Source organism: Callithrix jacchus, chromosome 6, assembly GCF_049354715.1.
Source record: "Callithrix jacchus isolate 240 chromosome 6, calJac240_pri, whole genome shotgun sequence".
NCBI classification, from domain to species: domain Eukaryota; kingdom Metazoa; phylum Chordata; class Mammalia; order Primates; family Cebidae; genus Callithrix; species Callithrix jacchus.
Window position 1 is genome coordinate 79725884 of NC_133507.1, and position 72089 is coordinate 79797972.

The 72089-nt window shown below is 37.8% G+C and overlaps 1 long non-coding RNA gene across 1 annotated transcript; it reads right to left on the minus strand.

The window, feature by feature from the left end:
* Nucleotides 1-45174: 45174 nt before the first annotated feature.
* Nucleotides 45175-51550, minus strand: LOC103793791 (uncharacterized). The gene is made up of 3 exons (XR_004745056.1): nucleotides 51329-51550; nucleotides 47778-47908; nucleotides 45175-45280 (listed from the first exon to the last, which is right to left on the minus strand). It is a non-coding gene; the product is annotated as an uncharacterized LOC103793791 (long non-coding RNA).
* Nucleotides 51551-72089: the final 20539 nt, after the last annotated feature.

A 72089-nucleotide genomic window follows, 5' to 3' on the forward strand; every position in this document is an offset into this window, starting at 1 on the left:
TCGGGAGGCTAAGGCAGGAGAATCGCCTGAACCCAGGAGACGGGCAGTTGTAGTGAGCTGAGATTGTGCCACTGCACTCCAGCCTGGGTGACAGAGTGAAATTCTATCTCAAAAACAACAATGAAACACTCACGCAAAATGGCCAGTGAATGTACTGCCTACTGGAATGGATGATGGTTGACTCAGGAGGCTGAAGAGATCTTCAAGCGATAGAAGCTTGATGTAGTATCACTTGCATGTGGGTGTCAGCCACCAACAGTATCAACACTGCAGGGCAGCTCCTTTCAGGACAAAGTTTCTCGAAGCACTAGACTCTCCCCTTAGACAGTGCTACAGGCCGAACTGGGTTCCCTCTAAATTCATATATTGAAGCCACAACTCCCAGAGTGACTATATTTGAAGATATAATATATTTTTAACAGTAATTTAGGTTAAACAAGGTCATGAAAGTGAGGCCCTAATCCAATAGGATCGGCATTCTTATAAGAGGAAGAGAACCTCTTATAAAGAGAAAAGAACCAGAGTTCTTTCTCTTTCTTTCCACGCAAGCACAGAGACAAAGTCGTGTGAGATTAAATAAAAGAAGGAAGTCACTGATGTTTTTAAGCCATCTCCTCCTCAGTGATGGTCATCAAACTATAAAAATAATTGTGCTTGGATCATTTTGCCTATTATGCCTTGATATCTAAAAAGTGTACTTCTTAGAAAATTGTATTAAAAAGTTATGTTGCTGTATTACCTGTTGCAATCAATGTTGTGGTCCATGTTGATTTCTGAGCATGGTGCTCTCACTAAATCTGCAGGCTTACCTGAAAGTCACATACTTGAGAGACATAACGGAATTTCTTTAAGTTAATTTGAATTTATATGCACAAACTACAACATATGGTCAGTTTAAATAAGCATTGGTTTGGGGGTATTGTAAGCTCATTTAGATATACTACTATAAATCTATTTTGAATATATAGCATACTGTTGTCCCATGTGGCTATTCCATGCAATTTTTGAAATTTTAACGTCAATTTCTACTCAGCTAGCTGTTATTTGGCATGCAGTCTTGACTTACGTCTCTCACACATTTCTGTTACTTATTCTGAGTATTGTATGCCCTCAAGGAGCTCTGTAGTTCCTTGGCAAAGTTTTTTCTCCCATGTATAGAGAGGGCTTGGCCTCGCTTTCTTTCTCAGTAGATTCATTTTAAAGGTGCATTATTTCCCAAGGTGGAAATAATTTCCCTGGATGCAAGACAAACTTAAAGGAACCAGGAACTTCTGCATGCCAACTTTTTGAGCCCCCATAACTTCCACCAAAACAAACACAGGATAGGCCATATAAGACAATTATCTTCATAGACAATATAAACAAACATAATGGACCGTTCATTAACCATGCCTACCTAACCTGTCTCCAGGAAGCAGTTTATAATGAGAAAAATATACAATAATGTTGATAAAATTTATATAAATTAAAAATATTAATTAAAAAGAAACCATCATATGCTAATCATTCAGCCTAATGAGGTACTATGATAAAAATTACATTTATTTCTGAGTCTCCTGGAAGTCAAAGCAAAAGCAGATGAGCTATGATCTCCAGTTGATGATGGGGCAATGATAATTTTTTAGTGTCTGTTGTGTGTCACCTTTGTCCTAACATACATCTTCCAGCCATTCCATGAGACTAGTTCACCATCCTCATTTTAACATGAGGAAATGGGTACTCATAAAGGGACAATGCCTCTATCAAGGAGAAAAAAATAGCTAGAAATCTTGGAAATATTTCATGTATGGCTCTATCACACTTTTGTTCTTTCTAAGATCCAGGAGCATGGTATTAAATTTTAATAAAGGTGTTTCTGCAGATTCTCCCTTGATATCATTGCCTGAGAAGAGAAAGAAAATAAAAATTTGATATTCAAGAGTATATTATTGTACTTTGTAGGCAATTGTTTTTCTTCCTATGACCAATACCCAGTGGTAATATACTCATCAGTTTCCACTCAGCAAAATATCAGGAAATGAAACTATTCTTATAAACTTTATAAAATTAATCAGGGAAGACGAGAGAAGGAGAAAAAAATAAACCAAGCTGGCAGCACTTTTAGCATGAATCATTAGATTAGCTGCTTTCTGACCCACTTCCTCATAGTCATTTGCTGCCTATTACCTCAGAATCACATTAGACCCTGTCCTAGGATTATAGTTCCCCTTAACTGGTCTATAGATAACATCTTAAGAATTGTGAAACATTAAGTTTTTCATTTGAGAGATTCTTTCAGGCCCTGCATACTGATGAAACCACTGATGTCAGCCGGTCTGAAGGACCTCATGACGTGCTGACTCACTGGGTAACATGGTTTCCACATCCTGATGAGTTCATCCCCTTATCCTGACTGATCAATGATCCAAATTTTCCATCCCTTTTCCCTCCATAATCCTCTTAAAAACTCCAGTCCAAAACTCCTAAGGGAGATGTATTTGAAGGTCCCTCTCATATCTTTGTTCAGCTACACTGTGATCATTTAATGATTTCTTTGCTGCAAACCCTGCTGTCTCAGTTTGTTGGTATGTTACTGTGCAATGGGCATGTAAACTTGATGGTCCTGTAACTAAAGGAAGTTTGTTAGAGGGAGGAAATGTGTTGTGAGCATGAGTCTCTTCTTCTTATATATGTTTTCTACACTCCAATAAAAATTCATTAATCTGTTTATTATTTATCTGGTGTACTAGTTTCCTTGGGCTGCTGTAGGAAATTACCATACTGGGTGGTTTAAAACTATAGAGATTCATTCTTTCATAGTTCTGGAGGGCAAAATCAAGGTGTTGGCAGGGAAGCATTTTCTGCTGATGCCCTAGGGGAGAAGTCATTCTTTGCCTCTTCCAGCTTCTGGTGGCTGTTGGCATTTGCTGACTTACAGCTACATCACTCCAATCCCTTCCTCTGTGATCATATCACCTCCTCTTCTTCTGAGTGTCTGTATCTGATCTTCCTCTGCCTCTCTCTTATAGGGACACTTGTGGTAGCATTGAGAATTCACCTAAATAATCCAGGATAAGCTCCTACTCTCAACGTTCTTAACTTTATCACATCTTTTGCCATAAAATATAGTGCCCTTTTGCCATTTTTTAAGCTTATCACAAGTGTGCCCTTTTGCCCCAGATTCACATCTGTCCCACATGTGAAACATATCCACTTAATTCCAACATTACAAAAAGTCTCAACAGATTGAAGCATCTAATCAAGTCCAAAAATCCCATCTAAATATCATTAGTTCAAAAGTCTCAAATATCATTGCTATGGTCTGAATGTTTGTGTCTTCCCTAAATTCATATGTTAAATTCTAATCACCAAGGTGATGGTATTAGAAGGTGAGGCCTTTGGGAGGTGATTAGGTTATGAGGGCCTGCCCTCCTGAATGGGATTACAAAAGAGGCCCCAGGAAACTGTCTTGCCTCCTTCCACCATGTGAGGATGCATCAAGAAGACACCATCTGTGAATCAGAGACTAAGCCCTCACCAGACTCCAAATCTGCTGCCACCTTAGTCTTAAACCTTCTAGCTTCTAGAACCATAAGAACAAAAATCCTGTTGCTTTTAAGCCATCCAGGTTTTTGGTAATTTGTTATAGCAGTCTGAATGGACTAAGACAATCATCATCTATATCAGGTATGGGTGAGGGTCTAGATATGATTTATCCTGGGGCAAAATTCCCTTTCTGTATGCCTATGAAACTAGAAAATAAGTTATCTTCTTTCAAAATGCAATGGTGAGGCAGATAGTTATAGATATTTTCATTTTAGAAGGGAGAAAATGTCAAAATAAAATGGTCACCAGTTCCAGGTAAGTTCAAAATTGAGCAGGATACATTCCATCAAGTTTCCAGGCGTGAGAATAATCCTTATGACTCACAGCTGTGTACGCCTCTGCACTAATGTCTCTACTCTCAGAGTCGTTCTTTTTCTTTGAAGGGTACCATGTATTTTTAACTGATTAGTTTTATCAGCCAGTTTTTTTGCATGTAGAATTTTAGATTCCAACAGTATTTCTTCCTGTTGTCTTGTCTTTGTCTTTCTCAATCGAACTAAAGAGATTTTGCCAATATAATGTTTTTGAAAACCTGTGGGTCTTCTGTGAATTTCACAGGAATACACAATGTGAGACAACAATATGTTCCGTAGATCTTCCCTGGATAATCTCATGTTGATTCTTGGCTTTAACTGAGACAATTGAGTGGATCCATGTGTCTCACACCTAATCTCTTTTGTTAAAAGGTGTCCAGCTACACCCTTGGCTTTCTCTCCAGAGTGTGCTTTCCCAACAGTGAATCTTCTAATTCTGGCATTATTTTCAACCTGTAAAGGCTGATAATTTCTCACATCAATGTCTGCTTCCTTATTGCTCAACTCTTCTTTCCCCAATTTATCTCTTTCCTCTCCTTTTACTCTATGCAGCAAGAAAAAGCTAGGGCACACCTGCAATACATTGCATGAATATCTCCTCAGCTTAATGTCCAAGTTTATCACTTATAAGTTCTGCTTTTCATGTAACTGTAGGGTGCAGTTTGGCCAAATTTTCTACAACTAGGTAACAGGAGCCACTTCTTCTTCTATTTCCAACAACATGTTCCTCATTTCCTTTTGAGTTCTTGCCAACAGTACCTTTAATAATCACATTTCTATCAATATTCTGTTCATGAAAATATATATATAATCTTTTAGAAAATAGAAGCTTTCTCTACTGTGCTGCTTGTTCCCTCTGAGCACTCATTAGCAGTGTCTTTTAGTTCCATATTTCTTTTAACAATCTGCTCAAAGCAATTTAGAATTTTTCTGTCACTCACCTTGTAATTCTTCCAGACTTTACCCATTGTCCAATTCTAAAGCCACTTAAAAATGTTTAGGTATTGTTACCACAGCACCCACTTCCTGGTACCAAGATCTGTATTAGTTTACCTCAGACTGGGTGGCTAATGATGGTAGGAATTTATTATCTCACAGTTCTGGAGGTTAGAAGTACAAGATCAAGGTATTATTAGGAACACATTCCCTATGAGGCTCGAGGGGAGAATCCATTCTTTGTCTCTTCCAGCTTCTGGTAGCTGTTGGCAATCTTTGACTTGAAGCTACTTCACTCTACTCTCTGCGTCTGTGGCCATAACTCCTCCCCCTCTTTCACGTGTCTATCTTATTTCCCTTTTCCTCTCTCCTATAAGGACCTTTGTGACAGCAGTTAGGGCCCACCTGGGGTATAACCAAGAATGAAGTCATCCTCTCAAGATCCTTAATGTAATCACATCTTTAGCCATCTAAGGTAATCTTTTATTCTTTAATATGAAGTATACTTTAATAGTTTAGCCAATAAGGAAATAGTCACAGGTTATCGGGACTAGGAAGTAAACATACCTTTTTAGTTTTGGCATGGCAGGGGGAGGATATTTATAGCCTACCACACCCTACAACATCTTTAACACTCAGGAGCAAGGGGATTTTTGTACGACTATGCCTCCAGAGGTAGATTTATTTTTGTTTTTAATTAAAAATTTTTTTTAGACCATCTGGCTCTGTTGCCCAGGCTGGAGTACAGTGGTGCGATCTCTGCTTACTGCAGCCTCCAGCTCCCAGGTTCAAGCAATCCTCCCACCTCAGCCTCCCAAATAGCTAGGACTACAGGTGCACACCATCAAGCCCAGCTAATTTCTTTTTGAAGAGATGGGGTTTTGCCATGTTGAACAGGCTGATCTTGAACTCCTGGGCTCAAGCAATCTGCCCACATTGGCCTTCCAAAGTGCTGAGATTTAATGTGCCTGATTTAGTTAGTTCTTGCTTAGAGAACAGATTTGAATTTAAAACCTAAAAGGCACTCTACATAGATTTTAATACTAGATAATAGAAAGGAAAGCATAGTTATTATTTAATGATGAGGCTTATGTCTATACCGGAGATATATAAAGACTTGAATGTTTAGGACAAGTGTAAGAAAGTGGAGAGGCAGAGGCAGAACTAGGCAGCCTGTTGCTATGGAGATTCAATTAGTATTTCCTTTGACTTCCCTAAGAAACCCCGCAGCCAAATTTTCTACATGCAGATATTTAGCACAGTTTGAGATCCTCTTTAGTTTCCCTTGATCACGCAAAACTTATTCCCCTCTTCAGCAGAAAAGCCTCTACTGAGGTTATTCTGCCCAACAAAGATCTTCCTGCTGCTCATCTTACTCCTCCCCCAACACAGATACATATCTACATACATGCACATGCTTGTTTGTTTTTTGCACTCTGTTATTGTAATCCAGCAATTTAAAATCTTGGGCACACATAATAATCCCATGCTGATTTATTTAAGGGCACAAATGTCCAGGTTTAGCCATAAAACAGCTGGATCAGAATCTCTGAGGATGAGGTCCAGGAACAAGTATGTTGACAATCTCCCCAGGAGATTGGAATGTCCATCAACATATGCAAACACTTGGACTAACTTACTTCAGAGCCTCCTGACTCTCAACCCTAAGTAACTGTCTTAAGTCACTTCTCAGTACCATTTATCTCCCATTTCTTTTGGATCTTGACTTCCACCCCTGTAATTGGGATTCTCAAATAAAGTCTCTAATACTCCACTTTGAAACTAACTGCTTGCTTATGCCTATTACCAGTAGTCAGACTGCCCTATTGGCAGCTCCTGACCAGACAGTGGGGAGTACACCTGTTGCCTAGTTTGTGTTCTGCAGGCTACTGAATGCCAAATGCCCAGAATTCCTTCTACTGCCTAATGACACACCTTTCCCTGATTATTTGTGGACTCATGAGAACTGGGTGTTGCTTCTAATCCATGGCAATACCTTATCTTGTCATTAAGTCCTGTCTTGTCTTTAGGGAAACACTGACAGAAAACAGGCAAGATTTCAACCATTTCAGACCTTACAGAAGCTGACAAATCCAAACCAAAACACCAACTTGGAACCTGAGCCATTGCAGTCAGTTATCTACACTCTGTTCTCTACACACACACAAAAAGGTACTGAGATAAGTGCCCCGTGACATACATATAACATTGTTACATTATCTGCTTACTTACTGTATTTCTACTAGATTGTATATCCTAAAAAAAAATCATACTCATTTTGTTTACTATTGTATTCTCCATGTCTCATATAGTGCCTAGCATATAATAGCTATAACTAATATCTTTTTGATAAATGAATGAATGATTGGGTAGAGACATTTATAGTTGAAAGACTCTTTATTATCTCTGCCTCCCTACCTAATACTTGACTTTCCTCCCCTGTGGCTGCCTCAGGTGGATTTAGGGAATAAAGTTCATGTAACCTACAATGTCTCATTTAATATAGTCTAAAGAGCCAGTACTTTCCACCTAACTAACCCTTTTATGCTCAAATATTAATTGTCCATGGTCCATGGAGCCTTTCATAGTTTATCACACTATGTTACATTGTCTCTCACTGATGGGTTACCACAGCCTAGAAGCTCTGAGTAGTGTAGTTTAAGAAGTGCAACTGCTGGGCGCGGTGGCTCACGCCTGTAATCCCAGCACTTTGGGAGGCTGAGGCGGGTGGATCACGAGGTCAAGAGATCGAGACCATCCTGGTCAACATGGTGAAACCCCGTCTCTACTAAAAATACAAAAAATTAGCTGGGCACAGTGGCATGTGCCTGTAATCCCAGCTACTCGGGAGGCTGAGGCAGGAGAAATGCTTGAACACAGGAGGGAGAGGTTGTGGTGAGCCGAGATCCCACCATTGCACTCCAGCCTGGGTAACAAGAGTGAAACTTGGTCTCAAAAAAAAAAAAAAAAAGAAATGCAACCTTTCTCCCCAGTGAAATTGCCATTGAATCCTGCAGATTTGTATTAGTTTACTCTGGTTGCCATAGCAAAATGCCACCAACTGGGTGGCTTAAAAAACAGAAATGTATTTTGTCACAATTCTGGAGGCTACAGACCTAAGATCAAGGTGTTGGCAGGGTTGGTTTCTTCTGATGCCTCGCTCCTTGGCTTACAGATAGTCAACTCCCTGTGGCTTCACACGGTCTTTTGTCCGAGTATATCTGGATTAATTTCCTCTTCATATAAGGACATCAGTCAGATTAGATTAGGGCTAACTCAAATGACCACATCTTAATTTAAGTTATTTTAAAGACCTTATCTCTAAACAAAGTCACATTCTGAGATACTAGGGGTTGGGGTTTCAGCATATGAATATTGGTAGGGGTGGGGGGTATGATTCAGCCCATATCATCTCCATATATCACACCAATAGTTTCACTCCATGATTAGCAGACAACAGTTGTGGGGTCCACTCATTTAACGCACTCGAGAATAAGGGTCTAGTTTACTAGAGTAAATAGGTCACAGAGCGAATTTTTAACTGAATTACCTAAAGCCCTTTCTGTAGGGCATTTCCTCACTACACTTAAAAGAATTCTCAAGAGTGGATCAGTGGGCTTTCCCACTGTTTTTTTGCTAATTACTTGTGACAATAATTGCTACATTGTAGTCTCTGAAGTTTTTCTAAAAGAGAATTTAATAGAATCATCAAACTGTAACTTATTTGAACTCCATATAAAATGAAATACTGTTTTGTAAACTCCTAAAACCTTCTGTTAAATTTTTTATTTGTAATCTAGATCCATAGAACTCTCCCGTAGGGTTTTATCAACTTTACTTTAGCTCTACTCTACTTAACTTAAAATTCTAAAATCTCCCACCAGTCATGCAAGGCATGAATGGACAACAAATATCAGTCCCCTGACCCATCCATACCACTACTCCTCCCTTACCAGAATTAGTAGCCATTTTTCTACCAGGAGCAAAATCTGGTCTATCAAAGCCAACAATGATTTCTCAAAATCACTTATTTAAAATTTAATCAGTTATTAATAATGATTGATCAAAGTTCGACTTATCAAAGTCAATGGTAGTTCTATTACTTCTACCACAGATTTATTTATATGTGGGCAAATGTTCCAGTTCTAGCCAATGAGACATGAGAAGAAAACCACTAAGAGCTTTGTGGAAATATTTCTTACTCCTAAGAGAAGCGTTGAAGAGATAGCACCTTTCTGGCTCTGGACATTGTCATCTCTAAAATTACGGTGACTACAGTACTGTAATCCTGAAGCTAAAACCAACAAACAATGGAATAAAGAACAAGATAATTTGTAGGAAGGGAGGTGGGAGTCCCAACACAGTGCCTGAAAGGACCTTATACAAATAAAGTATACTTTATTTGAAATGCTTGAGACCAGAGGTGTTCCAGATTTCATTTTTTTTTTTTTTTTAGATTTTGGAATATCTGCAATAATGAGATATCTTGAGGATAGGACCAAGTCTAAATACTAAATTCATTTATGTTTCATATATACCTAATATACGTTAGCCTGAAGGTAATTTTATGCAATATTTTAAAGAATTTTGGGCATGAAACAAAGTTTTGACTACATCTTGACTGTAACCCATCAAATGAGGTCAAGTGCAGAGTTTTCCTCCTATGGCATCATGTCAGGGCTCAAAAAGTTTCTGATTTTAGAGCATCCTGGATTTCAGGTTTTTGAATTAGGGGTACTCAACATGGGTTTCTTATTCTATACAATGACTCATTCCCCTATGGGTTTAATGAATTTCCTTCAGATTTTTTTCTTTCTTGCAGCTGATGGCATTTTAAGTGATTCATTAATTCAAAAATATAAACCAAGGAGCTATAGTGATCCAGGAATTTTACTGGAGTGTGAAAATACTATGAGAACAGGAATAACAAGTTTCCTATTAGAAATACTGACATTAAACAAATCAATTTTATTTTAAATTTAACTAATTCTTACTGAAAATACTACAAAAGAGAAATACAGGATACAATGAGAGTATAAAATAGAAGTCATAACATGAGTTGGGCTTATATTTGGTATCAAAAAGAGCTTCCCTGAGAAAGTGACAATTAACTTTGCATAAAAATATGGAGTGTTTTCAAAACTTCCATTAAATGAGTTATTCTCTTACTGTCCAGCAACTATGGTATTTTTCTTTTTAACAAAGTAGATTCAGAGAGTTTCTACTCTCCTTCTGTTGTAAAATTCTAGACAGAACCCTGTGACTTCACAGGCAGGTTTTGAAGGCAGTATTCAAGAGGAGAAAATTGGTATTGAGAAAATCTGGGTTAATTTACTGTTTCTATCACTAACTGGCTGGCATAGTAGGCAGATTGATTGATTGATTGATTGATTGACTGACTGATTGATTTAATTTATTTTTTAGAGAAAGGGCCTGACTCTGTCACCCAGGCTCAAGTGATCTTCTCACCTCAGGTTCTCAAGTAGCTGAAAGTATAAGTGTGTGCCACCATATTCAGCTGGTTAAAAAACATAATTTTTAGAGACTGGTCTCACTATTTTGCCCAGACTAGTTCTGAACTCCGGGGCTCAAGGGATCTTCTTACCTCAGCCTTCCAAAATGCTGGGATTATAGGCATGAGCCACTGTGCTCGGCTACCATAGACAGATTTTAACATAGCTATGAGTCTTAGATTTTTATTCTATAAAATGAGGCTGAGGATACCTAGCTCATAGGGTTTATGAAAAGTAAGTATGCAAAGCATTTAGCATAGTGACTGACATATAGAGTGTTCTGTAAGTGGTAAACATTTTAATTTCTATTTACCAAATAGTTGTTATTCTAGGCAGTTAATGCAGTGTATCTCTTAATATGGAAAATTTTGATGTGAAAATAATTGTAGTGGATTATTATTCTTTAATTATACTCTGGGACTTTGTTTCTAGCATGTTTTTTGGTCCTTCAGTATATTCAGAGGAACAGAATAACTGCTGGTGCTTTGATTAGTCAATGAGTCCAGTGAGCATGAGACTATCTTAGCAGTTTCCAAATGTCCAGTTCAGTATTTTCAAGCAGTCATCACTCAGTTTTAAGAAAATATTTCCTAGGCAATAAACAAAACATCATTTCAGTTCAGGTTTAACTTTTTAATTTTATTTTTTAAATTGAGTAATAACATACATGCAGTAAAGTGCATAAAGTGTACTAATCTTAAATATATTTCTCAGTGATTTCTTACATATGTATACATTCAAGTAAACATCACTCAAATTAAAATAATAGACTACTTGAAACACCTTATAAGGTTGCTTCATACCACTTAAAACTCTATTTTCCCAGAGGCAACTTTTCTTATTTCTGCCATTAACAATTACTTTTGCCCATTCTTAAAATTTGTATAAATATTATTATTCAGAATCTATTTTTGTAACCATTTTTTCTAAACTTTGTGAGATTATTGATGTTTTCACATTGTCTTTTTTTTCTGTTTATTAATGTTGTATAGTATTCTATTTAAGAAATATACTATGAATTATTTAACCATTCTCCAGATAAGGAGTAATTGGGTTGTTTCAAGTTTAGAAACCTTATTAATAAATATATTATGAACTTTCTTTTACATGTTTTTGGTGGTTAGGTGCCCTCATTATCTTGGTGTATAACTAGGAGTAAAAGTACAGAGTTGTAGGAGAGGCATGTGTTTACATTTAGTAGATAATGCCAAATATTTTTCAAAAATGATTGTGCCATTTCACACTCCTACTAGCCAATGTTTATTATTGTCAGTTTATAGATTTTTAGCCATCTTAATGGAAAAATAGTAGTCTTGTTGGGTTCTTAGTCACTATTTCCTGGTGAGTAAGGATGTCAAATACTCTCTCACATGAATTTTGGTAATTTGGATACTCATTTTTTGTGATGAGCCTATTTAAGTCTTTTGGAAGAAGACTTAAAAAGTTGGATTAAAAAGTTGGAAGTGTTTACCATTTCCTTATTGATTTGTAGGAGTTCTTGATATATTTTAGATATAAATCATTTTTCAGTAATTTCTCCATCTTTGAATTGGACTTAATAAAATATGTGAAGCCAGTTATCCATTTATCTTTGAAGAAAATCAGATGTTTCACTTCTTTTGAAAGCTTTTTTGTATAAACAAAAAGAAGGAAGATCAAAAAGGAGGATATTCTCTCAAGTTGCCATTGAATAGATTCTCAGCAGTTGATAATGAATTTGTTAAAAATTCATTCAAATATATATTAATTTGAGAAATTTAACAATCTATGCAACTTTCACTGCTATATGTGTGATACTTTTGCCTAAACTAAAAAGACAATAGCAACCTTAGTTTAGAATAGCAAACTAATTGGTTCTGTTATCTTTTGCAGCTGTATGAATTGGATGTTAATGCACACTGAGGTTACTGAAGAACAATAAAGGTTATAATTATAAGCTTACAGGCAGGAAGAAAGTGAATATTTAAAGTGCTGAAAAAACACTGACACTCAAGAACATTATATCCAGTAAAATTATCCTTCATAAATAACAAACAAATGCTGAGGGATTTGTTACCACTATACCAACCTCACAAGAAATGCTCAGAGGAATCTTAAACTTGGAAGAGAAAGAACTATGTTTTCCATAAGGAAACCACACAAAAGTATAAAAATCACTAGTAAGGCAATCATACAAAGGAAGGGGGAAAAGGATTCAGATGGTACCACTACAGAAATCTACCAAACCACAGTGACAGACTATAAGAGGAAAATAAAAAAAAATCATATTTAAAACCAGAAAATATTAACAATATAACAGGAACAAAGCCTCACATATCAATAATATATTTTTTTCCATAAGTTATTGGAGTACAGGCAGTATTTGGTTACATAAGTTCTTTAGTGGTGATTTGTGAGATTTTGGTGCATTTATCATCACCCAAGCAGTATACACTGCACCATGTTTGTGGTCTTTTATCCCTTGCTCCCCCAGCCTGTCCCCAAGTCTCCAAAGTCCATTGTATCATTCTTATGCTTTTGTATCCTCATTGCTTAGCTCACACATATCAGTGAAAACATATGATGTTTAGTTTTCCATTCCTGAGTTACTCCTCTTAAAATAATAGTCTCCAGTCTCACTGCAAATGCTGCTAATTCATTCCTTTTTATGGCTGAATAGTATTTCATCATATATATATACATATATATATGTGTGTGTGTGATATCTATCTATATATATATATAGATATAGATATATGATGTGGCGTGTATAGAGCCTCTATCCCTTCTAGTTTGTAGGGTTTCTGCAAACTCATATACATGTGGTATATATATACATATACATGTGGTATATATATACATATATATACCACAGTTTCTTTATCCACTCATTGATTGATGGGCATTTGGGTTAGTTCCATGATTTTGCAAGTGTGAACTGTGCTGCTATAAACATGGGTGTGCAAGTATCTTTTTTGCACAATGACTTATTTTCCTTTGGGTAGATACCCAGTAGTGGGATTGCTGGATCAAATGGTAGTTCTACTTTTAGTTCTTTAAGGAATCTCCACACTGTTTTCCATAGTGGCTGTACTAGTTTACATTCCCACCAGCAGTGTAGAAGTGTTCCCTGATCACTGCATCCACCCCAATATCTACTGGTTTTTGATTATGGCTGTTCTTGCATGAGTAAGGTGGTATCACATTGTGGTTTTGATTTGCATTTCCTTGATCATTAGTCATATTGAGCATTTTTTCATATGTCTATTGACCATTTGTATATCTTCTTTTGAGAAGTGTCTACTCATGTCCTTAGCCCACTTTTTGATAGGATCATTTGTTTTCTTCTTACTGATTAGTTTAAGTTCATTGTACATTCTGGATATTAGTTTTTTGTCATATGTATAGATAATGAAGATTTTCTCCCACATCGTGGGTTGTTTACTCTGCTGACTGTTTCTTTTGTCATGCAAAATTATTTAGTTTATGTACTGGCTATTTGTCTTGTTTTTAATTACACTTACTTTTGGGTTCTTGGTCATGAAATCCTTGCCTAAGCCAATGTCTGCAAGGGTTTTCCAAATGTTATCTTCTTAGGTCTATTGGTAATTGTTTTATAAATTTGGGAGCTCCAGTGTCAGGTACATGCATGTTTAGGATTGTGATATTTTCCTGTTGGACAAGGCCTTTTACCATTACATACTCTCCCTCTTTGTCTCTTTTAACTGCTGTTGCTTTAAAGTTTGTTTTGTCTGATACAAGAAGAGCTACCCCTGCTTACTTTCGCTGTTGACTTGCATGAAATGTCTTTTTTGCCCTTTTACTTTAAGTTTATGTGAGTCCTTATGTGTTAAGTGAGCCTCCTGAAGGCAGCAGATGGTTGGTAAGTTCTTATCCATTCTGCAGTTCTGAAAATGTTCCATGTTTTAATTGTAGGATTTAGACCATTTACATTTAATGTCAGTATTGAGATGTGAGATACCATTCCATTTATTGTGCTATTTGTTGCTTGTTTTTTTTGGGGGGGGTTGTTTTTGCTTTTTAAATTGTATTTTTGTTTTATAGGTCCTGTGTGATTCATGCCTTAAAGAGGTTCTGTTTTGATGTGTTTCCAGTATTTGTTTCAAGATTTAGAGCTCCTTTTAGCAGTTCTTGTAGTGGTGGCTTGGTGGTGGTGAATATTCTCAGCATTTGTTTGTCTGAAAAAGACTATTTTTCCTTCATATATGATGCTTAGTTTTGCTGGATACAAAATTCTTGGCTGATAATTGTTTCGTTTGAGGAGGCTGAAGATAAGGCCCCAATCCCTTATAGCTTGTAGGGTTTCTGCTGAGAAATCTTCTGTTCATCTGACAGGTTTTCCTTTATAGGTTACCTCGTGTATTTGTCTCACAGCTCTTAAGATTATTTCCTGTGTCTTAACTTCAGATAACCTGATCACAATGTGGCTAGGTGATGATCTTTTTGTGATGAATTTCCCAGGTGTTCTTTATGCTTCTTGTATTTGGATGTCTAGGTATCTAGCAAGGTCAGGAAAGTTTTCCTTGATTATTCCCCCAAATATGTTTTCCAAATTTTTGATTTCTCTTCTTCCTCAGGAACACCGATGATTCTTAAATTTGGTTGTTTAACATAATTCCAGACGTTTTGGAAGCTTTGTCCATATTTTCTTATTCTTTTTTCTTTGACTTTGTCAGACTGGGTTAACTTGGAGACCTCATCTTTGATCTCTGAATTTCTTCCTTCTTCTTTTTTGAGACAGAGTTTCATTCTTGTTACCCGGGCTAGAGTGCAATGGCATGATCTCGGCTCACTGCAACCTCTGCCCCCTGAGTTCAGGCAATTCTCCTGCCTCAGCCTCCTGAGTAGCTGGGATTACAGGCACACGCCACCATGCCCAGCTAATTTTTTGTATCTTTAGTAGAGATGGGGTTTCACCATTTTGACCAGGTGGTCTCGATCTCTTGACCTTGTGATCTACCCGTCTTGGCCTCCCAAAGTGCTGGGATTACAGGCTTGAGCCACTGCACCTGGCCTGAATTTCTTCCTTCTACTTGTTCAATTCTATTGCTGAGACTTTCCAGAGCATTCTGCATTTCTGTAAGTGTGTCCAATGTTTCCTGAAGTTTTGATTTTTTTTTCTTTATGCTATCTATTTCTTGACTATTTCTCCCTTTACTTTTTATATCGTGTTTTGGATTTCTTTGCATTGGGCTTCACCTTTCTCAGGTGCATCCCTGATTAGCTTAATAACTAACCTCCTGAATACTTTTGTAGGTAAATAAAGAATTTTTTTCTTGGTTTAGAGCCACTGTTGGTGAGCTAGTGTGATTTTTCTGAGGCGTTTTAAAGAGCCTTGTTTTGTCATATTGCCAGAGTTGGTTTTCTGGTTCCTTTTCATTTAGATAGGCTATGTCAGAGGAAAGGTCTGGGGCTCAAGGCTGCTATTCAGATTCTTTTGTCCCATGGGGTGTTCCCTCGATGTAGTACTTGCCCCCTTTATCTATGAATGTGAGTTCCTGAAAGCTGAGCTGCAGTGATTATCTCTCTTCTGGGTCTGCCCACCCAGCAAGTCTACCAGACTCCGGGCTGGTACTGGGAATTGTCTGCAGAGAGACCTGTGTTGTGAACCCTCTATGGATCTCTCACCTGTGGATACCAGCACCTGTTCTGGTGAAGGTGGCAAGGTGGCAGGGGGCCTCGCCTCTTCTGTGTTGTTTTTTTTTTCTCAGAATCTTTAAATGTTACTAATCTGTCATAGTTGTTCTTAATTTGAATAGTGGAAATTAAATTTTTAAAATAGGTTGTTGATTTTGTGGAACTATTATACATGAACTTAATAATATTTTCAGAGAACATAAAAAGGCATACATGGACAAATAAGCAGTCCCACTTCTGACTCAATTTTTTAATGGCATTCATCATTAATAAATTTCTTTATACTTTTTTCCTGAAAAAGTTATCTGCTTTTTAAAAGTATATCTATTTTTAACACCCACACACACACTCCAAAAAATGCAAATAAAAGCATAATTTGGGGCTGGGCGCGGTGGCTCACGCCTGTAATCCCAGCACCTTGGGAGGCTGAGGGAGGTGGATCACAAGGTCAAGAGATCGAGACCATCCTGGTCAACTTGGTGAAACCCCGTCCTTACTAAAAATATAAAAAATTAGCTGAGCATGGTGGCACCTGCCTGTAATCCCAGCTACTCAGGAGTCTGAGGCAGGAGAATTGCCTGAACCCAGGAGGTTGCGGTGAGCCAAGATCGTGCCATTGCACTCCAGCCTGGGTAACAAGAGCGAAACTCCATCTCAAAGGAAAAAAAAAAAAAAGCATAATTTGCACTGCTCTGAATTTGCTTTTTCTTTAAAAATATACTTTAGAGCTCTCTCCAAATCAGCACCTATTGAGAACTACTGCTTCATTCTTTTAATGGCTGCCTCTTATGCTATTCTACGTATGTACAATGAGTGGTTTAAGCAAATTTCCTATTGGATTACATTTTTTCTCTCCTGTTTTTTGTCTATTCTAAATTTGAAGCAATTGACATCTTTGCACATATGTCTTTGCACACATTTGTGTGAAGCTAAGTCAGTCATTTACCCAAATCCTAAGTAGTTGGTATTTACACCATAGAATATGGAAATGGGACTTTCTGACAGTGTGTACCTGCAAAGCAGTACTCAGTGACTATAAGACAATTTCCTAAAGGTGAAATACTAGTTCTAAGTTTAGAGTATTTAAAACGTGAATGTATATTTTTTGATAATCCCAATAACAGTGAGTGTTTGAGAGCACCTATTTTCCTCATGGTTCCCATACTGGACCACATACAATCCTATATAAATGGTGACACTGGAGTTATGCAGTATATGAAATATGGTTGCCCTTATTTCCAAAAGCTCTATAATCAGACTAAAGCAGACTATTAGGTAAGAGTACTATCTTCTTAAATTTTTAATTTGTATTCATGTAATTTTAAATGAATTTAAGTATGATTTTTTTTGTTTGTTTATTTTTTTGAGGCAGAGTCTCACTTTGTCACCCAGGCTGGAGTGCAGTGGCGTGATCTTGGCTTACTGCAACCTTTGCCTCCCAGGTTCAAGCAACTCTCCAGCCTCAACCTCCCAAGTAGCTGGGGCCACAGACACATGCCATCATATCCAGCTAATTTATTTGTATTTTTAGTAGAGTCGGGATTTCACCATGTTGGCCAGGCTGGTCTTGAACTCCTGACCTCAGGTGATCCGCCTGCCTCAGCCTCCCAAAGTGCTGAGATTATGGGTATGAGCCACTGCGCCTGGCTGACTATGTTTTTATATGTTTAAGACTTATTTATAGCAGTGTATGAGTGTGTATGTACCCTTTGTTCATGCTGTTTGCCTATTTTTTTTCCTAATAAATTGTAGGTCAAAATGCTTTATATGCTAAGCAATTATCAGATTAAAAATAATCATTTGATATTTTAAATATGCTGGATGTAATTTTTCCAGGTGCTTGTCATTCTATTAATCATGAAAAATTAAATATAGTTGAAATTATCTCTCTTATAAGGACCCTTTTCCATTCTATTTTAATTAAAAATGTTACCCATGTTTTCTTTTTAATTCTTTTTAGTCTTTGAGTAATTTATGAAATGGGAAAAATATCCACTTTTGTGGGTTTTTTTTCCTCCAAATGGTTTAAATTGTCTGACACCATTTGTTGAATAACCCTTATTTACTTACTGACAGGGAGTGCTACTTTGGTTGTATGCTAAATTCTTACATGTATTTGAGTTTGTAAGTCCTTTATAACTGAGCCAAAGGAAACTAGACAAAAGATCAGAGTTGTGAAAAATAATGTGGGGGAGGAATAATGGGTTTAGTTTGGGACATGTTTGTTTGAATTAAATTTAGGACAAATAAATGAAGGGGTCCACTCAGTATTTGGGATTTCTGTACTTAGCCTCATTTTAAACCAGGCCTTCACAGGAATTCAATTGCTGTCACAAAAGCCTCATGAAACCCCCTAGTTTGCCCTAGATATTCTGTCTTCAGTTTCCATATGATTTGCCTTTTATAGCAGGGACTATCAGTCTTGCCACTACTGCAATTTGGAAAAATAAGGGGTTCTAGCTCCAATTGAGTTGGCAGAAAATTTATCCATGGCCTTTTGTATTTGGTTTCATATAAAGAAAAGGTTTGTAGAAATGCACCTTTTATGAATAGACAGTTCTGGTACCATTGCTATTTAAAATATAGCCTTATTTAATGGTACTATGGTAGAACTCTTTTGAAGTATGGTTTGGTTTTGACAAAGCTGCTTTTATAAAGTTAGCAATGAGACTAGCCTTAAGAAGAAAATTAGAAACTACAGTTTAGCCAAAAATCCTATTGAAGAAAACATTCCCTAAAGAAACCAAAAAGATTATTGACTGTTTACTTCCAACTTGGCGTTGGACTGAATGAGAACACTGACTGATTGCAATCCTCTGAAGCATTTTCATTTATGTTAACATTTAGCTAAAACTTCCTTCTGTATTTTCCCTGTTCATTAAGAGGTATGATTCAATATCCAGTCAATTTGTTTGCAAATTCTAATTAGATTGCCACCTGTCCTTTTCACACTTGAGTTTTTCTGGAATGGATGTGTGCATATGGGGCCAATTTATATTAGTTGTAAGAGTTTGTAACAATCAAAATGTGTAGTATTGCTATATTATAATTCCCGCTTCTACTCAATTTTTCCAGGCATCTAGATTTCATGAGTGTATCTAAGATTCAACCAAGAGGGATATCAATTATTTAAACCTGAGCACATAATAGAATGGGATGGAATAAATTATGGACGACACTCTCATCAAATGGCCGGAAGACTGTTCCCCTAGGAAAATATTAGCAGGTTGTGAATAAACAAAGAGCCTTGGCTATTTCTTCAAGGCACCAACAAAAGAAAATATTTTCAGCAGGAGAATGACTTTAGAAACTTAGATACATAATTCTAAAAATGAGTAGAAAATCTTAAACGTAAAATTGTTATACACGCTCTGGGTCATAATTTGATTTATAGATTTGTAATTTACATTGGGTCTTCCCTTTGGATATATTTTATACATGCCTGTACAATGTTAGCTGAACATCTATCCATTGGCATACCAGGTCAAGGAGTGTATATATGGGAATCTTGAAGAAAGAGGTTAAATAAGGCAGCCTACACTTATGTTAGGTTATAGTAGCAGCAGCAGCCAACAGAGCTTGGATCTGCATTCATCAGTATACCTTTAAGGTAATTTCTAATCATAAGATTTTTATAATTTCAGGAAATGAGATGGTTTTCTTAGCAAAGTGTCCATGGACCAAATGTTTGAAACTTCAAACGTTCAAATAATAGCAGTGTCTGAAAATTGCACTGTTTGGGATTCAAAACTCTCAAATTCTTGATGAGAACTACCACTGCTGCAGGTTCATGAGACAGTTTCCGAGAGTGGACATTTGTCAGTACAATGAATACTTTTATTATAACTACTGGCCTTGGCTTTTGGTTGTCTGGACTAGGCTACAGGGATTTCTTTTGAGCATCTGGCTGAAGGCTTAGGCTATAGCAGAACTGGTACAACCTTAGAACTTTTTACCCCCTTGGAACTTTCTCTCAGGTCCATGTTTGCCAGCTTTTTACCACTCCCATAATGAGGAAAAGCCCAGAAAGTCCAATCCAGAGGGAATACCAAGGAAATAAGCCATTTTACCCCAATACTTACAGAGTGATTAAAGAAAGCTGTTCTTTGTGGGTCAGTTCCTGCTTGCACAGTCAAAATTTGTCCCTTCTACACAACTGCTTTCCATTTTGAGGGGCCAGTAATGGTGAGATGGTTTTGGCTAAGTTTTGAGAAATCACTGCTGAGAATTTTACTGGAGCTACCATAGGGCTGGAGAGCCAGAGGGCAAGCCACAGTAGAGGTTATGAGCAAAGTTTAAAGCAGATTTCTAAATGATACAATGAGAGCAACACTCCTGAATGGCCAGTGGCCAGAGCGAGCACAGGTTGAAAGACCAAGTCCTGGAGGCCAGGTAGAGCTAAAAATAGAGTAGCAGCTCACTGAGAAAACATCTAATAGCAGCTCGTTGGTAAGACCCCAAGGAATTGTTTCACATGTCTTTGAGCATTGGTGGCCCATCACTATTTGTTATTTGTAGTATGTGGGAGGTCAAGGAGCTCTTGGATAAGGGCTCCTTGACAAGGCACAGTGGAGCTGCTATTATCCATTGAGTTTGAAAATCTAGATGAATAGGATACGGTTTTATTTTTTTTCCCAGAAACATGATAAAATCTACACTTACTTATAGGTTATTGTGTGATCAACACTATCATAAACACTTATTACACATATACAATGTATTTAATCTTCACAACAATGCTCTGAGGCTGGTTCTATTAGTATTTTCATTTTTCAGATGTAAAGGCTGAGGCAAAGAGAGTAGTGGCAGAATCAGGTCTCAGCCTAAGGTGGTCTGACCCCTTCTACAGTTTGGATATTTGACTGTTCCAGGCCTCATGTTGAAATTTGATCCCCAGTGTTGCAAGTGGGGCCTAATGGGAAGTGTTCAGGTAATCCCTGATATAATAGATTAATATCCACCCTGCAGAGGCAGGTAAATTCTCATTCTATGACTTTCCATGAGAGCTGGTTGTTAAAAAGGGCTGGGCACCTCCTCTCTTTCTCTTGCTTCCTCTCTCACCATGTGATCTCTGCACACCCAGCTCCCCTTTACCATCCACCATGAGTGGAAGCTTCCTGAAACCCTCATTGGAAGCAAATATTGGTGTCATGCTTCTTGTACTATCTTCATAACTGTGACTGAAATAAACCTCTTTTCTTCATGAATTGTCCAGCCTCATGTATTCCTTTATAGCAACACTAAATAAACTAAGACAAAAAATTCATAGTGGGGAGTAAGGCATTTCTATAAAGATACCAGAAAATAAAATGTAGAGGAGGATTTGGAACTGGGTAATGGACAGATGATGGGAGAGTTTGGAGAGCTCAGGAGAAGACACAAAGATAAGCGATAGCTTGGAACTTGGTAGAGACTGATTAAGAGGTTGTGACCAAGATGCTTTTATAAATATGGACAGTAAAGGTCATGCTGACAAGATCTCAGACAGACATGAGGAACCACTTAAAAACTAGAGCAAAGGCTCCCAATGTTACACCTTAGCAAAGAACTTGGCTGCATTTTGTCCATGCCCTGGAACTTTGTGCAAGGCCAAACTTAAGAGTGATGACCTACAGTATTTGGTGGAAGAAATTTCTAAGCAGCAAAGCATTCATGATGTGGTGTGTCTACTTTTAATAGCTTATGATCAGATATGGTCACAACAGAATGTTCTAAAGGTGGAATTTATATTTAAAGGAGAAACAGAGAGCAAAAATTTGGCAAACGTGCACTCTGACTATGTGGTAGGAGAGGGAAGAGCATTTTCAGAAAAGGAATCCAAGTATACTGAGAAACAACCACTTTCTAGGAAGATAAGCATGACTAAAAGGGAGCCAGGTGCTAAGTAATAATCAAGACAGCAGGAAAAGGGCCCTGAAGTCATTTCAGAAATCTTTGAGGCTGCCCCTGTCATCATAAGCCCAGAGGCCTAGAAAGACAGAATGTTCTGGGGGGATAGGCCTGGGATGTTGCTGCCCTGTGCTGCTTAGAGACTCTGCTCCATATATCCCCATTGTTCTAGCTTCAGCTGTGGCTTAAACAGCCTCAGGTACTGTTTGGGCTGCTATTCCAGAGAACACAAGCCATAAACTTTAGCAGTGTCCATGTGGTGCTTAGTCTGCAGTCTCCCAGAATGTAAGACTGATGGAGACTTGGGAGCTTCCATGTAAATTTCAGAGGATGTATCAAAAAGCCAGGGTGTTTTTTGACAGACAGAAGCCTATCACAAGGGTGGGTGGAGCCACAGCAGAGAGCATCTGCTAGGGTAATGGCTAGTAGAGTTTTCAGATTTTATGTCTGCCTTGATGGGTTTCAGACTTAGGTGAGGCCTGTTACCCCTTTCTTTTGCCCATTTATCCCTTTTGGAATAGTAATATTTACCCAATGCCTGACAACCATTGAATCTTAGAAGAAACAAACTTGGTTTTTATTTTACAGGCTCATAGCTGGAAGAAAATTTCCTTGAGTTTCATATGAGACCTTGGACTCTGGACTTTTGAGTGCATGTCGGAATGAGTTCAGACTTTTGGGAACTTTTTTTTTTTTTTTTTTTGAGACAGAGTCTCACTCTGTCACCCAGGCTGGAGCGCAGTGGCACAATCTTGGTTTACTGCAATGTACAACTCCTGGGTTCAAGTAATTCCTGTGCCTCAGCTACCTGAGTAGGTGGGATTACAGGTGTGCACCACCACACCTGGCTAATTTTTGTATTTTTAGTTGAGATGGGGTTTCACCATGTTGGCCAGGTGGGTCTCAACCTCCTGGTCTCAAGTGATCTCCCACCTTGGCCTCCCAAATTGCTGGGATTATGGGCATGAGCCATAGACCCAGTCTTGAGGACTATTAAAAAAGGATGGCTGTATTTTGTAACATGAGAAGAACATGAGATTTGTGGGACTAGGGGCAGAATGCTATAATTTGGATGTTTGTTCTTTCCAAATCTCATGTGATTCTCAGTGTTGGAGGTGGTGGATATGTTATGAATAGATCAATGCCCTCCCTGGGGGATCTCACTTTGTCGAATCCCTTCAGATCTGGTTGTTAAAAAGAGCCTGGCACCTCCCCTCTCACTCTCTTGCTTCCTCTCTCACCATGTGATCTCTCCACAGACTGACTCCCTTTAGCCTCTGCCATGAATGGAGAGGTTTTCACCAGATACTCAGTCTTTCAACCAATAGAATCATGAGTCAAATAAACTTTTGTTCTTTACAAATTATTTAGCCTCTGGTATTCCCTTATAGTAACACAAATGAACAAAGACAGCCCCCAAGTCTGTACACTTTGCTGCTGTACCATACTGCCTCACATTCTTTATCAAGGCACTGGAGAGAGCAATTACCTGGAGAATGCACATTCATAGGTTGATATTGGTCATCAGTTCTTGATGATGTTATCGGGTGACTCTGGACAGACTGAAAGAATAATATTCTTCAAAATCTGCACCACAGAAAAATGTCTTTTAAGTAGTTAGGATGGGTCTGTCAGTCATTCATAAAAAGGTCTTTCTGGTTCATTATTGTAGCAGTCCATTTTGCCTTGCTATAAAGAATTACCTGAAGCTTGATAATTTATAAAGAAAGGAACTTTATTTGGCTCATAATTCTGTAGGTTGTACAAGAAATGTGGCACTGCCATCTGCTAAGTTTCTGATGAGGCCTCGAAGCTTTTACTTGCGGCAGAAGATAAGATGGCTGGCATGTCATGTGGTGGGAGAGGGAGCAAGAGGGTGGGGGGCAGTGCCAGGCTATTTTTAACAATCAGATCTCATAATAACTAATATATTTTGAGGTAACTCATTACCTCAAATCCTTGAGGATTGCACCAAGCCATACATGAGGGATCTACCCCCATGAAACAAACACCTCCTACTTGGCCCCACCTTCAAAATTGGGGATCACATTCTAACATGAGATTTGGAAGGGACAAACATCCAAATTCTGTCAGTTTTCCCTGAACACAGGGAGCTCACCCAACAAGACCACTGGAAGCATTGCCACCTCAGAAAAGGCAGCATTTGAACAGAGGCTTGAAGAATGAATAAGGTTGTCAGGCACCCAAGTTGGGAGGCTGTTCCAGGAAGAGCCTTTGTAGGGCAGGGTACCAACAGAGGGAGTGGAGCATTCAGAGAACTCTAAATAGTTCAAGATTTCCGGTTTGCAAAGAGCAGTGCAGAAATGACAGATGAGACTTGATATCTAGGCAGTGGCCAGATCTTGAAGTTCTTTGCCAAGTAGAGTAATTTACAGTTTCTTCTATAGGCACTAGGGAAGCATTTTAAGGACTTTATGCCAAGGTTTCATGGTTAGATTTTCATATTTGGACTCTGATTTTGGCAGCCAGTATAAAAGATGTATTGAAGGGATCTGATCTAGAGGCATGGGCCCGGTAGGGGTCTTAGGCTGCCTTTCTCTAGGGATTTTCTTGGCACTGGAAATAGCAGTAGCCCTGAACTTTCCGTTATGGGTCTGGGTCAGACCTCATGGAATGTCAGAGCTCATTGACAGGTGAGATCAGTAGGCGGTACAAGGGAAGAATGATAGCTTGAACCATCTAGACTGCATGGTATAACAGGCAGAATTTGGAATTTGAAACAAATGAGTTTGCACTTGGGACATCTTTTTAGCCATGTCCACACATTAAAATGACAGCAATATCATCCTCAAATGCAAAATTTCACTGTATCAGCATTGTAATTTTTATTATAATGCCATAAGACTCACTTGGAGACCAAACCAATGCATAATTTACCTATTTTTTAACTTCTATAACTGAACTCCCTTGGATTGTGTCCAAGCTGAATTTATAAACAGTCTCTCTGTTTCAGGGAGCATGGTTGTGTTGTATAAGTTACTGTAAGATGTACTCTTACTTATTTCAGGAAATTATTTATCAGATTAACTTTAGTTTTCTAATATTTATGCCATAGCTACCCTGAGTTTTTAGTCAACATGTTTATTCCTTGCCTCTTAGAGCATTACTCACATTCATGCACACACGCTACACCCACATACACCTCAAAAGTGCTTCTACACATACAAAAGATGAAATGTCATCTTTGAGGGTCTTTACCTTCTCTGGAAAAGAAAGCCTTGATTCACTGACCTTAAGTCATAATTTAAAATTTATCTTCTTTAATAAGTTTCATAAAATACTTAAAACAAAAGGTTTGTTTTCATGCCATTTCCACTATGTCTTTATGTGCATTGCTCTTTTTCTTTTCGTCATCTTAACACAGCATTTTGCCAGAAAAATTAGTATTGAAATAAGCAATTTGAATGGTGTTGGGGCCCTGGATGGTCTTCTTACATGATCATTCTGTCAACATTCTAACCCAATGTAGCTAAATACAAATTGGCCTCCAGCTCACTATCACCTTAGAGGTGATATTATTAATTGGCCTTCTAGGCAGTATCCAGCGTCTTGGTTTTTGCAGTTGGGTTCTGTGTGTCTGGAGGCATGTGCACAGGCCACATATGAACATCTGTACTTTCCTAGGCAGCTGTCAAGTTCTGTTTTCATGTTATTGATTACATACTCAGGCATCTCCCCTAGTAAAACAAGCCCTATCTAAAATGAAGTGAGCATAATGGAAAACATACAACATGGCCAGGGGCCAGGAGGCTGATATATACATTCCCATAAGCTACACATACAGTCTTGTGTTGACTGTCAAAATTCATGGATCTCAATTCCTGTCACCTGATGCTGACTTTTCCTGAATGTTTTACATCATTCATTCTTTTTGAAGCTTATAAGAACTTGTAATTCTACAATATAATCATTTTAGAAGACTGAAACCTGTGTCCAGTGTAGGACATGAAAAGTTATTCCTTGACTATGTAATAGAAATAGTGTTTTTCTGATATATACTATTAGATAACTTTCAGTAGAGATTTTGGAGTTAGATTGCTTGGTGGGTTTAAATTCCAACTTACTGACTATGTGATCTCAACCAAGTTTCTTAACCTTTCTGTGTCTCAGTTTGCTCATCTATTAAAAAAAAGGAGGTGGAATAGATCCTTTCTAGTAGACTATAATGAGGACTAGATAAGAAAGTACACATAAAGTGTTCGGATGATAGTAGTGTTAAATATCCTCCCTCTTATTACTCAAGTATCGATGTCTGTCTATCCTCTGGTCCCCAGTGAACACTGATGTCCTTTAGTTCCTGCAAGTTAATTGATTATCTGGATGGTTATTGATAATGAATGTGGAAAATCTGTCTTCCCAAGATGATTATGTGAACTCTATGACTAAGATATCTCTCTCTCCTCCCCAGATAAGCCCCCAAACCCCACCCATAGTGATACCACTCATTTTTTCTTGTCACAGTAAATGATAATGAAAAATGTAAAATAGAAGGAATATAAGAAAGAGCTATTTTACAGTTATCAGAAGTAGATGGGGATTATGATGGAGAAACATAGAACTGGGTAATCTAGGACGTCTCTTGAAGGCATCTTGTCAATTTGTAGTTAACTGTTCTTTATCTCAAAAAGTGATCATAAAGTACACTTTGCAAATGTGAGAAAAAGGAGCATATAAATACTAAATAACAATTCTCAGCACAGAATATTTTTTTTCTAGAGCTATAAATGCCAGAAGATCCTGAGGAATTTGTCTATTCACTGAAGGATGTTTTAACACAAAAACTAATTTCAAACAGACGTAATTCAGATGATCAAAACAAAGTAATAGTTTCCCAGTATCATGTAATATAAATATTAAAAAGCATTAGTTTCACTTTCAGATGTGAACTATACTATTTTTCTATTTATTATTTTCACTTATAGTATTATTTTTGGAGAATTATAATAGCTTTCATTGATGTAAGGTTAAACTAAAACTTTATGTGGCAATACCTACATATATATGATATATATACAATATATTTGAGATATATATACATTATATGTGTGTGTGTGCAAGTATGTGCATGTGTGTGTGTGTGTACACAGAGAGACAGTGAGTGAGAAAGAGAACCCAAATTCTTTGTATGATGAATATTAGTATCTGAACACATGCCCTTGATTAGATGTCTTGTGTGAAAGTCAGAGTGCAAATGCGTAAAGGGCAGAATGTGTCACAGATCTCCGCTCTCTCAGCTACTCCCACTACTGTCTTTAGAGTGGACATGTCAGAAATGTATTTACCTCATTGTCTTTACCAAAGAACATGATCTGGATATAATCAATCTACATTTTTTTGTATTTTTCTATTGGGAATAATAATGATGATTGTGCAGAGGTATCTGAAGATCAAATGAGATAATATATACAGTGATTCATATGTAGTGAAGGTTTGTTTTTTTTATGATTATTAGGCATCCGACTCATTCTAGCCTTTTAGCTTCCACACTTTTGGTTGTTTAGAGTTTATAACACCTTTTAAAAGTAATTAGCACAGTAGCTTTCAAAACAGGCAATATTAGTTTCATTTTTCTGATGAATAAAATTAATAAAAGGTGACTAGGACAATAGGATTTTTATTAGATATAATTTTTATTATTGGAGTATATAACAATGCCTTAGACCACTGGAGTAATATAACAAAATATCATGGACTGGGGAGCATATGAACAACAGAAATTCTTTTCTCAATGCTCTGGAGACTAATGGACCCAAGGTCAAGGCACTGGCAGATTTGATGTCAGGCGAGGGCCTGTTTTCTTGTACAAAGATGGTGCCTTTTGTTGTGTGCTCACTTGATGGAAGGAGAAAGGAACCTCTTTAGAGCCTCTTTTGTAAGGATATTAATCCTATTCATGAGGGTTCCACCCTCATAGTCTAATCGCCTCCCAAAGACCCTACCTCCTAATCCAGTACCTTGGGGTTAAGATTTTAATATCGGAATGTTGAAGGGACACAAACATTCATACCATGGCAAGGAATGAATGGCAATTAGTCCAAGAGCATAAAATCCTGGCAGGCCAGGTATCATGCTGATTAATAAGCAATAGTGATGCTGATCCTAGCAAGACAAGAAAAAATGTATTTGGGGACAGAGGTAGTAACAGTTTAGAGGGCATATGTGGTATAATGCTTAAATAATAAAACTGTCCATCAGTTTCTGTTGCCTGTCTAATTTACTTCACTTAGCATAGAGATAAGAAAAGGAAATTTAACGAGAAAATGTTTTTATTGCATTGGAAATGCTACTCCTTTTTGAACATTTTAAATGATATTAGTTGTCTGGTTATCCCAAGGAGTTAATATTACTTAAGTGACCTCTCTCTGGAATGAAGAATTTCAACAGAAGAAGTGAAATTCTTGGAAAATATGTGTCTTGGAAAAGGAATAAATATTCCTTAGTTTATTCTCTGAGTTGTTTTTGAACTTTGATTTTTAATTTAAATTTTTAAACATTTTTCTTAAGTTAATTGAGATATGATTAAAATTCACCAGTTTTAGGTATGGTCCTAATGAATTTTAGCACATAAATTCATATATGTAACCACCATCACAATCAAGATACAAAACATTTCTATCAATCCTAAAATGTGAACTTTGTTTTGAAACTTACTAACAAGTTATTCTTAGTATGTTTTGTGTTTTAAAAATTTCTGAGAATCTGACAAATGGAATGATCCTCTTCCTTGGAAAAGTGAGGTGATATACACAGTATTGCTTACTATTTTAGAGGAATGGTGAAACCTAGCTTTGGGTCCCAAGATTCAGAACAGAGTTTAAATTCTTTACAATTAGCGTCTTTATAAAATAACATGTTTTCTTAGAAACTGAAATCTTTTCTCTATATCAATTGCCTGAAGAGCTGGCATATTTGTTGATGGACGATTTCTTAAAAATAATCACTCATCTATACATGAAGGCATATTAAGCTTCAAAATTTTTGAATATGTTAATGGTTAAATTCTTTCAAAGTATCTCAATTTAACATGGACAAGGAAAGGGTTAATGGTCTGATCACACCAGTAACTAAACATAGGTTTACGAGGTAAGGTGCAGAGCTCCCAGTTAAACTTGAATTTCAGGTAAACAAATATTTTTCAGTATAAATATTCCCATGCATTGATAATTCCCATACAATTCAAATATGTCCCAATGCATGGTTCATACTTTTACTTCAAAAAAAATCTATTTATTGATTATCTAAATTCAAATTTAACTGGGTATCCTGAATTATTTTATGATTCCAGCTCTTTCCCATTAGCAAAAATATATTTTCTCATATTTTATTCATCTCTGCCTTTGCCATTTTCTATTGAAAACCCTAGGATATAATAGATAGTCATAACATTTGCTAAATGAAAAAAGTTATTCAATTTCTAGGTAAGAGAGACTTTATATTTGGTTCAAGTATTTCAAGGGACTTTCTAATAATTCAATATAGGATTGAACTCTAAACCAGTCTTAATTTTGAGTAACTTGCCCAGCATGTAAATTAAAATTAGAATCCACATCTTCTTAACTCCAAAGCCCATGTTTCAACTCTATTATTGATTCTCGAAGAAACTAATACTGCATTTTAAGAGAATTTTAATTAATATGGGCAATATGAGGGGTGGGGAGTGGAAGAATAGGAAGCTGCTGGAAGTTAGAGGGTGGTAGCCAGGGATACTACATGCCAGCAATGCGTGGGGACAATCCCACACAAGAAGGAATAGTTCTGGGTCCCACAGAGATTACTACCAGATATTCATGTCAGAAATAGACAAAAATTATGTGAACCTAGGACATGACGCAAACTGACATATATACACAAAATTTTGCATGGTTTTAATATTCTTTAAATTTTCCAGGAATGAAACTGAAATGTAAGTCAAAAGAAGGTTATCCATAAAACTCTGACAAGAAAATTAATAGTGAATAAAATGCCAGGTGATATTGTTGCAAACTGATGAAATGAGCAGAGTAAACCTGCACAGCCAGCTGGGAAATAATAGTTCCAGTGGTCCACAGGCAAGATCTACAATCCAATTATGTCCACATCCCGGGTGCAGTGTTGCGCTACCTTCAGGCACTTGTCTTCTCTGGCTTTACATCTTTAGGGACAATTCTGTCCTGTGGATGGCTAGAACTTCCAGAACAACAGCAGCAGTTCCAGAAATTTATTTATTAGTTGGTTATTGGTTTATGATCCCAGTGGAATAGTGAACTTTCCCCCTGATATTTCCCTATTTGAAGTTGCCTGCCTGATTTCGCTCTTGTATCTATATATTCAACTTTCATCTCAATAAGAACTTCAGACTAGCCGGGCACAGTTGCTCACACCTGTAATCCCAACACTTTGGGAGGCTGAGGCAGGTGGATTGCTTGAGCTCAGGAGTTTGAGATCAGACTAGCCAACATGGCGAAACCCCATATCTACCAAAAATATATTAGCTGGGCATGGTGGTGCACATCTGTGGTCCCAGCTATTTGGGAGACTGAAGTGAGAGGATCAATCGAACCTGGGAGGGGAAGTTTGCAATGAGCCAAGGTTACACCACTACACTCCAGCCTGGGTGAAAAAAAAACAAAAGCAAAACTTCAGACCAGCTTCTCCTGAGAGGGGGCATGAGCAGAGGATGGGAGCCAAATTTATCACTATATCCTTATTAAGGAATGAACTATCTTAAAGTTTTACTGCTTTTAAAAAAAGTATTATTCTGGAACTTTACTAAGAGCTTTTTACTATTTTAGAGAGTTTTTCGTTGATAGTAATCTTCCTATGATACTTGATTCTTCTATTTAGCAATCTGTATCTGTTAAATTCAAATTCTACATGGAGAAGAAAAAATATGTTTCAGCTTATTTTCTATTTAAACCATGTTGAAATATTAATTATATTATTATAAATTTATTTTCTTTAATTATTTATAAGATAGATGTGACATTATTTTCTTTTAAAAAATTATGCATACTTTGGAATATTTATTGAGAGCTGGTGCTCTGAGTTATCTGATGAGAATACTTCTTTTAAAGAATACCAGCCAATCTGAACAATGTCTGAAATTCAGTTAAATTACATTATAGATCAGTAGTTGGTAGATTAATTAGCCACAGTATAAAATTGTAGCTGGAAAAAAAAACTATGTCAAAAAGTAATGATGGTAAATATATTTTCAACACACATTTCCTAGGAAAACCCTGTAAACATTTAGAGAAACCATTTGCAATTTTACTTTTTGTGAATATCTCTTAAAGTGTTCTTAAGTACAAAACAGCATCTCTTATAGTCTCAATGCATATATAACATTTGGATAGAGAACCCAGGAAGAGGTAAAGATTTGTTATGGGAAGGCTTGAGGTTGCATTGGTTAAATGACAGCCCTAATTCTTATAAAAGGCCAGTGGACACATCTGGACCAAATATTATGGGGAAAGGTGACACCTTCTCAGAACTGCTCAGGCCATTTTGTGTATTTTATTAGCTCTAGGATGCAAAGTGGCATAGTGATTAAGAGCCTCATTTGAAGTTAGATGGCATTAAGCTGGAGTCCCAGGTGTGCCACTTCATGAGACCTTAAATATTTTACTTCGTCTCTCTGAAGTTCAATTTTCTCTTCTGTAAGTGAAAATAATTATAGGCCCTACCTTCTATCAGTATAGAAAGTAACACACTTAAGGGTTGCATTAATCTGCTCACACTGCCATAGCAAAATATAGACTGGGTGGCTTAAATAACAGAAATTTATTTTCTTACAGTTCTGGAGGCTGGGAAGTCCAAGATCAAATTTATCACTATATCCTTATTGATGGCAATATACATGTCTGTTTTACTCCATACTAGATTGCTTTACAGAATAATGGTATTTTAATTCTTATTAATAATTAACATTCTTCTAATACTTAATAATTTGTAAAGTGTTTTCCTAGCCTTTAATGCTCCTTTAGAGGAAGCCTTGGACTAGTTAAAAGGGAAAGAAATGGTGGACTGGGGTGAGCAAGGGGGAAAACAGGGCCACAGGAGCTATAAGAAAGACTTCATTTGAGGAAAGCAGGTAAAGCAAAACTTAAATGACTTTTCATGGCTGGAGAAGCAAGCAAAAGATGAAGAAAGGGTGACTCAAAGAGAGAACAGGCTTTACAAGAAAACAACAAGGCAAGAAATGAGAGTAGAGTTGGCATCAGGGACGACAGGGAGACCCTGCAGTCGGATGCCTCAGGTAATGCAAACACGCTGAGAATGGTTCAGCCAGAATTGCAGTTGCTGTAGTCAGTTAGAAACGGGAAGAGAGCAAGGTGTTTGTTCTGCATGAAAAAGAAGTCCATTGTTGCTATGGGCATGGTGGGTGGTTTAAGGTGCTTATCTGGAGTCAAATTGCCTGGATTACACTCTGTCTTCGTCTTTTCTAGCTGTGTGACCTTGGGGAATATTGACCTCCCTAGTTGCAGTATGGGAAGGTTGATACTCCCTATCTAATAATGTTGATAAATAATATACTGAGGGTTATGTGCTTAGCACTCTACCAAGGACACAGTAAAAACAGCATAGTAAAGTGCTAGCAATGATGATGATGATGAATTTTATCTCTGAAATAATTTCTGTATGGTTAATGTGAGACATTATGTGCATTGCAATCGTGACTGTGTCTCTTACACTCCAGGTGACAGAATAAAAGGCGCAGTATTCCTATAAAACATCATTATTTGCATTTTACCTTTTCTAGGAAGTACTTAGGAAGACTTAACAGAGACAGTGCCTTAGGTAGTGAAAGTAAGTTCTATTAGAACTCTAAGTGAGCAGAGCAATGTGGTTAGGCTGAGCTAGCATCAAGGATCTGGAGCTGGATTAGCAGAGCTTTCTGAAGAAACATCTCCTGTCATTCTTTTGTTCTCCTGTCCTGACTATCCACACACATTCATAGAGGTCCCCTTTTCTGGGCCAGAGGTTAGTAACGGCCTCCCATAGTGAACTGTTTGCCATCCTCAGGAATACTGGTCCTAATATGAATAAAAGAGAAAGTGAGAGAGCCAGAGCAGGAAGAAAAGAGAATGAAGAAAAAGAGGAGAGGAAGAAAGTGAATAAATCAGAGATCTCTCAGACAGATTCTCATAGCCAGTACTCGATGAGAAAAGCCCTATGATTCCCATTTCATAGGTGAAAAGGTCAGAAAATGGATCATAAACTCAGATCTACAAATTCAAAATTGTACTTTCCCATTGTACTAAGTCTTATTTTCTCGCTCCCCCCTCCCACCCCGCCAGCCCCACAAAGTATGGGAATATATAAAATGCCAGATGAAGCATGGGTCTATTTCAACTGCCAGTTCTTGTGGTAGTTGAAAATGGCTGTGTGGTTGCTCCACCGTGGTTGCTTGGATGACTATAGGCTTTATTTGGAAAAAAGTAATGATAGTTACAGTCTCACAGTATCATGTTACAAGTTAAACTCATTAATTGAACACAAAAACTGTATGGTTAAATACGCTTGAAAGACTGTCTATAAAATAGAAAGGTCCACTTCACAGTTCATCCGTTCCTTATACATTGCATATATGCACATAAACTTTTCTACATTTAACCTATAATGTTGCTCCTAATTGTACATCATAGAAACTATAAGCCCAGATACTTCATTCTGTGTATAATTGAGGTCAGCTTCTGCAGAAAACTGGGACACCTCAATCATATAATCCCAGTCCATTTCACACCATCCTTATTGTTTACAATGTTAGTCTCATTCTATATTGCCCATCTCTAAAATAATAAACATCATAGGTAGTTGTCATACATAAACATTGATAATTTGTTTTAATTAAAAGAATTTTCAAGTGTTGATGCAAGGTAACATTGATGATTTCAAACTGAATACAGTTCCTGAATAAAGCAAGCCAGAAATCTTACATGAGACTCTCTTTAGAAAACAACTATTGTGATCATATATCCTCTAGTAAGATGTTCACTTTTAATTCAAATGGTCAAGAAGTCTGAGCATCTTTTATTTCCTGAAGGGATGTATATATTTGAAATCTGGCACAACTCACTGAATGTCAGTGCATTAGATATAGAAGGAAGAACAATGAAGAAAAAGAAAATATATGAAAATAGACAGATGAATTTGGGAAGCTTACTTGCCTTGGGGGAAAAGAGCTATGAAATAGCTGCTAGCACCCTTGAAAATACTGCTTATGTGCCTCATTATGCCACCTAGATTTCCAGCCTGTCACATTCAATGAGGTCTTTGTGAGCCCATGATGCTAGGGCTGTCAGCCTGATATTCTATAATTTGGAATTACTCCCACCCCCACCATTTTGTAACACTTCCTGAGAAGCAGTGGAGGAACCTTGCTGGATATTCTAACTTCATTTAATAAGAGTATTTCATAGTTTCAGTAAGATCAGCTCTGTTACGGATGTGCTAGGGCATCCAGTCATCTTCAGCAACATTCATGCTTTTTTTTCAATAAAAGGCCTCAGCATGGAAAATTGCAATTACTTCCATTTGTAGAAATTAGTGCTATATATAGTGCCTTCAAATTCACCACCCTAGTTGCAACTTCTACTATCAACCTCATCCACTCTCTCAGTTATGTTGTGCCTCCCCTGAGATTCTGATTGCCATATATTGGGCTGTTTTTGGAGAGCTATATGTGTCTTCTTAGAGAAAGTGTGCATTGTCTAGGAGTGGGACAGCAGCTGCTTGATGCATCTTGTAGTTCTCCAGGGAATACCTGGAATTCTGTGTAGCTCCAGAAGGAATAGTGAATCCCTCTTTCTCCTAACATGTGCTTCTTGATGCAGAATTGAGAGGAACTTGTTTCCCTGGAGCCCCCCTAGATTCTGTCCTAGTCTTGGTTTGAAGGCAAATCACTGATGAGGTAGGGACTGGCAGACATATCTATTGCAGCTTCCCAAAGCCTGGTAGGAAAACAAGGTCAACAAGGGAGTGAAGTTCTGTGATTCGGTACCTAAAGGAATTATCAGGTGACCATGAGGGAATCAGTGAATGTGAGATCATCCTGAGAGCTGCTTTCATAAAGAGGAAGAGGATGGATCACTTTCCTTACTTCTTTCAACATCCTCCCCAAGCTTCTCTTTCTTTAGAGAATGACAGCCACCTGCCACCCACCACCCACTTCCCTTAGAGTGCTATAGAATCAGATATCTTTAACAGATTTAGAGAAATTGATTTGAACATAGGGCTCATTTTCTAGCATCTCACTTTGGCAGGTATAATGTATGTTTAGCAGAGGGAGAAACTGGGTCTTGCATCTTTGAAGAGATGCTGATGGGATCAAAGCAGAATGACCACAGAGGAAGGAAAGAGAAGACAAGAGAGTCTTAGTACAGAACTCGAGTCCCAGCACCAAATTATTTCGGGAGAAGTATCTTCCTCTTCCTGCCTGTTCTCTCAATGTGTGTCCTTGTTTTCTTGCCTCACACAAACAGTCAGATGTCCTCAATGCCCTCAGTTCATTTCTGTTCCTAGCTAGCCAGGAATAATTATTTCTATTCACATTTTTCCTCTTACTATGGCCTCGCTCACATCATGAGGTTATGCTATTACATTCCAAGGACTATGTACTTGATTTAGGTATATTTGCTGGGAATATTGTCCTCCCTGCTTGAAGACAAGTCTCTCATTTGCTGTCTTGTGCCCCCTCCCTCTCAACTTTTTCCCTCTAGTTTAGTACAAAGAATCTTCAATCTGCTTTCAGTCATCACTGTTGACACATCAGAGAAATATGACTCTAATTTTTCAAAGAAAATATGAATCACGCAGTGTTCCCCACACAGACAGTACCCTCCTCTGTTAGCTAGCTGTTCAATCTAAAAATCTGAGCGTTACTTTTTACACAAGCAATGGTCAGATTATCGGGACTGTGCAGAGCAGAGCGCCACGGCACCAGGATATGACCTCATCTGCTCTGAGGAGCTAAGTGGGGTTGAGCTGTGCCCATGTTTGGAGGAGTGCACTTCCAGTGGAGAGAAGTTGAGGAAGGAGCAGCAATTTCTCATTCTGGACAACAGCCTGCTTCTTTGATGAGAACACTTCAATTGAAAATTAAAATGCAATGATAGACTCATTATTGTCACAGAAAACTGCTAAATAGAAAATAAACTCTGTTTTTTTTTTTTTTTTTTTTTTTTACTACCAAACAACTAAATGACATACAAAAAGAAACATCAGCAAAATGGCATAGAAATAAAAGTTCATTTTTGTGGGTGACCTGGACAATGCAAATAATGGAAATAAGGTTTGTTTCCAAAGTAACAACTTCTTAGGTATGTGTGATGGTCAGAACAGTTTTAGCTTGTTTTCTGTATGAGCAATACTTTGCATGGAAATTTCCTGATGATGCCCTTGTCATTGCAAGACCTTGAATATCCTTGATTCATCCAGATAACTATTTCCAAAGCCTTCCAGTAAAATGCAGAATGATTGCTAATGAGAATTAACTATTAAACTATTGGGTGAGTACTCAGGAACCAGAATATTGCATGAACAAAAGCATCCCATTCTCTAGCCCTGAAATAAAAGGAATTTTTGTCTTTTGATGACAAGGCAGAGGAAGGACATATGAGGTGGCAGAAAGTGAATATGCAAGAGTGGCACTTAAGCCTCAATCCTGTCATTACACTCTGCCCACTGAAGGTCCCACAAATATCACTTGGACTCAACTCTCTCAGTCTCTCATTACTCATCAGTTATTGCTTTAAGGCTCTTGATCTGACACACTGTGAAGGGGATGCATTCCAAAGCTGAGAAAATTATTTCCCTTGAGCGTGTGCAGGTGGGTGGGTGAATTTACAGTTGCAGGCATTCAAGAATGTATCAGTGACAGCAAGATTCCTGCAGGTTCATTTCAGCTGCCAAAGGAATGACTCTGCTGAATATTGATTCTGTTCTGCTTTAGGTGTTGCCCTTGGAGGCAGTCACTATCCACAAATACGCACGTAAACTCATACTCATGCAGCCCACACAGCAATGGCACATTGCTCTTAGATAAGGTCAGGCAGCTACATCTTCTGGAATTGACGCTGGGCAGAGAACTATTCTAGATTGGGTGGGTGTGCTGGAGGAGGATGGAGGGTAATTACACCGAAAATAAAGAGCATGTTTTAGTAATCTGTAGATATTGATGGTTTAACAAGAAACACAAAATAAAAGCCTACTGGTACATACAAATAAAATGGGCAATAAAATATATACGCATAAACAACTGAACCAGTATGGGGACAATACTGGCCTTTTTGTCTGAAGAAGTCCTAAGCACTTTTGTATGTGGAAAAAGATAAAGAAGCAGAAATTAAAAGGATAACGAAGAAGAAGACCACAGGTAGTGTGTCAGGCTTGTGGTAAATCTTAGAAGAGATGACCGAAAAGCTCATATTTTTCTGGTCTTAGAGAAAAGACATGAAGTCAGTGTAGTTAAGGCAAACGAATGCCCTGGGGCAGCCTATCCAAAACTGTTGTTCTTAAAATCCATGCCATATTCAGAGGCATTTCTCTTATTTTTTGAAAAATAAGTTCTGGTTTCAGAAAGCAACAAACAGTATCTATCCTTTGTTAGAGATTAACAGAGAATACCAACATTTGAAGGGCCCTGAAGATTGCTCTACAACACAGCTCTCTAACTGAACGATTTTTAGTTCCATGTCTACCAAACTTATTTGATTAGGAAGCCTTATTTTTGTTGTCCCAGGAATATTGTAGGAATCTTCTATGACACACAGTTGGAGAAGCAAATAGAATGAAATTATCAAAGATGATGTTGAACACATAAATCTTCCTTTTATCCTTGCTAGTAGAACCATAGAAATTCTTTCCCCACTGGCCTCAAGAACTTGCAAGCTATATTTTGTTCATCAACCTATCTTTTTTTAAAAGGAATCTTTGGAGTCAGGTTAATAGAATTATTTGTTTTCCAAAAACAGTTGGGACCTGATTGCTTTTATCAAACAAGCTCTTATAATGTTTTGAATATATTTTCTATAGTTTGCACTGAATCATCAAAAGGAAAACTGTGGTAAAGAATACATTATGCTGCCTAGAGCATTTTACATTGAGGAGTGTGAAGTCAGGAACCCGAGAGACCATACCTCAAAGAACTACTATGCAATTATGGCTCAAGGTTGTGTGTTGTTTTTAAGGCATTCAGTTATGATACATGCAGAATGTAGTGGAAATGATTTTTGTTAATCACAGCTAATCATCTTGTTTGTCACAGATTTGGTAATACTTGTTCAATTGTCCCTAGTCTATATGTATATAGGGATCCTAGTAATAACTAGCTGAGGAACTGGCTACTGGAGACAAACGTCACAAATGACCTTTATCACTAGATTCTTCTAAAAGAGGGACTCTAGGCTGTGTCCTCGGGCCTCTTTCTAGTCAAGAATTCACAATATCCTATAAAAGAATTCACAACATACTGTAAATTTTTCTCATGAATTAAGAGTAGGTTATCTTAGAATTGTCAGGTAATAACCTAAACTTTTTGACTAGCACCTAGATAGTATTCAGTGAATTATATCAATGAGAGACAACTAATTCTATGTTAATGATATTATCAGACTACATGTTTTTATGTGTGTAATTTCTTTCTAAAAATTCAAGCCCATCGCTTCTAGGTTTGTGAACACATTAATGTTTCTCTGTGTTTTGAAGCATTTAATGATACGTAATAGGTAGGGAAAGTTTTGCTGTAAAACCTCAAAGTCAAAATATTTATAAAGGGGACAAATTGGACTCCCTAAATATGAAATTAAAACCTTTTTACTACAAAACAGCCTATAAGAGGATGTGAAAAGACAAAACAGTGTAGAAGAAAATATGTGCATCAAATATCATCATCAAAGGCTAATAGCCAAAGTATTTGAAGAGTTGCTACAATACAGTAAGAAACAGACAAACAATATAACAAAAAAAGGAAGTAGGGTATAACAGAATGTTCAGACAAAAAGATACAGGTAGTTTATCAACATGTATAACAATGTTTTACCTTTCTGATGGTCAAGTAAATATAAATTAAATCAACAAAGAGATATAATTTTTCCCTTACCAGATTAGTAAAAGGCCAGTATTTATGAAGGTAAAGTTAAAGCAGCGATATTCTCAATCAAAAGTTGAGAGAGCAACTTTCCCATAATTACACATTTATGTAGTATTTAAAGCCTTTGACTTAACAACTCTATTCCTAGTAATTAATTTTACAGAAATATGTTCTAAAGTGTTTATAAAGTGTTCAGAAATAAAGATGTCCTCTGAAGCTTAATTTATAATAATAGAAATGCAGCATTATTTGTAGTAATGAAAATTTGAAAATAACCTAAATGCCTATATTGAGTATGTTATGGTTGATTCACAGAGTAAGAAGACTAATAAACCAGTAGAAAGAATCAGGATTTGCAGACTCTAACAGGAAAACCTATCTATGACATATTGCTAAGTGTAAAACATCAGTGACAAGCAGTTCATATAATTCTATTTTTTTAGATAAATATAAATGCATGTTTGTGTGTGTACACATGTAAATGATGTAGCAGTGACTTCCTTTTTTCTTTTTCTATACATATTTTATTTTTCAACATTTTATAGAAGACTTTTTTTTAAAAAAAGCAAAATAAAATAAACAAAACACCTCAGATGGAATCGTAAGGGAAGAATGCCATTCCTAACTCAATTATATGTCTTTTTAAAGTTATTTCCCAAGTCAAATTGTAGGCACAATCTAGAGAATTAGGAGTGCATTTAATCCCAAAACTCAGCTGTCATTTCTCAATCACTGCTCCTTGATAGCATCTCATCTGTCCCTTGGACTACTGCCTTGACCTTCAAACCCTGCTTCTACTGTTGATTCATTGGGACAACCCATTCTCATCACAGCAAGCTGAATAGTCTTTCCAGCATTTCAATGATATGCTTTCTGCTGCACTCAAGATAAAATCCCAAATCTCTAACTCACCCTGTAAGGACCTATGTCATCTTGTCTTCCCCAGTTTTCTAGCCTCCTCCAATTGCATGCCACCCCTCCTTCACTAGGCTCCAGCCCTCTGGCCCCTTTCGTTTATTCAAGAGCACTGAGTTCTTTCCTGCCATAAAACCTTTGTACAAGTTTTTCACTTTTTCCAGAATGCCCTTTCCCTGACTCCAAACCCATCCCATTTCTCCTCATTTCTTGGCTGAGATGCAGTCATTCTTTCACAATCATCCAGACTTCCTCAGAGAGGCTTTCCTAACTAAATTATATTTCTGTCAGTTTCTTTTTTCGGCTTACTTGTCACAGTTTGTAATCATATTATTATACGATTCTTTGCCTAATGTTTGCCTTTCTATCAGAGCAAGATTTATGCAAGCAGGAACCAAATCCTTAAAACAAACAAACAAAGAGTCCATGAATTTACTTCATTAGCATGATACCTGGCAGCATAAGAAATATTTTGAATAAATGAAAGACTATACCGACACCTCCCGACACCTCCCACCCTGCTGATTCTTATTTTAAAAGCCCAGTTTTTCTTAGGCTTACTTCTGTAAGCATCTCATAAGATATTCCAAAGTAAAGTGAACGCAAAACCAATCAAGCATAATAAAAAAGTATTTTAGTTAATGAACTGAAGTATTATACTTGGTGAGTAGAAACATCCTTGGGTGCCACTTACAAAAACAGGCTCTGCTGTTTTCGTATTCTCTCCATCCATAAGAGAATGAGTGTCTTAACCCTGCTAAGCATTTGTACTGTTAGAATCCTTGTTACCAGGGGAAGCTGGCATCACTGTTTAAACTGTTATGTCTTAACTTACATTTTATTTTTGGCAATTTAGATTTTATGCCCTTCTATCTTTTTGAAATGAAACCAAAGCTCATCTGTTCTTATACCCTCCAAATTTAAACGTTTTTATTTCTTTGAAGGAGGAAATGGTAAATTGGGAAAATATAGGAAAACCTACCAAAAATATCAGTCTTCTGGGAAGACAAAGACAAACAGAAGCCTAATCCTGTGTTTTGTGTCAAATATTGCTTGCCTTTTTTAGATGAGTTTTGCAAAGGGTTTTATTAATATGCAAGCTTTCTTTCCAAGCTCTGCAGTGACATTTGTTCTGCTCTCATTTCCCAGTTCCACTAGAAACATCTGTATCTGCCTTTGATACAAGTTCTGTAAGTATTTTATGTTAGGTACTAATTAAATTTCTTTGAGTTGTATAGAATAGAAACCAGAAGATGATAAAAAGGGACAAAAGAAATGAAAAAAGACTTGAACAATGAAGCACTTGAAAGGATGAAGGCAAAACTACTCCAAACTCATGGATTTTTTTTCTGTAGAGTTCTGTAAGGAACATGTATCTGTCCTTTTCCCCTATTGTCTGCTGGTTAAAATTCTCAAGGCCAGGTTCTAATTGGACCCTCTTAAAACAGGTGACTATGTCAGTGTCCAGTTGGGTATTGCCCACCAGATCTACTTCTGTGAATGGAGTAGGCACAGAAGAGGTGTTTGAAAGACACCTTAATGGATGTTCATCACACACAGCCTAAACATTCTATTGAAACACTTGATTGATTGATTGATTAATGATAAGAAAGCAATAAATATAGATGTATAACTCACTGAGAGACTTTGAAAGAGCCTTATTCTAACAATAGGATTCTAGAATGATGTATTTTAAATCTGTTCTAATACGGAGAAAGATATAGAAAATTAAGGCACACGGGTAACCTTTACGTTCAGGGTGTAGAAGGTTGACCTTTAGCAATGTGGCTTCCTATGTCTCCAGTCTCCTGCTGGAAAGGGCATTTTCTAGTGCACATTATGTCTTCTTAGCTTTGACTCACTTTCTCCCTTCTTGCATACCCAAATTCACACCATCGTTTGTTTATGTCCTCTATCATTTGGTCCCCTTTCTCCCACTATCTTTGTCACTTTATACTATGGCCCTCACCTTGTCACCTTATTCCCAAAGATTGCTATTGGCCAGCAGCTCTTCCAGATTAAAGTTATTTACCTCCTTTATTCCACCTTCCATGTGCTGGAGGATGAATCTTCCTAAGACATCACTTTTGTCATGATGGCAATCTCCTCAAAAATATTTTATCCATTTTGCTTTCCTACTTAATCAACTATAATCTCCTCTGCTAATCTGCCAATGTCTTTTTCTTACCCACACTTAGTCTCCAGTCTTCCTTAATATGAATGCTTGGGTTTATAAGTTTGGCCTTTTTAATGTCCCCTTCCAACCATATTCACACAGCTACTCCCACTCCTGGCTCACATTTGGTGTTGTACTGTGCTAGAATGCTTTACTTCATCCCTCTTGTTCACCTATTGAAATTCAGACTATTATTTTAGACCTATCTCAAGTCTTAACCTCCAATGAGGTCTACTTTATGCCTCCTGTCCCACTTATTTTAAAAAATTATTTTATTTTTGTACTTGTTATGTATTATGATTTTATAAAAGATTTTTCTGTTCTTCAATGTCTGTAAGCCATTTGCAAATTTAGCCTACCAATATATAGAAAGGACATTATGCTCTTTTATTCTTTACTATTTTACACAAATATTTATTATATGCTTCCCACATGCCTGACATTTGTCTAAACAATGCAGATACGAAGAGCAAGACAGATAAGGACATCTACTCCTGTCGGCCTTAATTATGGTGGGAAAAGATAGACTGCAGCCTGGACAAGGTGAAAAGTGGCAGGAGATGTGTAAGAGAGAAAGGGTCAGACTGGGGAGAAATTTGAAAATTATGGAATAGGGAAAATACCATGATTTCTTTTCCTCCTCCCCCTTCTCCTCCTCTTATGCTAAACTGTATGGGTTTTATCTTAAATGTAATGGATGATCACTGACTTCTGTGTGGCAAAAATATTATAAAAGGGCAGATGAAGAAATAGGACATGCAGAAATCTAGGGAGGAGATGATGGTGCTTTGGACTCAGGTGACAGGAATAAAGCTGGAGGAATTGGTTCATGTGTTTACATGTGACCTCTCCTGCTATATTAAAAACCACTGGCCAGTTGCAGTGGCTCATGCTTGTAATCCCAACACTCTGGGAGACTGAGGCAGGCAGAGCTCGAGGTTAGAAGTGTGAGACCAGCCTGGCCAATATGGTGAAACCCCCGTTGCTACTAAAAATACAAGACAACCAGCTGGGTGTGGTGGCACATGCCTGTAGTCCCAGCTACTCAGGAGTCTGAGGCAGGAGAATTGCTTGAACCCAGGAGGCTCAGGTTGCAGTGAGCTGAGATTGTGTCACTGCACTCCAGCCTGGGTAACAGAGGGAGACTCTGTCTTAAAAAACAAAACAAAACAAAAAAAACAAACCCCCCAAAAACACCACAGACAGATGCTATATCTTAACTTATGAAATATTCCACATGTAAAAAGCACACGGTAGATGTTCCATATGTATCTGTTGGCAAAATAATGAAATTTAATTTTGCCAGTGCTTTATTTAAAAAAAATTGAGAAATAGGAGACTGATAGTATATAGTGACTGAATTGACCAATTATTTGGTTGTTAAACATTTCTCTTCCTCCTCATGATGGATACCTGCACAATTATTTGTTTGATTTACCAGGCAATGATGTTCAGTCCAGATAGAGTCAAACTACCAAATTGAAACTTTCTAACATTTTGCAGTTTTTAGACATGTCCTCAATGTGTCACAATATTGTAAGGATCTTTAATAAAATCTCAAGGCAATGTAAGATAACTGAACATTTTTTTCTTCCCACAAGTATATTTCTTTTTAGTCCAGTATGTTTGCTTTTGCAAATGTCATGGTAATGCTTCAAATAATATTTAATCCCCAATGTATAGTTTTGAGTAGGATGTGCCAATGATTAAAACTCTATGTATGGAAATAAAATTGCTGCTTAACAAGGCTGTTAAATCTCAAGATTGTGTTTGAGTATGTAATTCATTTTTCTTTTTATAACTATGACTTGATTATTTGAGGACTAACTTTTCCCAAGTAACTTTTTGAAAAAGAAATTTAACTGTGCACAAGAGAGAGGCACCATATAAGTGAGTTGACTCAAAGATATGTAATCTGCTTCCTACGGATAAATCATATAATGCATACAAAGTCTAGGATATCAGGTTTCCAGTGTAGATCTCTTCTGAAAAATTATCAAGGTAAAAAAATGAAAAAATAAATACAAAAGCACTTTGACACATTTTTAAAATTATATATTTAGTACTCTTTTTATTTAATAAATTATAAAAGCACCTATATCCTTTATTCAGAACAATTTCAAGCCCTTGAATTCTAAAGAAAATAGTTTTTAGAATGGTTGCCTAAAGGCCAAAGTTTACTTCACCAACCTGAAAACCTTCTACTGTCTTAACTTGTACAAGAAGCTCTGTGGGAGGAGACTCTTTAAATATTTACTAATATCATTTGGAAAAATAAATTTCTAACCACATCGTTCACTAATGAAAATAGTGCCAAGTCCTGATATGGCCCATTGGAATCAAATCAAGTTTCATACAATTTTAGAGGTGGACAGGGCATCATTTAGTTCAATTCATTTGCTTCTCACATGGTAACAATTCATTTTTTTTTTTTTTTTGAGGCAAGTTCTTGTGGCCAAGAAGAATGGTCAACTGAGAGGGAGCCATGCAGTATATCTTCATAAAGAAAAAAAAAAAAAAAGAAGAAGAAGCACATTTTACTGACTTATCTGAACCCTTTTGCAGCAGCATGGAGACTAACCCTTTGGTCTTTAAAGCTGAGGCCAATACTTTTCACCCACATCCTGCTCGTTTGAATATCTTAATTTTACTGTATTTTTGAATCCATTCAATTAACTATTAAAGATAAAATGTCTCTTTAAATTTTTTATATTCCAGTAACTGTTCTAAGCACTTACAGCTAGTACATTGTTTAATTATCACTACATTCCAATATTATTTCCGCTTTACAGTTTAGAAAACTGAGGCTCAGAGAGTTTGATCATTCATTAAAAATCCCAGAGATACTGAGTGGTAGAGTATGGATATGAATCCACACAACATAAATACTAAATACCTGCCCATTACTTTATTTATGACTACCCAAAGTACTTCGCTTAAAATTATAGTAAGACTTAAACAGTCAAATTTTGTGCTTAAAAATAAATAGTATATAAAATTGTGATAATGACTACTTCTAGTTTTAAAACCCTGATAATTTAACTTTCAGCATTAGGATTTCAAATATATCATCAAAGAAAGAGTCTGGGAGATGCTTTGCTAATTTGGGGAACATATTTCCTAATTCAAATATTCATGTGAAAGACTCTGCATCTGCTTCAATCTTGTCTATACCTCCAGATATCAACATAGCACTTGGAATGTGATAGGAGTTATATAACATCTATGAAATGAGTGAAGGGATGAATTATTAAATTGCAAATAATTTTTATGCATAAAAATGCTAAAGAATTTTATTAAGACAAATCTGGTGACTTGAATGATTCATGTAGCTTCCCTCAATATTAAAAAATTTCTTAAATTATCAAATTAAGGCCGGGCGTGGTGGCTCAAGCCTGTAATCCCAGCACTTCGGGAGGCCGAGGCGGGTGGATCACGAGGTCAACAGATCGAGACCATCCTGGTCAACATGGTGAAACCCCGTCTCTACTAAAAATACAAAAAAATTAGCTGGGCATGGTGGCGCGTGCCTGTAATCCCAACTACTCAGGAGGCTGAGGCAGGAGAATTGCCCGAACCCAGGAGGCGGAGGTTGCGGTGAGCCGAGATTGCGCCATTGCACTCCAGCCTGGGTAACAAGAGCGAAACTCTGTCTCAAAAAAAAAAATAAATAAAAATAATAGTAATAATAATTAAAAATAAATAAATAAATAAATAAATAAAATCTGAACACCCCAAAAATTACAAAATAATGGCAGTTTTTAAAAATCGAAATTTGGAAAAAAAAAATCAAAATTTGGACTATCAACATAATTATTTTTTCCCCTAACAAATCACTTTCCTTTCCTTATAAACAAGCAGATGTAATAATGAAAGATCAATTTGATCTATAGACAGAGTCTTGCTTTTTGCCCAGGCTGGAGTGCAGTGGCGCAATCTCAGCTCACAGCAACATCCGCCTCCCAAGTACAGGTGATTTTTCTGCCTCAGCCTCCTCAGTAGCTGGGATTACAGGCAGCACACCACCACACATGGCTAATTTTTATATTTTTGGTAAAGACAGGGTTTCACCGTGTTGGCCAGGCTGGTCTCCAAAGCCTGACCTCGTGATCAGCCCGCCTTGGCCTCTCAAAGTACTGGGATTACAGGCGTGAGCCACGGTGCCCAGCCCAAGATAATACTTTTTGTTTGGTGTTTGTTGAATTCCACAATGGTAACACAGTGGGCAAATAAATATATGCTTAATTCATGTATTGGTATTTGTTTTATGTTGGTCTTCCCAGATATTTAAAATTTCATTACTGAACAGAAATTATCTATTCAGTAACCTTAATAACACATATATTTAAATACTATAGAAAGATAATTGGAAAATAGATGCATTATAAGTATAACTTTTATACTACAGGAAACTGAAAATATAAGACTATTTCAGGTATATTGTTTACCATCTTAATTAGCTATTTTTTTTATAAAAAAGTCTCAACAGATCTGATATTTCTTTCCAGAATGAATTCTAGTCAAGTGATTCAATGTAATAGCTGGGGAAATTTCCTATTCAGCCTCCATATAGCTAGAATATTTGATTGCCCTTTGTATTCTAGGCACTATTTTACAGAGAAGACCTGTATTATCTGGCAGTGATGGGTGTTCTCCCACTAAGTAACAAGGCAGACTGCTTCTGCTCAGCTTACCCAGCTAGAGAAGAGTGGCACGACTGACAGTGGTAAGGTCTGCAGTCTGACTGTGCAATGTTGGAGAAGCCACTGGATATTGTGAATAGTTCAAACTTATTATTTATTTATTCAATAATATTGAGATGCTTTTTCTTCAATAAGTTGATAATTATTTTAGACTCTCCAGCCATTGTTAAAGCCAAATATAAATTATTCCCTTCATTGGGTGGGTGCGGAGTAGAGGGCAAGCATTAGATAGATGACCTGTAAAGAGTCCTTTCAGTGTGAGAGGATATGATTTTGGATGTCTATAATCCAGTTGTAGAAATAACCCTGAAGCAAAGATAACTATGAGGGCTGAATATAATTAATTGCTGAATAAATTGCCTGAAGGAAGAGAAGCAACATGAAGTTTAACAAAACTTGTGTTCAGCAAATTTATTATAACAGGATTTTAAAAAGAATCTTATTGGGTGGAAACTGTATTTATAAGTAGAGTTCTCCATGTTTCTGACTACATTTTTATAAAATGGTGTAATAAGTTGAAATATAATCTAATCTATAAGTACTGCTGGTCACTAAGTAACCAATTTGATCCCAGGATAGTTTATTGAGTTATTGAGATTGGCTGAACTAAACATTTCTTGTTTTTAATAATATCCTGGGCAGTTGGATTAATAACAAAGTTATTAACTTTTAAATAATAGGATTTTTAGATGTCTTTTTAATACTAACTGTTCCGTCTCTATGACAGTATCTTTCTAATTTCAGTACTTAAGAATTATATTCAGAGAACCGAGTTTTACAAATACTCAAAGAGCAATTTTTAATGTTATTGCTTGCTTTCTTTTATTGGTTATTGGTGTTTTCTCCAAAAATTTAAATTGATTTAATTCTCCATTCAAATAGTGTATGATACAAGTATCCAAAACCGAAAAAGAATAACGTCTTCTTTTGATATTTTATTGGCCAAGCCTCTAATGCACCTCAAGTTATGTTTGGATAACATTGCCCTATGTCAAATAACAGTTCTATATTTGTTACCTTCAGCTACATACATCCACTTTTGCCTTTCTTTCCCTCTCTCAACCCTGTAGATTCTGGTGGCCATGCCAGGGTTAGTTGCCAGAAGTTCTTGGTTATCAAAAAGTCCAGAGAATAAGTGTAAACCCACTCTAGAAAACAGCGCATGGCAGATTTGGGGAAATAATTCCACTGTGAAACCTAAAGGTTGAATGATAGTTAAAAACACAATCATGTCTTGATTTAGCTGGCTTGGACATCAAAAATGGCAGAGGGCCAATGGATGAATGTGGTAGGCCATTCTTGATAAATTTCCTGTTTGAGAGGTTTCCTCCTGCATTGATCTCCTTGGCTCTATATCAGAAGACGCAGCAATGCCAGCATCCAGCATCTTTCATCTGGGAGAAAAGTACTGGGACCAGAGAGAAAATTTCATTTGTTATTCAGGTCCATTTATCTTCTCTACTTTCCAACACTTTTTTTTCTTTGTCTCCTCTGTCGCTGGGATTGATTATTTTTATGTGCTTATTTTTTGTCTATTTTTAGCTAGAAAAAATTTCAAGTAAGTGAATACTAGAAAAATGCTTTGGGCCTCTGTGAACAGGTGTTATAAGCACACACAGGTGAACTTTTAAATGAGTTAATCATGACTTCAAGATGTACTCAGATATATTGATGATAAAGTAGGACTTCAGGAGGACTATAATAGCAGCCTTTTACTTTTTAATTTTTTTAAATAGATACTTTACCAGGAATTAATTCAGAATTCTTGCAAATGCTCTGGGCTGAAGATCCTATTAGCCTTCACTTGAACATTTTGGTCAGGGTTTCCTTCTCCCTTTTTGGAAAATCTTTTTTCTTCTATCAAAGAAACACACATACTGTAGATTTTATTTTATTTTATTTTATTATTATTTTTTTGAGACGGAGTCTCGCTCTATCACCAGGCTGGAGTGCAGTGGCTCGATCCCCGCTCACTGCAACTTCTGTTTTCCAGTATCAAGCAATTCTCCTGCCTCAGCCTCCTGAGTAGCTGGGATTACAGGCACGCGCACCACCACACCCGGCTAATTTTTTGTATTTTTAGTATAGACGGGGTTTCACCATGTTGGCCAGGATGGTCTCCATCTCTTAACCTTGTGATCCACCCGCCTCTGCCTCCCAAAGTGCTGGGATTACAGGCATGAGCCACCTTGCCTGGCCAGTGTAGATCTTATTTTTTAAAAAGTTGAATTATGCAATCATTTCTCTTCTTGCTTCATGACCCAGGAAAGGCTTCCCATGTTTTGAGGAAAATCCTGCTAGACAGTGATCGAAAAACCTAATCTTCCTGGTAACCCTTCCAAGGGGACTTTGGTACTGTTGATAAATATGTGTTCCACAGATGGCACCATTTTATCTTCCAAAAAGCTCCTGTTCTGGATAGCACTGAGTTATAACCCTACATAAATTAAAAAAAAAAAAGTGTGAACATCTTTCCTCTGATCAGTAATCTGTCATTTAGCACAGGATTTCAGAGCTCATGAAAGATGTCCACTGGTCAGTTCATCACAGTGTCTGCATGCACTCCATTAGCTATGCTGTAAGGAATGCCACTTGCTCTTTGTGTTCTGTGAGGCAGAACAATAGGGCACTCTCCTCTGGAATAGCTGCTGATTCCTTCAAAGCTCAGTCAAAGCCCACATTTTTCCTTTCTGAATAATGTATGAGCTTGGCTCATCCATGTGCTGCTAATCTACTATGGAGGAAGCTTCCAGCAGCTTTTAGCCTTTTTGTCTGATGCCACTGAGAAAAACTCACCAGTTCAAACAGGAATACCTTGTGATCAGACTTTGTTTGCTTCAAGGTTTTTGATGAAAAGGTAGGAGTGAGAGAAACCCAGAGGAGTGTGTTTGCACACAAACAGACAGGCATGCTGACCTTTGAGACGGCATCCAATTCAATGTTTCTTACCTTGTGGGCTCATGTGAGACAGAAAGGTAAACACAGCTTCTGATGCACAACCGTAAACAGACTTTGTGTTGAAGAAATACTTCCTCCATGTCCCCTTGTGAAATTGAGGGCCCAGTCAGTGGCCAGCTCGCAAGCCTTCTTACTCCATGATGGTCAATGTGCTCCATGAGGGATCTACTTCTATTTTTCACCTGTGTATAATTCCCAGGACCACTGTAACAAATTACCACACACTGAGTGGCTTAAAATAGCAGCACCTTATTTTCTCATAGTTCTAGAGGCTAGAAGTCCAAAATGAAGAGGTTGGAAGAGGCATGCTCTCTCTGAAACTTCAAGGGAAGATCCTTTCTTGCCTCTTCCAGCTTCTGGTGGTTCTTGGTGTTCCTTGGCTTGTGGCAACAGAACTCAATCTCTGCCTCCATCTTTAAGCAACCTTCCTTTCTGTGTGTCTTCATCTGTCTTCCCGTAAGGGCGCCAGCTATTGGGTTTAAGGCCCAACTCAATCCAGTATGACTTTATGTTAATTAATTAGACTTATTTCTAAATATGATCACATTCTGAGATTCTGGGATGATGTGAATTTTGTGGGGATACTTTTCAACCTAGTACAACCTATAGGAATAAAGAATCAAAATTTATAGACCCCTGTGCTAATCTCTAGATGTGTCTGAGAAGCTTGCTTAGTACCTAACCATATTTAAAATGGGGATAAAGATGCTTCTAAGGATGGTATTTCATCCCTCAACCAGAGGGACACAGCTTCATGTCTGCATACCTACCAGTCTTCTAGAACCAAAGGTTTCCCTACACATATGTGATCAAACCCACATCCTTCAATGCTCTTTCAAATGACTTTTCTCTGAAGCTATTTTCTTTCCAGAGGATGTTATTATTCTTCTTTTAGTCCCATAAATTTGAGAAGAGTTTTATAAATTTAGAATTTCTCAAGGTCCCCAAAAGTCCACTGTCCCAGGATTTCTGGGTAAGAGGGACAAGAATTAAGCAGTAAAGAATCATGAAATCTCAAACATTTGAAGAAAATTGAGGTACTGGACAGCCGATCATTTTTGTAAGATAGTGTATCCGTTAGCTCCTTAAGCAGGAATGGCCAAATATGAAACCGATATGTTTAGGTAGTGGATGATTTCTGAAGAATGGAAGAGTCTATTATGAGGGAGGTAGGAGAGCCCAAACGAACCCCACCTGTTTTATACGTCAGCTTCAAGCTATCCCTGAAGCTCACAGTGACCTCCTTCTGTCATCTCAATTCTTATGTACTGAACAATCAACATGGATATTGTGTTTAGCCCCTGTCTAAGAGTAGAGGAATGCAAGGCGGCAGAGTGTAAATGAAGACATTTTCTGTCTCTGGGTCCAAGGATTACAGGGGGCCTCTCGTGTCCAGATGAGTGGGAGGGAAAAGCAGGAACAGCATACTCTAGGGCAGTTGACGTGCATTTGGACATTAGAGAAAAGCTCCTGTAGCTTTCCCATCTCCTGCTAGTCCCTTTGTAGACCTTGTTCACCAATATGCAATCTTTCCTATCAATTATAATGCTTTCAGTTGTAATTAACAAAAGAACCCCCCAAAATGGCCCATAAAACAAGGGGTTTATTACCTCATACAACAAGAATTGTTGAGTCTAGAAATTTCCAAGATTAGTTAATTTAGCAGCTTAATAACACGAAGGGCCCCAGTGCTTTTGGTCTTTCTTCTCTAACTTGGCTGTGTTCTTGTTGTGGTCTTGAGATGGCTGAGGCTGATGCAGGCATCAAGACCAGGGCCACTTTTGGGGTGGGCCATCAGTGTTTTCCATACGACCCCAAGTTCAGCAGGTCCTACTTGTGCGCTAATGCTCTGGGGTCACTGTATTGAAATTCTTAGTAATTCTACTTTGAATTTGTGCTTTGTAAGTGAAGTATGATGGAACAAAGAAGTCTGTACCAGGCACTCAGAGCCTTCAACTCATGGGCAGTCCTGCCTGACCTTCTTGCTAGAAAAGGTTCTAGGCCACCTGCCCCCAGCCACTGCCCAACAGCTACTGCCCGCCTCTGCCTCCAGCAGGGGTTGGAGTATAGGTGCAGGGGATCGGGGTCAGAGTAATGTGTGCTGTGCATGCTGAGTTGTAGGGTGAGGCTCTAGGTACCTGTGAGGGTGCCTCAAACCCAAAGCACAAATAAAAACCACCATGACAAGTCAAGAAGGGGAGATCATTGAAAAAAGGAAACAGTTTGATCCTGCTTCTTGAATAAGGATCTTCACATTTTAAATTTTCACTTGAGTTTGCAAATGATGTGGCTCGCCCTAGTTCGGAAATCCAGCAGAGAAAACAGACTTTACCTTGCATGGCTTTTCTCAGTTTAGAAAAGTCTTCTCCAGATGCTTCTAGGAGATCCTAGTTCTACATAGCTCAGAGTTGGAGCACATGTCCCTGCCTGAGACAATGACTGGCTAGCAATTAAGACTACTCTGATTGATACAAATCAATAGAGGTTCACTTTTGGGCCAAAGATGGTCCATCATTGACCTCATGGCAGCTCCAAGTATTAGAACGAAGTTGTGGTTCTGCAAGTAAGGAAAAATTGGGGTAGAATAGCGGGAGGAGGCAGATTTAGGTAGAAATTTAGCAGTGTCTGTCACACAGTTTTCTCTATGATTTAGCTCCTTTTTCATTCCATTATATCAGCTAGAGAAGCCATAGGGATTCTCAGAACCGTCCTTGTAGCTACTTTGATTGAAACAGATGAGTGTTGCTTGGGTCCTAACAAGTTAAGAAACGATTACCCTAAAGTAAAAGTCTACCAAACCAATATAATTATGTCAACTTAAATATTGTTCTTGAAAAATCTTTCCATGCTACTTACATCTTTTTTTAAGACCTCAAAAATGTTCTAAAAATAGATGTTTGTCAGACAAATGTGCACTTCAGTTTATTTCATTTTCTTACTCAAGTGCAACTTTTTTTTCTTTTTCAGGGCATATAAGACAAAATAATCCATCAGGAAGAGATATTATAACAATTAATATTTTTCTAGTTTAATTGTTATTTTTGTTTATTTGTGTTTTTGAGATGGAGTGTCATCCTGTCACCAGGCTAGAGTGCAGTGGCATGATCTCGGCTCACTGCAACCTTCGACTCTCTGGTTCAAGTGATTCTCCTGCCTCAGCCTCCCAAGTAGCTGGGATTCCAGGCACATGCCACCACACCCAGCTAATTTTTGTACTTCTAGTAGAGACAAGGTTTCACCATGTTGGCCAGAATAATCTTGATCTCCTGACCTCGTGATCCACCTGCCTCAGCCTCTCAAAATGCTGGGATTACAGGTGTGAGCCACCGTACCTGGCCTAATTCTTGTTTTTACCTAGGACTGAGCATCTCACCAAGCCTTCTGATGTTTGGCCTGTGTACTTAATTTCCAAACCACCAGAATCACATTAAAATTCCTAAGTGTTTGGGATTGAATGACTTGATTGACTAGCAGAATGTTACTGGGCAAAAAACTGAGTTGGAAGTTGATTTTGTTTTCTTTTTACACCAAACTCTTACTACCGGGCAGACAGATATTACATCTTTCTTTACCATTGTCCCCAAAGATCTTTATGCCAACCATTCACTTCCAAAAACTCAGGTGCACTCCCAGAGCTACAAATGCCACCAGCTGAGAATGTCAGAAGAGGAAATCCAAGTCTGATCATATATACTTGAGCTTTACAGGAAACATTTGGCAACTTGGAAAGGCCCCAAGAAAATGTGTCCTAACCCTTCCACATTCCATCCACTGCTGTAACATGGTACAAACTCATACACTGCAAAAACTTGCCCCCTAAATGCACATTGTAATCCACAAAACTGTGCTCCTGTGCACACACAGTCAGAAACACAGAAATTTCTTCTACATAGGAATTCTGAAAATGAAGACCAGAGTCTGAGGTTTTCACCACAAGGACTCCACCAGGATTAGCACAGATGCCTGGGAAAGAGAGGACCTCAGTTTGGCCAAACACTTCACATAAACTTAACTGGGCATCACTAGTGGAAAGAGAGGAATGCAACCAAGACACATGAATACCACAATGTTTCACTGGATGTTTTCTAGTTCTAAAGATCAGGCTTTAATTGAGTGATGGTGCACGCAGGCTTGCATTTTTTCATGTTATCTGCTAGAATTCCTTGGCTTTGTTCTAATCTTAGGCCTAAGGCACAACTAAATGAGTCCAGTTACCTAGAAAGAGTATCTGAAGAGGGCTAGGTAAGAAGTGGGCATAAGTGAGTGCTGGGAAAAAAAATTCAAATCATTAAAATACTCTATTTCTTGAGCAATGTCTTTGTTGTAAAGAAGGGTATGGTGGAAAATGAGTATCACATCTTGTATTAGTTTGTTTGTGCTGCTAAAACAGAATGCCACAGAGAGGGGAATTTACAAGAAAAAGAAAAAAAAAAAAAACAGAGATATTTGTCTTGTGGTTCTAGAGCTTGGGAAGTCCCAGAGTGAAGGGTCACATCTGCTGAGGGTCTTCTTCCCGTGTCGTAACATGATAGAAGGCATCACATGGCGAGCACACAAAACAGAGAGGAAATCAAGCCAAATTCATTCTTTTATCCTGAGCCCACACCTGTGATAAGTAACACACTCTCATAATAAGGGCACTAATGCTTTCATAAAGTTGAGGCTCTCATGACCTAATCACCTCTTAAAGTCCTGCCTCATAATGCCAAAACAATGACAATTAAATTTCAACATGAGTTTTGGAGGGGACATTCAAACTGCTGCATGCTTTAATTTGCTGTTTCTAGACTATTAAAGAATTGCCAAGGTGGTTTCAGCATTTTCAATGGCATTTAGATATACTGGAGATACACAACTCATCTAAAAATCATAGGATAACATTTTGAAAAGTGCTTTGTAAGCTAGCAGAGTGATTTTCTTGTTATTTGTCTAAACTCCTCATTTCCAGAATCCAGTTGAAACCGAGATGTTGAGTGATCTGCCCTGAGTCACATGATTTCCAGTCTCTTGGCTCTCATTCCCCTCACCACAAAGCAGACAGGTTTAAAAAAAAATATCCAGAGCAGATTTTTTTAGGGTAACTAACTTCACCAAATATATTATTATGCATATAATATCAGCAGTTATGATCTCTCCAGAAACCAACATCGTTAACTTTAGTAAGTCATGGATGGGAGTTCTTTGGAATGGTCCTTTTCCTGTGGATTAAATTATTTGGGTAATTCTGGAACTTACAGAGTTGTTAAATACTATACATGCATAAAATCTGCCTTTTATGCCTAGTCAGCCACCGCATGAGTTTTCTTCTAAGACAAAAGAGATAATAGTAGTCACATGCTGGTGATGAGTATTTGACCCAGAGCTTGAGGAAGGGACATTTAATTAGCTGTGTGTCATTAACATCCCCAGGCACTATTGGCTATGCCAATGTTATGGTCATCTTGGTGCCTGGCTATCAGGTGTGGGGTGACAAGTATGGGGAGCAATGTCAGCTTGAACCAAGAGGATGACTCACAGAGAAACTACAGCCCTGTGCTACTCCAGGCTTTGTGATGAAGAGACTAATCAAGGGCGGGCCTACTTCTTGGAGAGAACTTCTTTGACTTTGTAATATTTGAATAAGAATTAAATGAGGTGGCACATTTGGCCCCTAGTTTCATGGCTCACCTGGTATAAACCTGGTATGAATTGAATATAAACATACTTTTGACCTGTTATTTCTTGGTCATAAGGTTTAATTCAGTCAGTCCTTCAGGACATGGGATTCTATTTCCCAGGGTCTTACACATGTTTTTAGTCAAGGGCCAGACAGTTAACATTTTGGACTTTGTGGGCAAAATGGTCTCCGCTGGCAATACTCAACATTGTCATTGTAGTATGAAAACAGCCATGGACAATTTGTTTAAAAAAAGAAAAAGGCATTACTTTGTTTCAGTTAAACTTTATTTACAAAAACCGGAAGCTGGCTGGATTTGGTCCATGGGGAGCATAGTTTGCTGACTCCTATTTTCAGAGTTCTGAAGTTTCTAAACTTACTCTAGAAAGTGAAAGCAGATCTTAAATGGTTCTGAGAAGCTTTCACATGGAAGAAAACCACATCCAGGTGGGATAAGAAGGCAGGGTTTCACATGAATTCTGGATGAATTCTAGCCATCTTTAGGGGTCTGGGAGGAAAAGATTCTAGCCATCTTTAGGGGTCTGGGAGGGAAAGATTCTAGCCATCTTTAGGGGTCTGGGAGGGAAGGATTGGGAAAGTTCTAAACACATTCATTGTCCACTGAGACTTTCCTTGGAAGATTCAAAATTCTGTGTGATCATTGGTTGAACTGATTCTCTCACCACATTCTATGCATTCTTTTCACTAAAGAGAGTAGAAATCAGTTGGAGGGAGTTTTCTCTATAGCTCCCAACCCACTGCCATCTTGAGAAAACATAACCTCACTTGACATGGTTGCAGATGCCAAAGAACATGTATTTCGAATGTATACCTCAGTGTGTGGTAAATATGATTTTGGTCAGTGCAATGTAACTTGATGACACAGAGACATATGGCTTGAGCTCCTGCTCTCTATGTGTGTGTATGTGTATAACAGAAAACAATACCATCTGACTAAACAGTAGGCTTGGTGCCAGATGCCAATCTGACTGAGGCAGGCACACAAGTGAACAAAGCTAACCTTGGCCTCCACTTCCTCCTCCATCAAGAATCTATTAAAAGACTGAAAAGGGCTGTTTAGCATCAGAGAGTGGCGCATGATGCTAAAGCACACATCCTCCAGTGTTAGAAGCAGCAGCAGCTGCAGCCAGGTTTCAATGACAATCACCCACTCTGCTATGCCTCAGCACATCCCAGAACCCAGAGGAGGAAACTGTAGGACTTCTCCGATGTGGGGATTGGAGCAGGAAGGGAAACAACTACACGCATTATAGAGTCGTAGAAGACAGCTGCAAGGAAGCAAAACTTTTGGTGCTACTCTCATGGCAGAGGAGAACTCCAGTCCATTGGTGGAAAATGTTTCATTTTTTTCTCTCAAGTCAAACTTAGGAAAAATTAATGAGGTGACAGAAGCAGCCTTTGATCCACGTTGTAGAAGAGACAAAAAGCCCAGGGACTCTGAAGCTTGCTAGTTCTTCCAAATGTTTGCCTATGTAAACACAAAGTGAATTATTTATCAAGTAAATAGTATTTTTACATTGAATATGGAATCTTTCAAACATACAAGAATTACTAAAATAACAAACGCCTTTGTATCCACTGTGCAAATCTTTGATACTAACACATCTGCCATATGTGTGTCTTTTTTAAAGAAAGAAAAATTTAATGAAATAAAATATTACAGATAGAGTTGAAGCCTTCTGTGTATCACTCTTTTCTCTCATTTCCTTCACTCTGTTCTTGGAGGTAACTCCAGTAATTTCTGAATTTAATGAACACTTTTCTCAAGTATATTTTATGCTATTATTAAATATATATATGAATATACACATACATATATACACACATCCCACATACATACATATATATACACATAATATACATAAATAATATAGACCTATTTTGTACATTGCCAGTTTTTATAAAAATAGTGTTATGGTAACTTTTGGTACTTTTTGTTCTACAGAAGTTGTAACTTTCATTTAATAATAGTGTGCAATATTTTCTTTTATGATTCGTGCATTTTTGTCTTTTTTAAGACTCCTTCCCTATCTGTATTAGGCTGTTTTTGCATTGCTATAAAGCAATATCTAAGGGTCATTTATAAAGGAGAGGTTTAATTGGCCCATGGTTCTGCAGGCTGCACAGGAAGCACGGCACAGCATCTGTTTGGCTTCTGGTGAGGCCTCAGGAAACTTTTATGGCACAAGGTGCAGTGGGAACAGGCACATCACATGGCAAGAGAGGGAGCAAGAATGAAGCGAGAGGTGCCAGGCACTTTTGCTTTTGTTTACAACCAGATCGCAAGTGAAATAAGATGGAGAACTTTAATTGGTGCGAACACAGCACCAACCCCCGTCCATGAGGGATCCACCGCTGTCCATGAGGGATCCACCCATGTCCATGAGGGATCTGACCTTGTGACCCAACCATCTTCCACCAGGCCCCACCTCCAACACTGGAGATTACATTTCTTTCACCGTGAGATTCGGAAGAAACAAACATCTAAATTGTATCAGTATCCTAAAGTCATATTGCATTTTCTTATAAAGTTTTTTTTTCTTCAAGTCTTCACATCACCTGGCATTGATTTCCTCAGATCCAAATTGGAGAGGCTTATTTTATTTTATAACACCTACCTGTCCTATGACTGTTTATTGAATTGTCCTTCCTTTCCCCACTGACCTACAAAGCCACTTCTATAAACTTACAATCCTTCCTTGTGTAGCATGTCCTCCTTTACTTGAGAAGGGTCTGCGAGCATCATCTAACACCTCACCGTGAGGCTAGAAGTGGCTCCCATGCTGCCCAAGTCAGCAGCAGAGAGAGACTTGAACACTGGAGGTAATCTATCCTTGTGCATTTATGACTTGTGATCAAACTTGGGAGGGAACTTTTTGACTCAAGATCTTTTTATAATGATAAGGGAATTAGTCATGCCAGGCTCACACTCTATTCTCATGAGCTCCGGCCTTCAGAAGATCAGAATAAATCACAACCAAGGTACAGTCCGTGCCCAGCAGTTCTTCACAGACTAGAGCCAAGCATCAAATTTCATGTATTCCAGGTTTGAGAAATGTGATTAGTTGGCCTACAATAAAGACACTTTATCACTTAGGGGTATTTCACTCTGTTTCCCACAAACTGTGATACATGTGCATTATAAACCTCAAACATTATTAACAGAGTTTGTTTTCTTAAAAAATATCTTGGCAGAATACTATTGGAATTAAACCATTTCAACTTTCTGGACTTTAAAATGGCACAGATCCAGACTGAGATTCAGAAAAAAACAATAACGATCATCTGCTATTTTAATTAACAACCACCACAATAATAAATCAGTTATTTGAAGAAAATCTTCGCAAAGAGTCTTATGGCAGAGATTTCTGTTGATGGAAATACCACAGAAATGCCAAAAAATGAAAAGGGAAAATGATCTGACTTTTACTGGGCACTTAGTATGAATAAGTCACTACAGAAAGCCTTATATATATGCTGTGCCATTTAAAACTTACACAGCCTCAAAAAGGCTATTAAAATTCCCGTTTTAAGGATGAGAAGCTGACATTTAAATAATTTGATAAACTTGACAAGGATACAGAGCCAGTAAGTGCTAGGTCAGGGATTCAAACTCAGATCAAATCGGCCAGTGTTCATCCATTTTCCAACATGCCTGCTGGTTCTAGCACTTGAATGTGTTGCTGTAGGAAGCATCATTCTAAGGGCCACCAAGTTACTGGACCAGGGATCAAGATGAAGCTCAGGACAGGAAATATTTAGCAACGCCAAGGCTGTCCGATGCTTTGGAGTAGTAGACCCAAACTATGGCTGATCCCAGAACCACTCAGCCTCTGAGAACCAAGCAATCTTCACCTAGAAGTGCAGCATCGCATAATCGGGTGATCTTGAAGCTGGATCAATGGGATTCTATGTTACAAGCCATGTTTCAAGTCTCCAAAAACCCTAAGACAAGATGTTTATTGGGATACAGGATGTTTGGTAATCCCAATAAAGATACAATGCTATGTTAACAATTATAGCAGAATACCGCCTACAGGTATGAGTCAGAAACTCATGACCTTGTGATTACATTGATATTTCTGCTGTGAAACAAATGAATATTCATACTAAATAAAGAAAAACAAGGTAATACATAGGCCTGACAGTTCAGAGAAGATTTTGCCCCTAAATGAGTTACAAAGACTTTTGGATTTAAGTGCTTGGGAATTTCAGAATTGCATATAAAGAATTGTGTATCTGTGTTGTTATAACTATATGCTTCTGGGAAAGTATAGTTTCTGTTTGGAGAGGAATAAATAAGCAGACGTGAACTCTGAAAACTACTTTGCTGTTGACAAAGCTATTTTCATATGTTATTTCACCCTAAGAACAACAATGTGAGAGACTTTCATGCTTTTTTTTTTCCTCGAAAAAAAATAAAAAGAATGTTACCAGACTGAAGTACAGTGGTGTGATCTCGGCTCACTAGAACCTCTGCCTCCTGGGTTCGAGCGATTTTTCTGCCTCAGCCTCTTGAGTAGCTGGGACTACAGATGCATGCCACCACACCCAGCTAATTTTTGCATTTTTAGTAGAGATGGGGTTTCACCATGTTGGACAGGATGGTCTTGATCTCTTGACCTCATGATCTGCCCACCTTGGCCTCTCAAAGTACTGGGATTACAGGTGTAAGCCACCACACCTAGCCACTTTTATTCTATTTTATTGAAGAAGCTGGTCAACCTCAAAGCTTGAGAAACTTACAGAGGGTCAAAACCCAGGAAATAAAAAGACTGCAAACATTTATATCCTTTGACACTTATAGAGAATCTGATACTAGGTCCTATTTCAATTGAACCTCTTTCTACTTGCAAGCCATTAAATCTTACCGAAGTTTGGCATCCTTGTCTACAACCTGGGAATAATTATCTTTTCTGTCTAGTTCAAAAGATTATAGTGGGAAACTGATTATATCGTGTTGTAAAAGATATTATTATAATAATACACCTGCATCTGAGCCCACATGGGCTTTGTCAGGGCAGAGAGCATTGTCTGTACTCCTTGGTGAGCTTGTCAAAACTCCTTATAAGATAACCAGAAGGGGACTTGTCCTCTCCCGCTGAGCCTAAGCACATAGCCACAGCTGCAAAGCCCTCATTAAAAAAAAAAAAAAAAACTTTCAGCTGATCTCTGAGCACATTCCATTCTCATGATGTGCAAATTTTAAAGGACATTTGCCTCCAAGCAAGCTGGAAGAACAAAATGGAACATCTTTTCCAGTCTTTGAACCTCAAAATTTATAATTCAGGTAATAAAAATATCATATCGCATGTTTTATTGTTCATTTCCATATAATACGGAGACACATATTTGGAAGGAAGTTATCTTCCTTTTCATTGCAGTTTTTTCAGGACCTCACTAAAAAGCAGCAATGCCAAAATCTGCTTTATTGGAAAACTCTTGGAGAATGTGTCCAGAAAAACGTGCTAAAGGGCACCATTATGCCAGAGATTCAGTTAAAATAAAGACCAAACCAGTTTCTACTTATATATTTTGTAGGCCACCACTTATACTATGACATTAAAGGACCATTTAGGCATAACTCCATTTTCTTAACACCAGCATAATGGAAATATTGTAATACATTTGTTATTTGTTTTCTTCTTATCTTACACACACAAATATACATCAAATTTCATATAAGTGAATATGTATATAAAATTGTAAGGGTGGACATGTATTTATTGCATATATGTGTATTTGCATATACATTTATTAGCATACACATTCCCTATGAATGGTCATTTATTCAGCAAACATATATTAATTACCACATGTGAATATCTACTGTGAGGCATAGGAGATAAAACAATAACAACAAAGCAAGTGTAACCTAGTCCCCAATCTCTAGCAGAAGGACATTCATGGGAATGAATAATTTAATTAGTGAAGTATGAGAAAATTATTAGGCTTATTGAGAGTCCAAGGTAATTGTATAGGACAGTGTGTATAGCTCTTTAATTATATATAAATCTCTGAACATCTAGGACTGCAGAGATACTACTTTATATTTTGCCAACAGAGAATTTTTTTGTGTATACTGTATATGTTTAATTCATATTTTATTCATTAATATTATTTTCTTTCAATAGTCTGAAAAGTATTATTCCAGAGACGTAACCAAACTTTGCATGTAAAGGTCATGCTTGCTAGAGTGATTTCTGCATAGGACCCATGAAAATCAATGCTTTTTTTTTTTTGCCAAGACTTCACAGACACTAAGTTGTCTTTCTTTTCATTTATTTATGAGATATTAAATTCCAAAAACAAAACAAGAGAAAAAACAATAACAGTTAGCAATGAATCACACCTATAGGGCTAAAAACAATTAACGAATGAGATCAGTTAAATATATATGAGGTTTCAAAATGATTTGGTCATTTCTTTGCTAGCACTCTTACTTTTCAAGCCAGACTTTTTGTCTTTAGAGCTGAATATATTAAGTCATTTCTTATGTTGCTTATTGGAATTTCTGGTAGAAGATAAGATGGAAATGGAGGTTGTAGCTCTTTAAAAATGTTGATTGGAGATTATCTGTGGATTTTAGTGAACCTTGGGTCATTGATGTTGGCTCTGATGGCTGAGACAAAAGACGCTGGGAATGTTCCCTGGATGGGATAAAAGAGATAAATTCTTCTCTAAAGTATAAGGTTCATGACCTAGGCTTCTCTTAGCATTTTTTTTTTTTTTTTTTTGCTGTTGTTGGTAAGGTTGTATTGAAGTACAGAAATAGAGTTGTCATGATTAATTTCTATTTATGAGGCGTTCCAAATATATTGTAGTGTAAAAATAATAATCAACATTGTTATATTCAGGTATGTGAGCTGTAAAGCTGACACTTCAGCCCTCTGGCCATTTTTCAAGACATTACCTAATACATTACCTCATAATGATGACTAGAGGGAAACATTTTCGAAAGCACAGTCATAAAGCGCTTCAATAAAGCCCACCCTAGGTCTTGTAGCAAAACCTAGACATTAATACCTCCTAATAGGAGTTAGGGGGCACAGCTATCTCTGTTCACTCACAGTAGTATCATTTATGTCCATCAAGATTCTGTTTCACTTTGGGACAGAAATCTTGGCAGGTAGGCTATGTGACATAAATTGCACCTAATTCCACCCCAGGGAGAAAAGAACAATGAGTACCCTATGAGTAGCTGTAACAGACAAAAACCTCTCTCCCTATTCATTGTTATGCAGTGGGAAAAATTATCAGCCAATAAAGCCTTACTGCTGCAATTGTGCCTCTCTGAGTCCCGTCCCTTAGGAAGAGGAAGGCTTGGGACATATAGGCACAGAATGGGGACAGTCTTATGCATTAACACTCCTTTGGGATGAGCCAGATTCCTGTCCTTGCATCTTCTAGGTGTTCACAGGTCCTTCCTTCAGGGTGTTCTTTCATCTTCTCAGTGTCCATAGGTCCTTCCCTCCTGGAGCTATCCCTCCTTTGGATTGAGGGGAGGACTCCTTAGATGCTTCACGAGTAGAGAGGGATGGAGAGGGATGGATGAACAATAAAACAACTCTCTCTGTAAAGACATCTAATCATCAACCTATTTATCCTCCAAATGAGTTCTTGGCCACATGTTCTGTAGTCTGGAGGTTGGTAATGAGCTAGCTTTGGCAGAATAACCAGCATAATCTCCAAGTGCATGCCACTTAGGTGGTAGAGCATCTTCTTTAAGCTGTGGGATAAACTACTACATTGTTTTGTTGTTGTTGAAAATCCAAGGCAAATTTAATGTCCAATTACATGTCTAATTTTTTGTGAATTAAAAATCATATGGAACTTGTAAGCTATATGTCTGTAGTCCCTCATCTGAAACTTCTTGAGGCAGATAAGTCTCAGAATTCACAATTATTTTAGTATTTATAAAGGTAATATAGTATGTATATCGTAGAGTATACCACAGCCCCCAGTATTTTAGGGTCAGTACCACCTAACAAAATTCAGCAACATATGCACATAGTCACCCAAAGTGGGATAAATAGAGATGACAAATGGCCTCTTGTTAGTTCTGGTTCAATTCGGCCACCAAATAACTTGCTACCTGAATGAAATGAGTAGTGGTAGGAGACATACTCTGTTTTCTCTCTTCCTTCTGTTCTCCAGCTTTTTTTTTTGGTGGCTCCTACTGGCCACAAAACAGCAGCCCAGAAATCCTGGGAAATAACGGTGTGTGTAATAAGCCTCCCAAGGATATAGAGAGGAGGAGGAAAGGGCTAGAAATGGGCATGAGACAAGCACATCTGGGACTGACACACTGACTTTTCACTCAGGCCACCCCTTCAGAGGTCCCTGATTTTTACCCCTCCTTCCTCCCTTTATGTCACTGCCATTTCTTCTCAGCTAACTCTAAATAGAACCACGGTTGAACTGAAAACCAGACCATCTGGGCTTTGTTTAGAAGTCTGCCATAATCTTTTAATGTATATAGAGTTCCCAAAATGTGAGAGAGCTTTCGGGAAGTACATATAACAATTTTATGTCATTAAAAAAGCCAGAGAGTTGAATCTATGTTGTTCAAGTACAGCTGCCTTTCTAAAGGTTTGGCCCAAAGATTCAGGGTCAACAAAAATGAAGGATGTGTATTAGGTAATAACTGGTGATTTAAAGATTACGAGAATGAAAGTATTAAGACTTGTGTACAATTTGGGTTCCCTTAAGCCTCTTTTTAAATATGTCAAGGACCAAAAAAACACTAAAGAATTCATATCCATACCTCATCATTCCTGTGAAGAAAGAGATCAAGTTGGTTCTTGGGCGTTTGCTTTTCTAATCTGATATGAAGGACAGATACAGAGCTGACAGCTGAAGGGCTAAGCTAATTTCCATTAGAAGGCACATATCATTTTGTTATATGGAATCTTGCTCTTCTTGGTCCCGAATGCAAATGTGTGAGAGAGGATGGGGCAGAAAAGTAAGGAAGGACATCTGGAGAGAGATGAGTCAACATGGTCTCAGCTGGGGGAGACCAAGTTTAAATATGTGTGGAGACATACTTAGGAGAGTGATTCCGCTATGTGAACTATTGGGAGAGAAAGCGGAAAAGACGTTTTAGGAAGTTTTGCTATGTGTTGTGAATGGCAGACCTCTTTGCTGCCTCTCTATAGATGTCACTATATTTTCAATTGCTTTTCAATACCTTTTTGGATGTCAGGTAGGTGTTTCTTTTATGTAGGACACTTGCTGAGGTAGGTCACAGAGAGGCCTGGTTTTATTAGAATTATATATGTATATATTTTTGAGACAGAGTTTTGCTGTGTCACCAGGTGCCAGGCTGGAGTGCAGTGGCGCGATCTCGACTCACTGCAACCTCTGCCTCCCGGGTTAAAGCCATTCTCCTGCCTCAGTCTCCTCAGTAGCTGGGACTACAGGCATGTGCTACCACGCCTAGCTAATTTTTGTATTTTGTTTTAGTAGAGACGGGGATTCACCATGTTGGCCAGGATGGTCTCGATCTCTTGACCTCATGATCCACCCGCCTGGGCCTCCCAGAGTGCTGGAATTACAGGCGTGAGCCACCGTGCCCGGCCAGGTTATATTTTTATAGCATCTTTTTAAAGTGCTCTTTAGTGATGCTGTTTAACTTTATTAAATAATTCTTCTTTTGAGTTTTCAATGATGAGCAAAAAGGCTGTTAATCTTTTCTCTCAGTTAACCCAGGCTCTGTTGGAATCCTGGAAATTCCAACTTGTAGACAGAATGAAAGCAAAATACCTAAGAGGAAAAAGGCAGCCTTTCAGCATTGAACTTGGAAAACCAGATGTTCAATATTGCGACATGAAGTATCCCAACAAAAATGCATTTTATTTTCTAGTTTCTGAACATTCTGTGTTCTTAACTTGGAAACACACAGACTGAGGTTTTACAGGCCATTCCTAGGGAAGCATTTTGGTAAAACTTTTTCATTGTGTGTGATGAGGTATGTGAACAATTCCAGCATCGAAGCCCATTAATTTCCCATGCCCTTCCCTGAAGGCCTGTTAGGTCCCAGCCCCAAGTCCCATCACTGCACCTGGACCTGCTCTGCAACATTCACCACATTGCATCTTTGACACGTGCGTCTTTTTGTTCAGTGTGAAAGTGTAGCACATCCTCACTTTTTTCAGCAATTTCAAAACCTGGGTATTTTCCCATTCCTTTTCCAATTCTCTTTGTTTATAGGAAAGCATTTCTGGTTACTTTCTAGACTTTGATTACTGGCTAAAGGATGATCAGTTCTCCTGGCAAATTTGAACAGTTGTCTGTGTTTACATCTGTTCCTTATCAGGAGCACCCATTATTAGACTGGATGCTGGCATGCTGAAGACTTCCTTCTCTTTGGCCAAGTGCATATTTTAAAACAGTACAGCCTCCAAGATTTGCCTTGAGGTCATTATCAACACTTCTCTCAACAGCATAAGGACAGGAGTATGGGAGAGATTTCTTTCTGCTGGGTTTACTTCTCCAACACACATTTTGGGGAGGCTTTTTTTTCCTTTCTTTGAAAATATTTTGAAGTATCTCTATCATTGCTTTCATTGTCTTGTACCAAAGTTTTATCTTGGATTGATTTATCAGTCTCCGCCTTATTCTTTTCACTGTCTGTGCATAAGACGCTGGCAACATGGCTGCCCTAATAACTCTCTTCTCAATATTGCCATACTTTTCAAACATGTGGTTCCAAATGTGCTTCTAAAGGCTGGTAGGCTGAACCTCTGTGTACGTTTTTGCTGATGAGTTTTCAGCTGGACAAACATCAGAGATGCCTAATGAATAGTACCAATTAAAAGGTATCTACCAACAAGGCATGCTATTTAAAGATAAAATTTTGTGCATGGATAGACTAAGCAGAATTTTCGTAATTCTTCATTTTCCAGTTATCGGTTATAGAGAACTTATGCAATTTAGCAAGCCTTCAGTGCTGTCAAATTTGAACACTTACCTTCAGAGGCAGTAGTGCAGAATGGAATGTACGTGGACTCTGGACCAGACAAACTTGGATCCAAATCCTGGTTCCACCATTTAATAGCTCTCAGGGCCTCATCTCTCCATTTATAAAATAGGAACTATATTTATTACACAGGATTGTAGTTAAGACACAGCCATATATAAAAAATGCTTGGACAATAGTAGGTATCCCCAAAATGGTAGCCGCTTTTACTTTATTGTTGATTTTTCTGAAAATGCCCTCAGTCTGCCCCACTCAGGTGCTCTTGCTGGCATGATTAGCTATTATTCTCAAATTTCATAAACCACATTTGGCTTTAATGAAACCATACATATGTCCATCTGGAAAGTAAGTTCAAAAAATAAATATAACTCCACAGAATGATGAATAGCCCCTTGGGAAAAGCAAAACACTCACAGACTGAGAATTTTTAGGTAGGTCAGAGAAATTTTGCCTGGGAATAAACAATCAATGCCTACTTTGTCATTAAATTCCAGGAAAACGATATTAATATGTCTAGAGTCAGTATTTCTAAGGTTTCATTTTTGCAATTCCTTCACAGTAAACTTCACTGTACTCAATTTATCTCCCTAGAAAACCAATGTTGTCCTGGGATGTGATTGAACTGAAGGAACATTTCATTATCTGACTCAACTCTCAAAAGTTTTTCTAAGATGTACTGTGAATGGGATTTAAATAATTTGTTTTATTTTAAAGAAAAGGATCATTTCACAGGAAACATAGTAATTCTTTCCTCTTAGATTAAAAAAAAAAGAGATATAAGTGGGATGGAGTCTTTCAATTTGACAATGGAGAAAACCCTTATAGAACCTGCCACTCTTAGGAATTCCACAGGGCAAGTGGTTTCATCTAAACATTGGTCTGATCCCAGTGGAACAGAGAAAGATTTTTAAGACAGAAAAAAGGCTCCTATAAAAATTATCACAGAAAATTAAGTGTTTTGAGTTATAATGAAGATATCCACAAATGGTTCAATTTTCTGGCAATTCTGTTAATAAATTTGCATCTTACAATTAATCCAAAGTATGTATAAACAGTTACCATGCATATGAAAAAATAAGCTTAGCTACTTATTGAAAACTCTTTTGCACGTTTAAAATAAATTTTTTTAATCGATCACTCTTTTGATGCTTTATTATGCATAGGGCTACAGTGGAGCATTAGTTTAATTAATTCATCATTGTTACATCCAAGATCATTTGTTATTTTCATAGTACCTTCCCTATTCCCACAAAGTACTTCAAATTACTTCACCACACTTTAATGACAAGTCATATGGAAGTCTCTTGATGTATGATCTCTAATTTGAAGTCTAGCCTAGTAACTCCAAATGATCTGAGTTTTGTTACTGTGAGATTTCTAATGAAAGGTAGAATTCTTTCAATTAATATAATTAATTTTTAAACTCAAACCATTTTGTTGGCTCTCCAGGCAAAAGGTAGCTTCACCATTGGTTTAGGAGGGGAAAAAGAGTACTTAAGAAACGTGGGGTGGGCTGGGCACGGTGGCTTACGCCTGTAATCCCAGCACTTTGGGAGGCTGAGGTGGGTGGATCACAAGGTCAGCAGTTCGAGACCAGCCTGACCAACATGGTGTAACCCCGTCTCTACTAAAAATACAAAAATTAGCAGGGTGTGGTGGCACATGCCTGTAATCCCAGCAATTGGGAGGCAGAGGCAGAAGAATTGCCTGAACCTGGGAGGCAGAGGTTGCAGCAAGCTACGATTGTGCCACTGCACTCCAGCCTGGGCCACAGAGTGAGGCTTTGTCTCAAAAAAAAAAAAAAAAAAAAAAAAAAGAGAGAAATGTGGGGTAAGACCGATGCTGAAGTCAGGAAGAGATAAATTGGGCCCTGGGTACCTGAGAAAAGCACAGCCGAGTAGTCAAAGATCATCAACTTTGACATTTACTACCTGTTTCCTCCAGAAGGTGGTGCTTGTCAGTCACGCCTGGATGGTAGTGAGACAGGAATAGATCCTGATTCTTCGTATTTCTTAATTCTATGAAAATCTGCCCTCACTAAAAGAAGCCACAGAATGTAGAAGCATTACTAGATTGGCCAACAAAGCATGTTTTATCAAATCCATAACTCCCACATAATATGCATTGCAGGAGTTCATGGTAAAGAAATGGTTGAGGATATAGGAGAAAATTCACAGAATCATAAAATGTTCAACTAACAAGACTTCAAAGGTCATCAGTCCTATGAGTTCTTAACAAACCCCTACGAGGTGTGTGGATTGACTTTAGGATGTCTGTAAACTTCTAGAAGTCGCTTGCAAATTTCATGTTGTATTTATCCATGAGGGTTCACAGTTTTCATTATATTCCCAAATATCCCCCAAAATAAATAAGATTTAGTAATGTTCACTCTGTGAAGGAGGATGCTGAGGCATGGCATGGTTAAGCAACTTGCCTATGTCTCTTTCTGAAAATCAGTGGTGGTGCTGGTGATGGAGCTCTATTTTCCTGAGCTATGCCGCAACTACAGAAAATCCCAACAAAATTTCTTCATTTTTTGGAAACAGAAGTGTTTACAAGGTACTGTGCTATGTTTGTTTCTGAATCATGTCCAAATAACTATAAGTTTGGTTAAATACTCAGAGCTATTAGCATTACGCTAATGATTTTGAAAATGCTTATTTGACCAAATGTTTCCGTTTTGATTGATTATGTTGGTATTATACAGACATAGTACAAATAACAGCACACTCCCATGACCATGATCCTGTAAATATTCTGGCATCTCCCCCATTACCAATAAAATGATTCAGCACAAGTATGCAGCATAAAAGGGAGAAAAATGGGAAACATGTGTCTGAGTTCTCCATGTGAAATCTGGAGTCATTAATGGAATGATTTGTATTCTGTGCCCTGAGCATGCAGTAAGTTAGCAACCATGGAATCCAGCAAAGTGAAAAGAAAGAGTAAGGTTGTGAGAGATATTTCCAAAGGAGAGAAAATCATAATTCTTCTTTTTGAAACCAAAACAATTCAAAGGCTAAAACATTTATACAAGGCAAAGAAATGCAAAATCTCATACCCCTGTCATATGGTGTGGGTTAAAAATTTAGGGAAGAATGGTAAAAAGACAAATATGCCGAGAAAACCTACAGACTAATCATTGCTACAAAACAGTTTTAATAATGTGGCCCAAAGTCAAATGAAAAAAACAACATCATCAATAGCAAAAAATGAAAGACAAAAAAATAGCACTAAAGATGGCAACCAGGTGTGATAGAGTAACAATTACTATTAGCCTGGATAGGGTTTACATCCTTTCCCAACCTGTGCTTGAGCCTTTCATTTTGCCTGTCACCAGGAAAGGTTAAAAGCCAATCTTTCATGAGCAAACAGAGATTGAAAAAGAAGCTAAATTTCCCATCGCGGCTGCATGAAGAGGAGCCTGGGAGTGTGGGCCTACATGATAGTACAGGCTTCCTGTTGTGACAGGATATGAAGGCTCAAGACCGTAGGGGTAAATGTCAGACATAAAATAATCCTATGGGTAGAAGAAAGAAAGTCTCTGGGGATGGTAGTGGTAGAAAATAGGAAAAGATGAGAAGTAGCTGGAAGCTCTTTCCTCTATATGTTGAGGAAGAGGTGAGGGCAGAAAATGATCAAGGCTTCATGAAAGACTTACACAAGCAAAAAGACAGTAAACACTATTTTCTAAAATCGATGTCCAGGTAGCTTTGGTATTTACGACATAGAAATAGCACGTGGGACCTACTTTCACAATGGGCCACGTTGGATTCAATGCGATAGGTGTACTTGCCATTGTACTTACCGCAAAAGGAGGTGTTCAACGCTCAGTGAACCTCATCTTCATGTTGGTGATGAGGGCTGGGGCTAGAAGGTGCTATGTGGAAGACAAAGGCTAGGTGTTCCACTCCTTAAAACTTATATCAAGGTCAACTCCAAGTTTCAATACTTGGCAATAGCAGGAAGTGAGTCCAATTAGTTAATACCTTCTGTATTTGGGATAGCTGCAATTTACATTAGTCAATCTGAGAAACAAACTAGCCTTATTCTTCATGCTTGTGAAGGTGTAAAGCACAACACTGAGTGTCCACACAAGGTGAGTTCCACAATACTGCCATATATAGGCAGAATCCTTGATTGCTCTGTTTCCTTTTTTCTTCCAAGTCATGAAAGTTTTTGCTTTAGTAATTTTTTTTTTTTTTTGTATTTTTAGTAGAGACGGGGTTTCACCATGTCGACCAGGATGGTCTCGATATGTTGACCTCGTGATCCACCCATCTCGGCCTCCCAATGCTTTACTAATTTAATTGACTACGGAAGGTTTTGGATCAGAGATCACCACATGAAAGCTCCAGATTGTATTTCCATGGAAATGGCTAGGAAGGAAGATCTTTATTACAGAGTAAGTTTACTGGCTTGTCATTTAGTGAAAGAGGTCCTTAGTCTTTTGTCACCAGCTGTCTAAAACATATTCTTCCTGTGAGAGACTCACACTTGATTGTTAGAAGTGGGTTTTAATTACTTGCCACTTTGCTCTAACTCCATTAAGCTCTATAGTATGCTGGGCAGTGGGCATTATTTACTCACTGCTCACAAGACAGTAGCCGTAGCTAAATCTCACTTAGACTTGCTTGTGTGTGCTATTTCCAGTCATGATCAATATTCTGGAACTTCTACCAAATCAGAAACCCATTTCACTGCTTGGGAATTATGTTGATAATTACACTTCCTGGACATCAAGTGTCATTTTTTTCTTTCAAAATTCCCAGGTGTCTCGATGTTGGGCAGTTTTTTTGCTTTCAACATCCTACCATGAAGAATGCATCTGGTGAAATGCTGTTTCACCATGTGGTTTGTGAATAATTTGCCTCAGAGTACATTGTTCAGTAATCTCCAGCACAGAGTAACAGGAACCCCACCCTACTCCTCTAAGGGTATCCACTTCTCCAGTATTTCTAGGAATTCCCCTAGCGTGCTTACACTTTTGCAAAGGGATGGTCTTGTTTTCTCCCAACTGCCCTGGACTCCCACACACTCTCTTCAGGATGGGAGCATCATAACCAATTCTAGATACCAGCTGCAATAGACTGGATCCCACCCCTCTCATCACGACTGTTGCTGGCGAAGCCAGAGGCCTGCTGAGCATCTAAAGACCTAGACAAAAGAGATCTGCTGCTGTTATCCAAGCAGCATGTTCTGCATGCCATTCATATCTGAAGCAGGGTGGCTTGAATCTGAAACTTATATTTTAGTCATTTTCACTAGACTTTGGCCCCGGAGATTTCAGTACTTGAAATATCATCTGAAGGCATCTCATTCTAAGATAGCCTCTTCTACCAAAGTCTTTACATTCACAGAAGCACATTCTGATAACATAAACAAAACTAGGTCAGATTCTTGTATTCAGACACTCAGAATATAGATTAGAATACTAACCCTATTTTTTTCTTGCTGTCAAGAAAATTTTTTCTTTGGAGCCTTTGTCGTCCTTCCCAGCCCCTGGCCATTGGCAAAGACCTCCCTGACAGGTCACAATATGTTTGAAAATTGAGCAGAAATTTTAGAAGTCCTGTGATCTTGCATACATTTGCCCCAGCTCTCTCTAACCACGATACAAGCTTGTATATCAATAGTTGTTTTCTTATCCATCCTCCCCTCAAAATTCTTTTCATTAGATACTCCACTACTGTAAATATAGCATAGCCACATG